This window comes from Cibotium barometz, chromosome 28, assembly GCF_041138505.1.
Source record: "Cibotium barometz isolate CiBa-2024 chromosome 28, ASM4113850v1, whole genome shotgun sequence".
Taxonomy (NCBI): Eukaryota; Viridiplantae; Streptophyta; class Polypodiopsida; order Cyatheales; family Cibotiaceae; genus Cibotium; species Cibotium barometz.
The window spans coordinates 6166582-6238670 of record NC_141073.1 but is presented as its reverse complement, the minus strand read 5'-3'; the positions used below and the strand labels follow the sequence as shown (position 1 = coordinate 6238670).

General features: G+C 44.2%; 1 protein-coding gene across 4 annotated transcripts; it reads right to left on the bottom strand.

Moving 5' to 3' along the window:
- Nucleotides 1-22544: 22544 nt before the first annotated feature.
- On the bottom strand, nt 22545-67900 carry LOC147622424 (uncharacterized). 4 transcript variants are annotated; one of them, XM_086821978.1, is made up of 6 exons: nt 67589-67856; nt 67186-67297; nt 64147-64631; nt 52399-52702; nt 25025-25312; nt 22545-23797 (listed from the first exon to the last, which is right to left on the bottom strand). In XM_086821978.1, exons 1-5 carry the CDS (start codon nt 67715-67717, stop codon nt 25050-25052), a joined length of 1293 nt encoding a protein of 430 aa, XP_086678104.1. In that variant the 5' UTR covers nt 67718-67856; the 3' UTR covers nt 22545-23797; nt 25025-25049. The 4 variants fall into 4 exon arrangements, with proteins under 4 accessions (XP_086678104.1, XP_086678105.1, XP_086678103.1 ...); XM_086821979.1 differs by having other exon boundaries at nt 25025-25264; XM_086821977.1 differs by lacking the exon at nt 25025-25312 and having other exon boundaries at nt 67186-67301; nt 67589-67900.
- Nucleotides 67901-72089: the final 4189 nt, after the last annotated feature.

Sequence of the window (72089 nt, the reverse complement as noted above, 5' to 3'; positions counted from 1 at the left end):
TTATTCTTCTTAAATTACTTGAAAGGCACTGGCATTCTCCCTTGCTTTCATTATAATATATTAGGGAGAATGGCACAACTTCAATTCTCCCTCTCAAATTTGAGGGAAAATGGCAATGGTGCCATTATGCTTTTTCATAGATCAAGCTTGTGCAAGAATGGCACCACTACCATTCTTGCTCGAATGTGAGGGAGAATGGCAGTGGTGCATTATCCCATTCAATCAAGGTGATGGGAGGCCTTAAGAATGGCACCACTGCCATTCTTCCTCAAATGTAAGGGAGAATGGCAGTGGTGCCATTCTCCCCTTCAATCAAGGTGATGAGAGGCTTTGAAAATGGCATCACTGCCATTCTTCCTCGAATGTAAGGGAGAATGGCAGTGGTGCCATTATCCCCTTCAATCAAGGTGATGGGAGGCCTTGAGAATGGCACCACTTCCATTCTTCCTCGAATGCAAGAGAGAATTACAGTGGTGTCATTATCCCCTTCAATCAAGGTGATGAGAGGCCTTGAGAATGGCACCACTACCATTCTTCGAATGCTAGGGAGAATGGCAGTGGTGCCATTTCTCCCCCTTCAATGAAGGTGATGGGAGGCCTTGAGAATGGAACCACTACCATTCTTCCTAAATGCAAGGGAGACTGACAGTGGTGACATTCCCCCCTTCAATCAAGGTGATGGGAGGCCTTGAGAATGGTACCACTACCATTCTTCCTTGAATGCAAGGGAGAATGGCAGTGGTGCCATTACACCCTTCAATCAAGGTGATGGGAGGCCTTGAGAATGGCACCACTGCCATTCTTCCTTGAATGTAAGAAAGAATGGCAAAGGTGCCATTCTCCCCTTCAATCAAGGTGATGGGAGGCCTTGAGAATGACACCATTACTATTCTTTCTTGAATGTAAGGGAAAATGGCAGTGGTGCCATTCCCCCCCTTAAAGGTGATGGGATGCCTTGAGAATGGCACCACTACTTAATCTTAAGATAATTCCTAGTGGTGGGCAGCATATAAATATTAGATTAGGGCACTAGCTAGGCTTAAATATTTACAAAAGATGCCCAATTTGATCAAGATCTTGTCGATTAGGTGTAGGAGGTCGTGTACTTCTAGTCGGCATCATCTATGTGATTTATTAGTCCATTGAAGCTGGTCGATGGTGACCAGCTAGGCTCAAATATTTGTAAAAGAAGACCGATTTGATCAGGACCCTATTGATGAGGTGTAGGAGGTCGTGTACCTCCAGTCGACAAGAATAAGAATGGTAACATACTTCCCTTCAAGGTGATGGGATGGAAGGCCTTGAGAATGGTAGTGGAGCCATTCTCCCCTTTAAGGTGATGGGAGGACCTAAGAATGGTAGTGGTACCATTATCCCCTTCAATCAAAATAATGGGATGCCCTGATAGATGCCACCACTGCCATTCTTTCTTAAATGTAAGAGAGAAAGGTAGTGTCACCATTCCCCCCTTCAAGGTGATGGGATGCCTTAAGAATGGCACCACTACCATTCTTCCCTTAAGGTGCTGGGAGGCCTTGAAAATGGCACTACTGCCATTCTTCAAAGAGTGGTAGGGAGAATGGAAGTTTGTGTCATCCTCCCCTTACATGTGATGGGATAGAAGGCCTTGAGAATGGCGGTGGTGCCATTCTCACCTTCAATCAAAATGATAGGATGCCTTGAGAATGGCACCACTCCTATTCTTCCTTGGATGTAAGGGAGAATGGCAATGGTCCCATTCTTCCAATGAAGGTGATGGGAGGCCTTTAGAATGGAACCAATGCTATTATTCCTTGAATGTAAGGGAGAATAGCAGTGGTGCCATTCTCCCCTTCAAGGTGATGGGAGGTCTTGAGAATCGCACCATTTTCATTCTTCCATAAGAATGGTAGTGGTTCTATTCTCCCCTTCAAGGTGATGGGAGGTCTTAAGAATGCAACCACTACCATTATTCCTTGAATGTAAGGCAGAATGGGAGTGGTGCCATTCTCCACTTTAAGGGGTGGGAGGCCTTGAGAATGGCACCACTCTCATTCTTCCTTGAATGTAAAAGAGAATGGCAGTGGTTCCACTCTCCCGATGAAGGTGATGGGAGGCCTTGAGAATGGCACCAGTGCCATTACTCCTTGAATGTAAGGGATAATGACCATCAAGGTGATGGGAGGCCTTCAGAATGGCACCACTACCATTCTTCAAAGAACGTAAGGGAGAATGGCAGTAGTGCCATTCTCCCTTTTAAGGTGATGGGGACGGGAGGCCTTGAGAATGGTCGTGGTGGCAATCTTTCCTCCTTTAATGTGATGGGAGGCCCTAAGGATGGCAGTGGTGTCATTCTCCACTTCAATCAAAATCATGGGATGCTTTGAGAATGACATGACTGCCGTTCTTCCTTGAATGCAAGGAAAAATAGCAGTGGTGCCTCCCCCCCCTTAAAAGTGATGGGAGGCCTTCAGAATGGCACCGCTGTCATTCTTCCTTGAACGTAAAGGAGAATAGAAATGGTGCCATTCTCCCATTCAAGGTGGTGGGATGGAAGGCCTTGAGAATGGCAATGGAGCCATTCTCCCCTTTAAGGTGATGGGAGACCCTGAGAATGGCAGTGGTGACATTCTCCCCTTCAATCAAAATAATGGGATGCCCTGAGAATGCCACCACTGCCATTCTTTCTCGATTGTAATAGAGAAACGCAGTGGTGCCATTCCCCCCTTCAAGGTGATGGAATGCTTTGAGAATGGCACCACTGCCATTCTTCCTTGAAGGTGACAGGAGGCCTTGCGAATGGCACCATTGCCATGTTTCCTCAAATGCTAGGGAGAATGGCAGTTGTGTCATTCTCCCCTTCAAGGTGGTGCCATTCTTTCTCGATTGTAATAGAGAAACGCAGTGGTGCCATTCCCCCCTTCAAGGTGATGGAATGCTTTGAGAATGGCACCACTGCCATTCTTCCTTGAAGGTGACAGGAGGCCTTGCGAATGGCACCATTGCCATGTTTCCTCAAATGCTAGGGAGAATGGCAGTTGTGTTATTCTCCCCATGAAGGTGATGGGAGGCCTTGAGAATGGCACCACTGCCATTCTTCCTTGAATATAAGGGAGAATGGTAGTGGTGCCATTTCCACCTCCTGAAGGTGATGGGAGGCCTTGAGAATGGCACACTGCTATTATTTCTTGAATTTAATATAGAATGGCAGTGGTGCCATTATCCCCTTCAAGGTGATGGGAGGCCTTGAGAATGGAACCATTGCCATTATTCAAAGAATGTAAGGGAGAATGGGCCATTCTCCCCTTACATGTGATGGGATGGGAGGCCTTGAGAATGGCAGTGGTACCATTCTCCCCTTCAATCATTTAAGGGATGCCTTGAGAATGGCACCATTTCCATTATTCCTTGAATGTAAGGAAGATTGGCACTGGTGCCATTCTCCCCTTCAAGGTGATGGTCTTAAGAATCTCACTATTTCCATTCTTCCTTGAATGTAAGGGAGATGGGCAGTGGTTCCATTCTCCCCTTCAAGGTGTTGGGAGGCCTTGATAATGGCACAACTGCCATTCTTCCTTGAATGTAAGGGAGAATGGTAGTGATCCCATTCCCCCCATGAAGGTGATGGGAGACCTTGAGAATGGCACCACTGCCATTATGCAAAGAATGTATTAGAAAATGGCAGTGGTGCCATTCTCCCCTTCAAGGTGATGGGATGGGAGGCCTTGAGAATGGCAGTGGTGCCATTCTTCCCTTTAATGTGATGGGAGGCCCTAAGGATGGCAGTGGTGCCATTCTCCACTTCAATTAGAATGATGGGATGCCTTGAGAATGGCACCACTGCCATTCTTCCTTGAATGCAAGCGAGAATGGCAGTGGTTCCATTCCCCCCTTCAAGTTGATGGGAGGCCTTGAGAATGGCACCACTTCACATTCTTCCTAGAATGTAAGGGTGAATGAAGGTCATGGAAGGCCTTCAGAACGGCACCACTACCATTCTTCCTAGAAGGTAAGGGTGAGTGGGAGTGGTGTCATTCTACCCTTGAAGGTGATGGAAGGCCTTGAGAATATAAGGATGCATGGGTGGTCCTATTCTCCCCTTTGATGGTGATGGGATGGGAGGCTCTAAGAATGAGAGTGGTATCATTATATCCTTCAGTCAAAATAATGGGATTCCTTGATAATGACACCACTGCAGAATGGCAGTGGTGTCATTCCCTCCTTCGAGATGACGGGAGGACTTAATAATGGCACCACTGTCATTCTTCCTTGAACGTAAGGGAGAATGGAAATGGTGCCATTCTTCCCTTTAAGGTGATGGGACGAAAGGCCTTGAGAATAGGAGTGGAGCCACTCTCCCCTTTAAGGTGATGGGGGCCTTGAGAATGGCAGTGGTGTCATTCTCCTCTTCAATCAAAATGATGGGATGCCCTGAGAATGGAACCACTGCCATTCTTCCTTAAATGTAAGAGAGAAAGGCAGTGGTGCCATTCCCCCCCTTAAAGGTGATGAGATGTCTTGAGAATGGCACCAGTGCCATTCTTCCTTGAATGTAAGGGAGAATGGCAGTGGTGCCATTCTCCTCTTCAAGGTGATGGAAGGCCTTGAGGATAGCAGCCACCACTACCATTCTTCCTTGAACGTAAGGGATAATAGCAGTGGGGCCATTCTGCCATTCTCTCCTTTCACGTGATGGAAGGCTCTTGAGAATGGCATTGGTGCCATTCTCCCCTTCAATCAATGATGGGATGGAAGGCCTTGAGAATGGAAGTGGTGCCATTCTCTCCTTTCACGTGATGGAAGGCTCTTGAGAATGGCATTGGTGCCATTCTCCCCTTCAATCAATGTGATGGGAGGCCTTGAGAATGGCATCACTACCATTCTTCCTTAAATGTAAGTGAGAATGGCAGTGGTGCCATTCCACCCTTCAAGGTGATGGGAGGCCTTGAGAATGGCACCACTACCATTCTTTCTTTAATGTAAGGGACAAAGACAGTGGTGCCGTTCTCCCCTTCAAGGTGATGGTGGGAGGAATGGCACCACTGTCATTCTCCCCTTAAAAGTGATGGAACGCCCTGAGAATGGCAGCGGTGCCATTCTCCCCTTCAATCAAGGTGAGGGGAGTCCTTGAGAATGGCACCATTGCCATTCTTGCTTGAATGTAAGGGAGAATGGCAATGGTTTCATTCCCCCCCTTTAAGGTGATGGGATGCCTTGACAATGGCACCACTTCCATTCTTCATTGAATGTAAGGGAGAATGGTAGTGGTTCCATTCTCCCCTTAAGGTGGGAGGCCTTAAGAATGGCACCACTACTATTATTCCTTGAATGCAAGGGAGAATGGCAGTGGTGCCATTCTCCCCTTAAAGGTGATGGGATGTATTTAGAATGGCACCACTACCATTCTTCTTTGAATGTAAGGGAGAATGATAGTAGTGCCATTCTCCCCTCTTCAAGGTGATGAGAGGCCTTGAAAATGGCACCGCTGCTACCGTTCTTCCTTGAATGCAAGGGAGAATGACAGTCAAGCCATTCTCCCCTTCAAGGTGATGGGACGTCTTGAGAATGAAACCAGTGCCATTCTTCCTTGAATCTAAGGTGATGGAAGGGAGATCTTGAGAATGGTACCAGTGCCATTCTTCCTTGAACATAAGAGTGTCATTCTTCACTTCAAGGTGATGGGAGACCTTGAGAATGGCACCGCAGTGGTGCCATTATCCCCTTTAAGGTGATGGGAGCCCTTGAGATTGGCATCACTTCCATTCTTCCTTGAATGTAAGGGAGAATGGCAGTGGTGTCATTATCTCCTTCAAGGTGATGGGAGTCCTTGAGATTGGCACCACTTCCATTCTTCCTTGAATGTAAGGGAGAATGGCACTGGTGTCATTATCTCCTTCAAGGTGATGGGAGGCCTTGAGATTGGCACCATTGCCATTCTTCCTTGAATGTAAGGGAGAATGGAAATGGTTCCATTTTTCCCTTCGAGGTGATGGGAGGCTTTGAGAATGGCACCGGTACCATTCTCCACCTTTAAGGTGATGGGAGGCCTTGAGAATGGCACCACTACCACTGCCATTCTTCCTTGAATGTAAGGGAGAATGGTAGTGGTGCCATTCTCCCTGTCAAGGTGATGGGATGCCTTTACAATGGTAGGAGTGCAATTCTTCCTTGAATGTAAGGGAGAATGGTAGTGGTATTGAACATTTACCAATTGAGTATAAGATCTTAATGTTATTTTCTCATTTTATATTGTTCATTTTTTTATGAGAGTATTCTTTTGAATAGCTCCCTATGGTGGTCAAGTGTTACATCACTATTTGGATTTATGTTCTTGATAAAATGTATTCAATATGTTAGATGTGTGTCTAATATCTTATTACTATGGAACTGTTTCTATACACAGATATCATGTTCAATCTTAGTTATATTTCAATGTTTTTTAATTTATGAGCGTTACAATGATCTTATTATTTCGATGTTTTTCCATTTTGAATAGATATGTCAAAGAAGGCAATGATGAAGGCAAAGAGAAAATCCACAAAGGTTTCTTATGTAGATGGTGTCTTAGATCCTAAAGGGTGGCACCTTGACAATTACAACAATGCTCTCCAAAAACTACATTGTATTCACCTTTTTGTATCAACATGGTAAGTATAACAATGTGGGGTAAGTCAGTTAACTAGAAGAAGGTGATGTTGTGGGAAAATTAGATATACATTGCATAGATGTGTATACACCAAGAGGAACAGTATACCAGTTAGACCCTTCGTGCTATGAAGATGCGAGGATGAACTCCTCCAAGGAAGATAGCATGACAAGTAGAGGGTGGTGTATATTAGATACATACAACATGAAGTTAGTGTAAAACCTGGAGTTTTACATAGTTTTCTTTAAATATTTGAACCTGTCTTTTACTTGAGATTTCAGGCGAGAGCATGTGGAACTTATATATATATATATATATATATATATATATATATATATGTAACCGTCTTGAATCGTGCATTATGCGCAGTTAGAAACTAAATTCTGAGCGTCTCTGCACTTGTCTTGCTGTTCTGTAGGTTTAGCTGATTTTTCAAGGGTCTATTTTCCTGATATAATATAATGCTGAATTATGTATCCTGTGATGAAGATAGTTGGTTTGTGCTTATCTTGGTAACCTAAAATGATGATGGTGATATGTGGAAAGTATTTGGAGCTTGTTTACTGTAATGTCAGATATTTGTGTGTGATGATTATTCGGGGCTGAGTTTAGCCTCAGCACTTTTGGCAATCCTGTTGTTTCGCATGTCTCTAGTAGCTTTCTCTATGCGAAGGAGACATGGCTATAACAATTCTATGCAAGGCTGAAGAAATGGATGCATGGCTCCAAGAATATACAGCCTAAGTAGAGATATTTCTAAGGGATCAGTTTCCCAATTTGCCCCTGTGGATGTGATTCAGCGTATACGGGCAATCGTTTTGGAAAACACGGAGGAATAGCTTTCTTCCGTTTAGAATAGTGAATGGTCCAAGTGAGGCCTAAAGGTTTCTAGAGGACTGTTATTAACATCAACTTCATCACAAGTGTCGATATTGTAGGTGAAAATGTAGATGAGTGAGAGGAACAACATTTTAGAAGACCTGTTCATGGGTATGGCATGCGGTTCAGAATTAGGTTGGGTGAAAGATTATCATCTTTGGCAGAGGATCCAAATGAAGAAATCAATCCACCTAATTCACCAGTAAATGGAGAACTTGGATGAGGACGTCATTTCCCCTGAATTTGTAAGAGATGAGGAAATAGCATCACCAAATGCCGAAGTTACTAGGGGAGTGGCAAGGCTTCTTGGCACAAGAACACTTAGTGCTCAATTGCTAAGGGCAAAGAGATCTTTGAATTTCAATCCATTACCACAGTTACCTCCCAAAAGAAGAAGACCACCACCAATGATGTAGGCAAATCATCCACCGCCTGATGCCCCAGCAAACCCCAAGGTTGACCTAGCCAAATTCAGCAGGCTCAAAGAGAGCTAATGTTGATAGTCATGTTGGTTAGTTTAAAACCAGATGGAAGGCTATTGGTTTTGGGATGTACCTGGATGAAGTGAAGAAGGAAAACTTTTCTGCTACACTGGAAGGTCATGCAGTGGGATGGTTTACTCAATATGGATTACAGCATTTCCCAAACTATAATGCTCTCAAAGAAGCCTTTCTTGTGAGGTTCAGGAAGGAGAAGACCCCTGACGATATCGTCAAGAAGCTTAGGGAGCTGAAATAGGGAAAGATAAGGGTGGAAGATTACACCCAAAAATTCAAAAAATTATACAACAGGTTATTGGCAAATTAGAGGCCAACTCATGAACAGTTGGGAGACTATATTTGCAAGGGCCTAGGCAAAGACATTCAGAATGTACATGACTTTAATGACCTGGTGAATACAGCACTCAAGGAAGAAAGGAGATTAGGATTGCCTTCCAAAAAAAGAAGAAGCAGTCAGAAGACGTTGATGGAGAGGATGATGAAGATTCAGATGAGGAAAACAGTGATTCAGAGGATGAGGACAATAACTCCAACAACTCAGATGATGAGGATTGGAGTGAGAAGAAAAAGAAAACAAAAAAGAAGAAGAGGAAGCAAGCAATCAAGAAGAAAGACAACAAGAAAATCAAAATAGTAATGGAGGATGATTTGGAGAAGAAGATTCTTGACAAGATTAAAGTCCTGGGAATGGCACTAGTGGGTGAGACATCCAGGCCATATTGTGAAATCTACTCTACCAAAAGCTAGGTCATATGTCAGCTAATTGTTGGTATAATCCACAGTACAGGGAAAGAGTTCCACCCCACATTTTTCAGATGAACCAGCAAGCAACTCCACAAGCCAATCAGGTTTGAAGTTGAGCAGAATAGGAGGGCTGCTGAGCCTCCAAGGAGAAATCAAAACCCAAATCAGTATCAACCTATGACTCAGAATCAAAACCTTCAATGGGGTAATCAAAATCCTCAATGGAGAGGTCAACAGATGACAATCAGAATAGAAATATGAAATGTAATTATTGTGGCTTGCCATGTCATAGGCAAGGTCCAAGCTATGAGCTTTGGTGTAAGCATAGAAATGAAAGGGGAATTCCAATTGTCAAATACAATGAAAGGCGGGAAGGGAATCAGAATTAACAAAATCAGCCCCCTGCTCAATTGAATGCAGTAATGTTGGAAGAAATTAATGAAGGACTAGCAAGACAAGAAAAACATGGGAAAAGTGACCAAAAAATACATTGGAAGTGTGATTGTACACAATACATGAAAATAGAAGATGTGCAGGATGTGGATTCGATGGCAATTACTAGGTCAAAAAATCAAGGTAGCAAGAAGTCCCCTGAAGTTTCAGCAAAAAATGGAAGATCCCATTGAATGGGAAGCTCATAAGGGAATTAGAATAGGAGTCATAAAGGAGTTGAACAAAGTTCAGGGAAGACAGGAGGAGCAATGTGTTACACCATATTACCCTCTCAGGATGTGGCTGCATTGTCAATATATCAAAAAGTGGGTTGGAAATGAAGCAAGACTCTACCCTAGATGAAGAAAGCTTATTTTAGGCTTCAATTGCATTTAACTCTACCCTAGATGAAGAAAGCTTATTTTAGGCTTCAATTGCATTTAACTCTACCCCAGATGAAGAAAGCTTATTTCAGGCTTCAATGAAAGCTCAATTGCATTTAACTTTGGAACAAGTTTTGAGCTTGGTCCCAACATTTAAGGAAAAGCTTATGGCAAAGTGGAAGGTTGGCAATGTGTGAGAAGTTCAAAAAGATGGTGCAAGGGTTCCACCAAAACCATCCCAAGTGGAGGATGTTGATTATAGAGTCCCGGTGCTGGATGTTAAACTTGGAAATGTTAACATTAAGGGAGCCTTATTGGATGGAGGTTCAGGTGTCAATATCCTTCCAGAATCAATTTGTAGGAAATTGGGGATTTATGAATTCGATGATGCACCCTTTCACGTGAAAATGGTAGATCAAAGGAGGGTACATCCTCTGGGTGGGAATTGTTAGAGGGTAGAATTTTCAGGTTGTTAGACTGAATTTTGTAGTAAATTTTGTTGTCTTAAAACTTGAAGAATCAGAAAATCATTATCCCATGATTCTGGGAGAAGACCTTGGTTGAGAGTTGCCCAAGTGAAGCAGGATTGGGAGCTGATCAGATTGTGATAAGGAGAGGTAAAAAGAAGGTCAAATTGGACATCATACCTAGAGCTTTTAGGCCATTTCTTGTGGAAACAATCAATATGATACCAGAACTACAAGAGGATGAGGAAGAAGAATTTTTTAAGAGCAATCCATCAGTGGTGCCTGTTTTTGAGGTGGATGTTGAGCAGATTGTGCAACAATATATGTTTCAGAAGGAGTACCAGCCCAGGACAAACTCCAATTATGTCAGATCAAGGATTGGATCCGAGAATGTAGAAAGAGATTGCATCAAATCAAGATGAGGAAAGAGTAGAATATACATAGGAAGACATTGAAGCAGTAATACAAGCTAAAAAAGCTTTTGAAGAGCATATGTCAAAGAGGATGATTTGCAGGATTTAAATTTGGGAACATAGGAGGATCCAAGAAACGTAAAAATTAGTATAAATCTGAAAGAACAGTTTAAGGAAGATCTTAAAAGCCTTTTGTTGAATTCAGTGATATTTTTGTATGGCATTATATAGATATAAAAGGAGTGGATCCAAAATTTTATCAGCACAAGATCAATTTGAAAAAGGATGATGTACCTGTAGTTCAACAAAGATACACAAGTAAAGGAGGAGATTGATAAGCTTTTTAGAGTGGGATTTATATATCATGTACATGCAGTTACTTGGTTGTCACCAATTATGGTGGTTCCTAAAAAGAATGGAAAGATCAGGGTATGTGTGGATTACAAAAAGTTGAATGCAGCAACCATCATAGATCGTTTTCCACTACCATTTTGTGACACTCTGCTTGATTCAGTTTTCAGGACATGAGATATACAGTTTTCTTGATGACTTTTCCACTACCATTTTGTGACACTCTGCTTGATTCAGTTTGCAGGACATGAGATATACAGTTTTCTTGATGGCTTTAGTGGCTACAAACAGATTATGGTGGCACCTAAAGATAGAGATAAGACAGCTTTTATGATAGAATGGGGAGTCTTTGCCAGTAATGTGATGACATTTGGCTTGAAAAATGCTCCTCCTACATTTCAAAAATGGGTACAGCAGGTGTTTGCACCATTTCTTACAACTTTCATGAGAGTTTTTCTGGATGATTGCAGTGTGTTTAGAAATAGTTTTATCAAGAGAGGGACAATCATCCTTCATTATGGAGGGGATAAATACTCAGATAAATATTGGAAAAATATGTGTAAAGTCAATCCAAGGATAAAGAAGTATTCCATCTTAGAAGACCCTAAAGTCCCATCGAAGGAGATGGTGTACATTGTTGGTGATGTTAGAAATGGCAATGTGGCAAGGTATATCAACAATAGTAGAAGTTCAAGTATCAATCCCAATGTCTGTTATGTATTTTCTACTGAGTTATCACCTTGGTCCATCTCTATGGATAATGTAGACATTGTAGAAATGGTTACATTTATGTTGAAACCATAGATGATATTTGTATAGGTGAGGAGCTATTTGCAGACTATGAATTTGATTAATAACACTATGACTACTTTTTCATTCATTGCCAGATGTCATTTTTGTGTTTTGTGTGCCAATGCAACCTTACACTTTGAATATAAATGCTTTTGTGTCTTTTCAACAAAATGTTTAATTGTATATGGAATACTTTGTTCATTGAAAACATTGAAGGTGCTCACAAATAGTTCGTCGTTTATCCTTCAAGTTATAATTTAGAAGTTATGGATTATATTTTTTTGTTAATACAACTTTCACATTTGCACATTTATATATTTTTATAAATCCTTTGATGTCTTTTAATGTTATAATTGAAGACATGTGAATCTCTGTTATGCTTAATTTGAGATAGTGAAGTAATAACAAGACTCCATTCATAAATGCCTTTTTTTAATTGAGATATGTAAGTAATATTCCAAGAAATATCTAGTTTGTTTCTACTTTGTGTTCTTTTTAGTTGCAAAAGACATGATTATTTTACCAATGTTTTATCAATGGACAGCAAAATCTATAGAGATATGTAAGTAATATTCCAAGAAATATCTAGTTTGTTTCTACTTTGTGTTCTTTTTAGTTGCAAAAGACATGATTATTTTACCAATGTTTTATCAATGGACAGCAAAATCTATATGAATGTAATAATGTATCATTCCTCCCCATTGTCATTCTTAATAAATAGTACCAGTCTTTCCTCTTCCATTACCATCTTCTACATCTAATTTTCCAAGAAGCGAATGGTAGTGGTTTGGCATTTTGGTTCAGGGGAGAATGGCACCACTGTGATTCTCCCCAATGATAATGCACTGAATCAAGCTAAATCTAATAAGAGGGAGAATGGCACCATTTCCTTTCTCATCTCAAACCAAATATTCAATGAGGAATGGGTCCTTTAATGAGGAGTGAGTTTGGAAAAGTCTAGCTAAGATGACATTATGACTAGAAACACTACTATTCTCCCTAAAACGATAATGCACCAAACCAAAAAAAAAACCATGCTCCATGTTTTCGTTGTAATCAAAGTAAGGTAGAATGGCAACACTACTATTCTCCCCAAAATGATAATGCACTAAATCAAACAAATCCATGCTTCGTGCGGAATTGCCATTCTCCCTTGGAAAGTTTAATGATTAAAGGAGGATTGCACCATTGCCATTCTTCCTCCATTTTATACAAGAGGGAGAATTATAGTGGTGCAATTCTCCCATAAAATTTGGATTAGAGGAGGGAGGAGGGGAGAATGGCAGTATTGTCATTCTCCCTTTACCAAATCCATCATTGATCCCCCCTAAAATCAAATTTTCCAAATGAATTGGATAATAGTACTACTATCATTCTCCACAATGATAGAGGGTCCTAAACCCTTCTGTTCTAGTGGAAAAAAGTGGAGACTGACAATCTCTCTCAGAACCAAGTTAAGAATGGGAGAACAGCATCCTACCAGTTTTCCCTACTATGATAGTGGACCATTGTGTGCAGAGTAGTCTATATATTTAAAATTTGTATGTTTTATATAATGTTATCCAACCCTTAACAATAAGGTCATCCAATGAGGATATTAATAGCACAATGACCATTTATTAAACTATTTTAATGTGACAATTGTAGAACAACACTTATTAGATCTAATATTTTGATGGTGTTTATGAACACCACAAAGACTTTTGAGATAATAATTACTCATGCTACCAAAAATTGCATTTCATAGTGTGTGTATCTAAACCAATTTCTAATAAGGATTGTATATAGGTTCCAGAACAATTGCAAAAGAAACCATTCTGTATTTTCTAAGTCCTTTACCAAAATTGAGAAAGAATGGCACCATTGCCATTCTCCCTTAATTAGAAAAATAGTTATAAAAAACCATTTTATTTTTTTCCTTGATAAATGCCAATGGTATCATTTCGGGACTATAAATCTCAATTTGACAAGTAGAATATCTTCTTCGGTATCTAATTTCCCATGGGAGGAGTACGGTAATGTGTGTGCATGTAGCTTTCTTACTTAATATTGGGAGAATTTCATCAGGTTTTACATCACAAATTAACTCATTTGCGTGTTTTAATGTCCAAATATGTAGTTATTTATGCCATAAAACCTATGTTTTGAGGAAAATTGATCATAAAATCCCTAAACACTACCATTTTAGAAATTGGGATTTTTTTGAATTACCTAATACTGACTTAATTGGACGTAAGTGGGTTAACAAGGTCAAGCTTAACTCAAATGGATCTATGAATAGGTATAAGGCAACATTGGTTACAAAGGGTTACATACAGACATAATAGGACAATGACTATGAGGAGACATTTAGCCTAGTTTTGCAAGAATGGAAACCGCGAGAGTTGTCATTACTATAGTATAGCATAAGAAAGAATTGTTCTTTACATCATATGGATTTAAAGAATGTATTATTTCATGGTGATTTGTAAGAAGAAGTTCACATGATGCAGCCACTACCAGCTTGTTATGAGAACGATGCACATCTAGGTTTTGTGTGCATGTTATGCAAAGCCTTGTATGGCTTGAAGCAAGCACCCAGAGCATGGTTAAACAAGATCGGGGAGTATCTTGTTACTCTTAGATTTCAAATATCCAATGAAAGTTTTTCACTTTATGTGAAAAATACAGATAGAGGGATCAAGCTATTTATGTGAAAAATACAGATAGAGGGATCAAGCTATTTATGTGGATAACTATAGTCATTGTGATGTTGACATACATGATGTCAGGATGTTTTTGAAGGTAGAAGTTTGAGATGAAAGGTTTGGGTAAACTATGGCATTTTCTTGGTATAGATGTGGTGAGATCGCTTGATGGCACTTTGCTATTCTAGAGGTAATATGTCAATAAAAAAGGGAGCCAAACTGATCCAAATCTTGTCCAAATTGAGCCAATAACAATAAAATGTTTTAACTATTTTCACACCATGCAGTGGGCTGGCCACTCTACGCATGCTCTGTGGGCTGCTGGTTACTTTTGTGAGCTTAGAGATGCTTTGCTGATGAAGCAAGCAAGCATAACTAATGTATACAAGGCTAAAACTACAGTAGATCAGAGAGAAGAGTACGATCGATGGTATGTTGAAATTGGAGCAACAAGCATCCATATGACCTCTCATGTGGAATGGTTTAGTGACATGGAGAAGATTGAGAAGCCAAATACTGTTGTCTCTTCTACGACAACACTCTCATCTTGCATTTGAAGATGTTTTGTATGTGCCTAACTTGTCTAAGAACTTGTTCTCACTTGGAAAGTTAGTCAAAATAGGATTCAAGGAGGAATTCGAGAATAACCATTTCTTGATCAAAGAAAAAAGCAAGAAGTACCAAGTGTGGTTGAAAAGGGCATCATGGAAGGAGGCCTCTTGAGTACCTCACTTTCACTGCTTGAATACACAAGTGGAAGAAATGCCAACACCAGAAGTATGGCATAAAAAGTATGGCCATGCTACTACAATTCTATGGTTTACTCAAGAGGCAACATATACATAGGCTGCCATAAAGATTTCTAACAAATTGTGTGAAGCATGTTGAATGGGCAAGCAAGCCAAGCAAAGATTCGGCCATAGCATGACAAGGGCTAGAGGTACACTTGGTTTGATACGTATAGATGTTTGGAGACACCTCAAATCCCTACTTTGCAAACTTGTAGGTATGTATTTGTTGACAATTTTTCTCGATAGACATGGGTTTATTTCATGAAGCAAAGATATAATAATATTCAAGAAGTTCAAAGCCATGCAGGTAGAGAACCAGATAAACAGGAGGATAAGGTGTCTCAGATCAGATAATGGCGGTGAATATAATTCTAATACATTTCATGGTTTTCTGAAGCAATTGGCATAAGGACATGTATAAGGAGGCATGCCCATATACTGCACATCAAAATGGAGTTGTAAAAGGGATGAACATGAGGCTTGGTTGAATATGCAAGGAGTATGCTTCAAGAGAACCAGTATTGGGCAGAAGCTATGCATACTGCACTAACCAATATTGGGAAGAAGCTATGTATGCTGCACTAGCCAAAAGCTATGTATACTGCACTAACCAGTATTCGGCACAAGCTATGTATATGAATATGCAAGGAGTATGCTTCAAGAGAAGCATGTGCCTAACCAGTATTGGGCGGAAGCTATGTATACTGCTTGCTACCTTAGAAACATGTTACCTACAGAAAGTGTGAGGAAAATGACACCATATGAGGCTTTCACACATCAAAAGACCAAGATAGGTCATGTTAGAGTCTTTGGATGAATAGGTTTTGTGCATGCTGCATATGAGCTAAGGTAAAAGCTGGATGCCAAGGCTAAGAAATGCTTGTTTCTTCATTGCAATGAAGAGTCAAAGGGCGACATGATGTATGATCCACATAGGAAAGTGTATATCTAGGAATGTTATCTTTGATGAAAGTGCCAAATGGACATGGTTTGCAGATAGACCTATTAGTGTAGCCCAAACCTGCTATGTTTTACAGATAAACAGAGAGTATTTAGTGATTTGGGGATAAATTTCTTGGTGGCTAGTTTGTTTAGAATTACTTCATATTTAGGACTAAAATAATCTTTGTGGCTTACTTAATACTTCATTTGATTATTTGGGACTGAAAAAAACTTTGTGGCTTGCTTAATACTTCTTCGTGGCTTGCTTAATACTTCACTTGATTGCATGAGTCTTGATTATTAATATAGGAAAATTTCTCTACATATACCATTGTGGTGCATAGATGTCTACGAAAGCTATCGCCCAAGCAATCATCAATGTTTGCAACACTATTTGAGCTCAATATCTCGACACTCCCTCTCGGGCTCAACTCCACACACACTGTACTCCAAGTAAGCTCCTAAACTTATAGAGCTTCTTTGTGTGAAGATGTCAACCACTGTGTTAACATATACCAAATCCACATCTCCTGCTAAAACCTTTTCCAATGCCTCTGTGTTTTTTGTCACTTATGTCATGTATGATGTGGGCTAATTTATTTTGACTTGTGAGATCTGTTCAGTGTTAGTATCTAGCCATGCAAATTGTGGTGCACTAGACTTTAGTGTGTCTTTGATTTGGTTATATAAATGAGCATTGTATGTTAAGATTTATTGTCATTTCTAGGAATTATCTAGGTCGTTGTTCCCGTTCACCTTTGTTTTTCCGTTCCCGTTCCCCTAGTGGTGCTTTCGTCCCGTTCCCGTTCCCGTTCCCATTCCTGTTCCGTTGCTACTATGGTACAAGGCGTTCGAGGCGTAAGGCTGCTTGATCAAGGCGTCCACTTTTTTTTTTGGGGGGGGTTGTGTGAATGGGAGAGAGAAGAATTAGGGTTAGGTTATTCATGTGGGAGACATACACAGAGAGAACAAGAGGGAGAGAGAGAGAGAGAGTTGTGGGGATAAGTCAACTCACCAAGATGTGAGTGTGTGACTCCCCTATCACACATGTATATTGCACTAGTATACATAGTGCACTTAGTATATTAAAAGAATTAGGGTTAGGTTTTTCATGTGGGAGACATACACAGAGAGAACAAGAGGGAGAGAGAGAGAGAGAGAGTTGTGGGGATAAGTCAACTCACCAAGATGTGAGTGTGTGACTCCCCTATCACATGTATATTGCACTAGTACACATAGTGCACTTAGTATATTAAAAGTACTAAGTGTACTATGTACTATAACTTATGGGCTTGTACACACTATAAGGGTGGGCATAATGCCTTTACCCCAACAACCTCCCACTTAAAGGCAAAGTGCCCTTAAGTAAAGGAAAAGAAAAAATCAGCATGTACATGATAATATACAAGGCCATATCAAGGCTGAAACTGGCCTCATCCAATGCCCATCAAGTGTCTGGTGTCAGCCACCTGATTCTCTATGCTGATATATACCAAATCCACATCTCTTGCTACTAGAACCTTCTCTGTACCCAATGCCTTTGTGAAGATGTCAGCCATTCGATTCTTTGTGCTGACATATATCAAATCTATATCTCTTGCTAGAACGTTCGCCTAGAAAAAATGATAATGCACCTCAATGTGTTTCTTCCTAGCATGAGAAACTGGGTTATTGGCCAGCTATATGCTCTACTTATGCTGTAACAGTGAGTGAAAACGACTCTATCCACACCATATCACCAAGTAGCTTCTAAAACCAAGCTACCTCATAAGCTGCCATAACAATGCCCTTGTACTCTGCCTCTATACTTCACAAGGAAACTGTTGGCTCTTCTTGCTACTCCAACTCATAGCAACACTCCCAAAATAAAACGTAAAGCTGTTGGTAAATCTCTTGTCTCTTGAGACACTACCAACCTAATCACCATCTACCCATGTAGTTGTACCTCTTTGCCAACCTCATAAAAAAGTCTAAATTAAAGTGGACTTTATGTATCTGAGAATCTATCTAGCCACATCTAAGTGTGGCTTCCTAGGGCCTCCATAAACTGACTCACAAGTCCAACAACATAGCTCAAATCTGGCCTAGTAATGGTCATGTAGATCAAGCTACACACTATGTGCTAGTACATAGTGGTGTCCTCTAAAAGTCCACCCATATTAGGGTTCTCCAATGGCACAAAAATGGGCTTACGACATGTTACACCATTCTTGGACATGTCCAAGCTATATTGCCTCTGTAAACACCAAAATTCCATTAGGTGTGATCGCACCACCTCTATATGAAGAAAATACCGCAGCTCACCTAGATCTTTCATCTCAAACTTCTGTCTCAAAAGAATCCTAATGTCATGTATGCCATTATCACTATCACCAGTATTACTCAAGTCATCCACAAAATGACTAATAGCATGATTCCTCTGTTTGTCTTTTTCACATAAAGTGAAAATTTTACATTAGATATCTGAAATCCAATGGTAACAAGATACTCCTCGACCTTGTTTGACTATGCTTTAGATACCTACTTTAAGCCATACAAGGCTTTGCATAACCTGCACACAAAATCTTGTAAATCACCATGCAAGAACGCATTCTTTACATCATTTTAATATAAAGACCAATCCTTCGCTACTACAACCATAGCAATGATAGCTCTCATTCTCACAACCAGGCTGAATGTCTCCTTATCGTCAATGCCATATTCCTGCGTATGAACCTTAGCAACCAATTTTACCTTACATCTGTTCACAGATCCATCTAAGTTATACTTGACCTTGTACACCTCTTACATCTAATTTACTTCTCATCCTTAGGTAAAGGTACTAATTCCCATGTTGCATTTGTATCCGATACTGCCGTCTCCTCATCTGTGGCACCTTCCCATTTCTCATTTCTAAGTGCCTGCTCAAAACAAGTGGTCTCGTCTTTATCTCTTGAATTGATTTAACCACATAGGCATATTGATGAGCTGTGTATATCCATCATATCACAACCTCTCAACAAGGTATCTAACTCGAGTAGACCTACATACAGCCGGTCATTGTTGGGTGTCCTCAAAACAGTCCTAGTTCTTCGTGTACCAGAAGTAACCACTGACAAAATATCAAAGCTCCTCATCAAGGCTCGTCTCATACCCACTATAGTCACCATCCACATAAGAGTAACTTGCTGACATATCAGTCACAAAAGGTTAACCTACCTTTTCCTTCCCTTTGCATGACATATGTGTACTAGGATCTGTAGTACCACCATATGATGCATCTACATTCCTTGCATCTATTCTCAACATGCCTGAGCCTCTACCTTTGTCTTCTTTGTGGGCGGCTTCCACTTTTACCCTCTTGGTTGATGCCTTTGTCTGTGCTTTGTGTGCCACTTCACTACCTGCCAGCCCTCATATTCTTTACAAATCATATCTCCATTGTGGTTATAGTTCAACAGTAATTGGGCACTTTTGAGCTAATAGCAGGTGATGGGCCTTCTAAAGCAGATAGAGGTAGGATGCTATCAAGTTGGGATCCACATTCTTTACCTCTGCCTTTAACTGGTTGTAGAGGAGCACATTGCCTTGCCCCCTTCTGTATACAAGTAGATCCCCATTGCACTCTTGGATATGTAAGTTGTTTTATGTGTGAGCATGAGCATCTTGGTAAGGAACCAAATAATGTAATCTTGTCACACCATACACACCCACACTCGTTCACACTGCCCCATTCTTTTGCACGAGACAGCTGTATAGGACTATTTATAACAGTTCTCCATGTTAAAGAGACAAATCACATCAGACCTGTACTCTCCAGCCAAGCTTACATCAAGAATGACAAAGAGCTTCTCAAATTCCACCATGATGGCTGTGTAAGAGTGAAGGGAGACAAGGATAAGGCAACACAATAAACACAAGTGAAAATGGCACAGGATGCAAACGTAGAGTGATAGAACAAAAGCAAGCGAATGAGCCTAATGATGCAATAGGAGACAAAAATCACACACCCCATAACATAAGAGTGAAGAAAGGCCAGAATATAATAAGCACAAGTGAAAATGCCACACGATGGATAACACAAATGCAAGCGAATGAAGGTTACGATAGCCTGGTCCCAACTGAGTTGGTGTAGCGGTCAAAGCTTGTGACTTGTAACCTCTAGGTTATGAGTTCAAGTCCCACTAGGCTCTCTCATGTTATAAAGGGACACCTATGCTCGCTTGATGTGTTTGGTTGCTCGGGCTCTTGCCCCTTGAACACTCGAGTGACTCCTCCTCCTCGGGTGGTGGATCACCCAAGATAGGAGGATCCATACGAGACCCCTTCGCTGTTCCAGCGCTCGACTCATCGCGGTGGTCATGGGGATGCCTAATTCGTGGCTCTTGCCCGATGGTGCGTGGCCCTTGCCCGACCATGATAATTGGCTAATTGTTGGAAGGGGAAATCGGCTCCACCCACTTGAGTGGGCCCCGGGTGTGTACGAAAAAAAAAAAGGTTACGATAGCCTGAGTGCGTGACGCAATGAGAGAGAATCACACGTGGTAATAATGTTTTGGAAAAAAACATATATCTAATAAATTTACTATCTTTATAGTTAGAAAAATAACATAAAAATTATGTGATAGGCTTACCTTGAAAGAGACGCATAAAAAGTGTGTCGTTATTCGATACAAGGTATGTGCCAATAACCATGTATTTGTAATGTGCTTGAAGAATTATTAAAAATTAGACTTTTTTTTGTAACCGACTTTTTTTGGCACTTAGTTTTGAGAGGTCGTGGCTTGTGGCAGGCAGGCGTCAATAAGGACCCAAAACATTTTTTTCCTAAAAATTAATTACTTTGGGCTTGTGAACCATAGGAGAATATTTCTTTTTGTAAGGTATACGTGGCAGCTATAATTAGAAAGATTTGTACGTGGCAACCATGCCTCTCTTTGCATTTTTAGATGAATAAAATCCGGCATCATACCCACCTTCAAACCCTCCATCAGAGCCACCTTCGTGAGTTGGAACTTGCTGCCAGGGCGGAGGCCCTCGTCGCGAGGGAGGGCTTTCCGCACAGCATGGGCAGGTCGTGCTCTGGTCGAGGGCCTGCTGAGTCTGCTGCATGAGCGAGTCGAAGGAAGAGAAGCGAACGATTTTTTCTCTTCTTCTGGCTCTCCATACGCTGGTCGTTTTTCTTAAGGTGCTGCTGGCCGTTTTCCAACAGCTGCTGCGAAAGCCCAAGGGGCTAATGGCGTAGCAAAAGCCCAAGGGGCTGGTGGTGGAGATGGCTGCCAATGGGATGGGCGCCAAGGGGGTGGGTGGCAGAGGACGAGGGGTAGTTCACGTGGAGTGGACGCGTGGAGGTAGGCGAGGGGTACCTAAGTCAGTGGCATTATTTAATGCACCTACAATAAAATTCTCAATATGCACGTATAGACACTGCTTCGATTGTTGTTGAGCTCCGGTCTTCTGTTCTTACTGCGAACTGTTGCTTATCATGCTGGAGTATTGGAGCTAGAGCTACTGAATGGGAAGCTTCCAAGTGAAATGCTGAATTGTTTCTCTTGACAGTAATCTCTCTCTCTCTCTCTCTCTCTCTCTCTCTCTCTCTCTCTCTATATATATATATATATATATATATATACACACACACACACACACACACACAAAAAAAAACCTAGATGAGCATAAAAAATGAGAAAGAGGTGGAAAGAGAGGAATTCTGCTTCTACACTAGACAGCATGCACTTATCCTACTCTAATCCAACCCTAGAGGCTCTAATACGAACTCAAATTTCTAATGCGCTAGAGAGGACAAAAGCAAACTATAAAGCTCATGATTGATTAACATAAATTAACACTACATAATGAGATGATATTATTCAAACAAAAGCATAATCTCATTGCAAATCTCACTCAAAATAGCTTGGGATTACATTAATTTATAGCTCACAAGGAGCATCTCTAGATCCACAATCATCTCCATGAATATCTCCAATGAATATCTCCATTAAACCCCTGAATCATCCCAATCTACCCGTGTACACCATACACTAACATCACATGTGCACACAAATTTTAAGGCTCACGTGCTCCCTCTCAAATCACACCCCACCCATCACTATAAATTTTCAACAAGCCCACGTCACCAATTCAGATGATCTTTCAGGCAGTTGTACATTCTTGCTCAGATGATTGCTAAAATCATGAACTGTTGCGAATCTGTTAGCCTTTGATTGATTGATTTCACATTAAGTGATGTTCTTGATGTCTTGGCTGCAACATTATCAGACCACAAACAATCCTAGTTTTCCATGGATACGTTTCTCCTAGTTCCCCTTTAAATGCCTTAATCTATCACCACCCTTTTAACACTTATAATTTACACCCATACAAACCCCCTGTCCATGAGCATGAAAAATAATTGAATGTGATTATCAAGACCTGATTTATTTCACATATGCTAGCTTAAATAGAATCATAAAAACAATAGGATGTGGCCTAAGACAGAACGATAAATTCTAAGACTTACATGGCCTGTAGGAGTACATGTAGAGGTACGCATGCATGATGGTACATAAAAGCAACTATGCGTTGGGTTAAATAAACAATTTACTACAGAGTCTCAGTTTCTTAATCATCGAGACATGAATCCACCTTGCACATTCAGCAAAGCAATGGAAAATCTGCATGATGGGTTCAATCAATGACAAATCTATGTTGTGTGTTCTGTATATAATGAGGTAAAGCACATGTCAGAACACTGCTGAACCCATCAACTACCTTACTGCCAAAGCCAAAAGAGGCACAGGGCTTAACGCTTGTGAGCTTCAAATGATACCCACTCATCTTTGGAGATTTACGAGGATGGTTTACTGCCAATATGTCTGGCAAGGACTTCCCAATGCCTGATCCTGTCCAAAACAGGGGACTTGACTTCCATTGAGCTCTCTTGAAGAGTTAAAGACCTTCTTAAGCCTCTGGGGACAATCTGTAGGGTTTCATTATTCAAATTTAAGATCCTTCTGGGTGCTTGCACAGGTTCTTGAGCAGGACCTGGATTTCTCACCTGACGAAAGTCTGGTTTTGACCTGAAAGAATCCACAATGTGTTTAACATCAGAACAGTCCCCTTCCACTGCATCTTTACTTCTGCAGGGATTGGAAGGCGAAGAGGTCCATGTCTTGCTGCCGGCTTTGCATTCCATGTGATGCCGTTTTGGTGATGGATTTGACTCACTTGGAAATCCTTTGGCCCTACTTGGAGGTGTCCCCTTCGTGTCCACATTGACGAGCAAAGAATCTGGATGCTCACATGAACTTTGGCAAGGCGGACTGCTCCATTCATCATGCAGTATGCAATCACTTGTCTCCGATGCTCTGGATACAGATTGACTGCTGAATATTTCGGATTTCACTTGCACTGGTCTGTGCACATCAATTTCTTCCATATTGATAGATTCCGGTGTATCAACGCATGTCCCTTGTAGATGCCAGCAAGTATTGGTCTCGGTGACTACCTTCACCAAGTCCAATGGGGATGGAGAGTCAGATGCTTCATTAACAAAAGACGTGTTATTAGACCAGAGATTAACTGAAGAACTGCTTGGGTTTTTTCCTCGCTTAGAAAGGTTTGCCGACGAAAATGAACCGTCAACACTTCCCACATAATTTAATTGCATGGAAATTGGGGGGTCTTGAAAAGATTTGAAAAGTTCCAAAGTGCTTTTGGTAGCTTGTGGCACAGTATTCACAACGTTGTCAGATGAAGCAGCTGAATTTGTAGCACTGGCATTACTAAACCTGAGCATGTCTGTGCCACAAGCTGCAAGAAAAATCTAATCAGAAAGACATGCATGCAGCTAGGAACTGATTTTTAAGCACACAATCAGCAAATTACATAGGTTGTACAAATGCAAGTGTATTTCTTTTGCTTGTAATCTATCATGATTCATGATCCTTCTTGTTCTTGTCAAATCAACAAAGATTATTCTTGCAGCTAGCCTCACGATAAAATTGGGTCTGAAATTTCCTGGAAATTCAAGGGATTAATTCATTATAGCAACAGAGTCCTACAGTTTGGTCTCAGAGGCATGAATTAATTTAAGTTGATTTTAATAATTAAAAAATCGCACCAAAAACCTTAATAAAAAGAACTTCCACTAAATGTTGCTATCAAAGCTTTAGGCTTGATGAGGCTGTAACCAGAGAAAGTTGCGGACCAATCTCCACAGTAGCTGACCAATGCGTCCACAAGAGAGGCACCAACATGAGGCAATGAACCAAGCTAAGGCAAGCAATACTTGGTTAACCACCAAGGCTGTGGAGGCTAGATCCAATCTCCTAGAACTCCAATAAAGAAGCTTCTTCCTTATGCTCATAATTACTGGTGCAAACTGTTGTGGAGGCGATATATCAACCCCGACTTGACCCCCCAAATATCTGGCAGTACAGCCTCTGTCAATCCAAGTAAACCCGAGCTCTACATCCTAATTGACTCTTTGCAAGTCACTAATTCAAAACCAAGAGACTTATGCCAATTAATGAGAGTCCCTGCAACTAGGCAAAACTCCTCCACTTAATGAGAGCAAGCAAAACTCCTCCAATGCAATCCATATGTGAGAGGCCTCAAGGAACATAGAAGTATCATCGGCAAGCTCAGAGTCTTATGGGCAATTGATATGTTGTTTGAGGTCAGCCTCAAACTTTGTCCCACGGGGACATGACAACACGGGTCTCAAGATTCCATGTTGTTACACAACCAGTCTCGCCAGTTTTTTCCTCGCTTTGCAGGTAAAGTGATAGGTTGCAAGCATAATTTTGTCCTTTTTGGACCCTTTGAATAAGCTTTGAACGTTGTCCCATAAGTACGCGACAACATGGGTCTCAAGATTGGTGTTGTTATGCAACCAATCTTGCCACTATGCACATACTTTGCAGGTCAAGTAATAGGTTGCAAGCATAATTTTGTCCTTTTCAGACCTCTTGAACAGCTAAAAATAAGCTTCAAACTGATGAATCCAACAGTGGAGAGTTGAAGGATTGAGTTTACCATCATACTTGCTGAGCACGATCTTTTACCAAAGACTGTTGACTGCAAGGGTGCCTGTTGGATCCGTTGAAGGGTGTTGTTGATCCTCCTCAGCCATGCAGCAGTCCTCTGCACGTCTGGCCTCTTCGTCTTTGCATTGCTGCTGCTCTCGATCAGCCTCGAATTCCAATCTTGTGCACTCAATCTCCATTTGAATTCCTCTTCTATGAGTCTTGTAGGTTTGTTCATTTGGATGAACATCTGCATCATTTCCATCCGTCATCATGCGGCCCACTTTGGAGATAGTTGCTGTCAGAATGCACAGCAGAAATGAAGACAACTGCTGTAGAGAGCAATACATAGATGAAAGAGAGAGAGAAGCTAGTGTAACTCTACTATATACACCAATAAAATCCCGGAATACAGAATACAGAAGTGTGAGGGCAAGGGGCCATTTTATATGGCCCCTGGCTGCTGGTCGGCCAGACCAAAGTCAGACCAAAGTCAGCAGCCGACTGCTGCCCTGGTGCCCATGACCTGTAGAAATATCCAGTCGGCCACAAATTCTGTAGTCGGCCAACAGCATGGTACAGTCGGGCAGAACCAGATCACATGGGCAGCACAAACTCAGTCGGCCAGACACCTGGGGGCAGCCGACAGCCCACACAGAGCTCCAGAAAAAAAAGGAAAAAATACGAAGAGAGAGAGGAAAAATATGAAGACACCACTTACGGGCAGGCACACCCACAACAGAGGCCCTGACATAGTGTACAGACAGGAGATCACTGCTAACACCGCCTCTCAACTCCTGGATGTGGAACCAACCCCAGTAAGCTGGAGTGCCGCCAGAGCATAGCCTAAGGTAGAGACTTCATGAAGAGGTCCGCCGCATTGTCCTCCATCGAACAATAAAGAAGCAAGATGTCACCAGCCAATGTTGGGGTAAAGGCATAATGCCCACCCTTATAGTGTGTACAAGCCCATAAGTTATAGTACATAGTACACTTAGTACTTTTAATGTACTAAGTGCACTATGTGTACTAGTGCAATATACATGTGTGATAGGGGAGTCACACACTCTCATCTTGATGAGTTGACTTATCCCCACAACTCTCTCTCTCTCTCTCCCTTCTTCTCTGTGTGTATGTCTCCCACATGAACTCTAACCCTAATTATCTCTCCCATTCAACTGGTATCAGAGCCTTAAGCTTAACTCAGCAGTGGAGCAGTCGTACTGTTATGCTGAATTCTGATCTGTGCTGAATTCTGATATGAGGGTCGCCTTGCCTTTTCTTTTGGTCGCCTTTCTCTGCCCAGCCAACAGGCGTGGGCTGCTCAACTGCTGCCCAGCAACTGGGCGTAGGCAGCCCAACCAGCGTGGGCTGCCCATTCAACCCCCAGCCAGTAGCGTAACAAAGGGCACCGGCTCAGAACAGGCAGCGCAGCGTGTAGCGTTGGTGGCCACAAGGCGTTGGTCGACCGTTGGCCACTAGGCGAAGGCTTTCATGCGTTGGGCGTTCAACTGGCCACTAGGCGAAGGCTTTCAAGCGTTGGGCGTTCAACTGGCCACTAGGCGAAGGCTTTCAAGCGTTGGGCGTTCAACTGGCTACTAGGCGGATAGGCGAAGGCAACAAGCAGGCGTGAGCAAAGCAAAGCGCTACTAGGCGGAGGTGGCAACATTGAGTCGGCAGCAGCTGGTAGGCAGGCGAGCGAAGAACACCAGCGCGCGCAAGTGAGGAGTCGAACGCCGTGCATTCAACTGCACAGACTCCACGTTAGCAAATGCGAAGCGCCATGCTGTGAAGTGTGTTGTGCGTAGCGTAGAGATCGAAGTGCGGGCGCCTCTGCAGTCGGCTTCATCCTTCTGTTTTTCGTGCGCCTACCTCTAAGCGCCTGCATCTTAGGCGCCTACAGCAGCAGCCACGCTGCCCAACCAGGCAGCGCAGAGGGCTGCCCAGCCATCCGTACATCTGCAGCTACAACAGCATCATCGTGCAGCACCAAATTCATCAACCCTTTTTTTTTCTGCAACAAAAAATCAAAAATTACAAGGTATTTTGCTTCAATTTTTCTTGGGATTTGCAATTGAGCAGGTACAATCATCAATTGAGCAGGTACAGGTGCCAATTGCTCAATTTTTGAGCAAAATTGGCAAAATTGGGTGACATTGGTCACAATCAGGATCAATTTGCAGGAAATTGGATTTCAAAATTTGGGGCTTTTGATGTAATTGTGCAATTAAGCAGTCATACATGCTGTATGATGTGAGAAATCGCACATTCGGGCAAAATTGCAGCAAATTGCAATGCAGATCAAAGGGCTTTTGTGCCGATTGGATTGATTTGCATGCAGGCAATCGCATTTGATGGTTTGGGCAATGTGTTGATGCCTGACAAGCACTCAATGTGCCTGTAAATCAAGGGGCTTTCATGTATTGGATGTATATGTGGCCAGGGGGAAGCATCGCGAAGACTCTGGATGCCTTCATGTGCGTCAATGTACCATGTATGATCAGCAATTGATCTTAAATCAAGGGGCTTTTCAAGATTTTATGCTTGTTGAGCTTGGCAAAGCAGCAAGCAAGACTTTTATGCCTTGAATCCTCAGAAATCAGTTTGCAGTCAAGGGGCTTTTGCCCAATTTCTGTTCGGGACTGTTGTATGCAGTGTTCGGGACTGTAAAAGTCTGATTTTCACTCATTTGGACAGCCAGGAGAGCATTTATTGTTGTTGTACTTGCTGGTACAGATTTGGTACAGCTTTGTACAAGTTTTGGCATGGCTGCATATTGATTTGAGTGAGGAAAAGGCTCAATTTCAGCTGCTGTACTTGCCGGTACAGGTTTGGTACATCATTGGTGAGCACTTAGTACTGCTGTACAGTACTTTGGAAGGGCAACAGAGCACATTTAAGGTGCTGTCCTAAATCTGCAGCAACCAGATTTTGGTGATTTCATCACATAAAGTGGGAGTAGAGTTGCATTTGTGCTTCCGCAGTGGGAGATAAACTTTGGGAGAACAACTGTGAGCACTTTGTGTGCTTTTGGTGCAGTGTTTGCACATTTTGCAGGGAGTCAGGCATTGACAGGTTGCATATGGCTATGGCAACCACAGGTGAGAGCTCTTCATTGCTTCACATCAAGAAGCTTGAAGGCTCACATAACTATGATATTTGGCAAACCCAGTGCTATAATGTGTTGCTCCAGAAGAAGCAGCACAAGCCTATCAAAGAAAGGGGTGTAAAGCCCGCTTCTCTTACTGCTGAAGAGTGGGAAGATATGGATGAGCTGGCAAGATCTACTATCATGTTGTCTGTGTCAGACTCTTTACTTTTCAGCATTCGTGAAGAGAAGACAGCTTGGGGAATGTGGCAGAGATTGCAGGACTTGTATGCCCAGCAAAGTGCCTCAAGTAAAGTGTATTGGTTAAAGAAACTCATAGTTCTTCAGATGAAGGAAGGGGCGTCTATGACAGCCCATCTAAATGAGTTTAATGGTATTGTCAGCCAGGTCATTAATCAAAAGCTGGCAATGGACGATGAGTTCAAAGCCACTTTTCTCTTATGCACTTTGCCAGAGAGTTGGGACACATTCAAGACAGCCACTAGCAATTCGAATGCTATGCTGTCATATGCAGATGTTGAGGGTGCTCTTCTTCAAGAAGAGATGAACAGGAAAAACAACTCTGTTGGAAAGTCCAATGCAATGAATGCACGTGGGAGATCCCAGCAAAGGTGTAAAAGCCAAGAACGGGGAAGGAGCAAGTCCCGCTCCAAAAAGGACTTGGAATGCCATTATTGTGGCAAGAAGGGACACATCAAAAAGCAATGCTACAAATGGAAAAATGATCAAAAGGAAAAGGGAAAAGGCAAAGACAAAGACAAAGATGAAGCCAAAGATGCGAAGCCAAAGGGCAAAAGTGGAGTCAAAATTGAAGAAATCAATGTGTCACATGCAGGTGACAGTGAGGATGAGGTCCTATTCACGTCTTCACTTGATGCCCATTCACTTCTTACAGGAGATGGTCATGGTATGCACTCATGGATCATTGATTCAGGTGCCTCCTTTCATGTCACAGGTTGCAGAGACTTGTTTGTCAAGTATACTGCTGGCAATGAAGGAGTAGTTTATTTGGGTGTGATAACCATGCATGCAAGATTCTTGGCAGAGGTGATGTGAGGCTTGTGTTTTCAGATGGCTCACATCTTATGCTCCATGACAGCACCTGGCTGCGAGCTGTGGAATACAGAGCCGCTACCCCTCTGATCCATCCTGGCTCAAAGCCCAGGCGAAGCATCGTGCCCTCTAAGAAACCCCAATCAACTCTATCGTATGCCTTCTCAAAATCGAGAAGCATCACGACCAAGTCCTCGCCAAGAAATCTAGCTCGGGCCGTCGCCTCCCAGAAAGTAAAGATGTTGTCAAGGATACTGCGCTCCTTGACAAATCCTGTCTGAGTAGCATGAATCAACTCCCCCAGGAAGGACTGGATCCTCAAACTCAAGGCCTTTGCTAAGACCTTGTAGACAGTATTGAGGATCGTAATAGGCCTCCAATGCCGAATATCATCTGATACTCCCTCCCCCTTGGGGATAAGATAGATCAAGCCCTCTGAAAAGCTCTGCGGCATCACCCCAGTGTCCAAAACATGCTGAAAGCCCCTGCGGAGGCCTGGCCCCAAAAGGTCCCAATAGCGCAAAAAAAAGGCCGACGTCAGTCCGTCCTCCCCTGGGCAACTATGTCGCGGCAGGACCCTCAAGGCCTCGGCAAGCTCAATCTCTGACAGAGGCGCACCTAGAACTGTACGCATCCGGTCTGTGACCCTCCTCTGCACATGGGCCCACACAGTCTGTCTGCATACATCTCGATCCTCAGTGGCTGGCTCCGCTGAAAGCAGGTCTCTATAAAATGCAGTGGCAATGGCTCTAATCTCCCCAAGCTCAGTAGCTACCGATCCATCCGGTCTACCAAGCTGGCGGACTCCTGCTCGCGCATGACGGGGTCCAGTGATCTCAAAAAACTCTCCAGTCACTCTATCACCAAGCTGCGTCCACTGAGAGGCCTGACGACGATAGTAAAACTCGTGTCTCTGCTCCTCTACCTCTCTAACCTCCTGGCGTGCCTGGCGCAGCTGGGACGCCACCCACTCACATGCAGGCTGCTGCTCCTGAAGGCGCTGTAGCGAAGCAAGGCTGCGTCTCAGCCGATGCTCCCGCTCGCGAATCTCTCCCAGCCGTGTCAAAGCAACAGCGTGAAGAAAAGAGCTAAGATCGGTGAGTCCCTGGGCACACTGGCCCGCTGCATCCTGGTCAGAGCACTGACTATCATGCCAGATCCTCTCAATGTCCTCAGCGAGACTGGGATCTGTAAGTATCCTCTCTGGGATCCTCAACTGCAAGCTGGGCTCCCGTGTCCCCTCCTCCAATGTCAATATAACTGGCGCATGATCTGAAAATGAGGTGCCAGCGAGAATGCCGACGGAGCCCCCTCGCTCCCCTAACCAGTCGCCCACATAAAAGCGATCAATCCATGATAGATTAGTCCCTCCCTGCCGACGATCCGACCGAGAGAAACTAAGACTGTCCTGAGACCAGGAGAAAGCCCCATGCTGCCATGCATCAGTGATCCTCAGTGACATGCAAAACCGATCCCAAGCTGCAAGCTCCATGCCGTGCACTGTAACATGACTGCCTCCCACCCTATCTGCCGGGTCCTCAAGCATGTTGAAGTCTCCCCCGACACACCAATGTGCGGCCTCTGGCAATGCATCCGTAACCTGGGTCCAGAACTCTGCTCTGGCACTAGCATGATTGGGCGCATAGACGTTGAGCACGCCCAATAGCTCATCATGCATCCTCAGAATGACATACTGTGCTCTACCAGGCACAATGATCCCTCGATCCACAATGGCTTGCCGCCATACATCTGCAATGACCATGCATACTCCTCCCTGTCCACCCAAAGGACCAAACCCTGCAGACCAAAAAGTGTCCCATCTACCAGGCATCACCGAACCATATCTCCGGATCCTGCTCTCACCCAAGTGGTGCTCCTGCATCATCAAAATATCAATGCTGCCACCAACCAGGCATCTCTGAAGCTCCTGCCTCAAGCAACCACGATAGCGTATAAAGTGTGCTCCGCCAAGGCCCTGTACATTCCATGAGATGATCCTCATGGATGTCCTGCTGAGGTGGATGCTGTCTCAGCCGTGCGGCGGGCCTTCGCAAGCGGCTTGGATGGAGAGTAGTCCCCATCCGAGCGGCTGCGAATCTGCCCACCCGGTGTACTGCAAGAATCCCGGATCAGGCGCCAATGGCTGTGGCCCATGGCGACTGCCTCCTGCTCTGACAGAGAAACCTCGTGTATACACACATATCCAGGGTCGCGTGCTAAGTCGGCCACTATGCGCACAACCAAATGCCGAATCCCTGAGGTATCCACACCCCGGGATCCAAGAAAAAATGAGCCAACTCCCAAAGTCGGCCTATCACATCTGTCACCTCCAGATCGCTCATGTGATGAGAAAACTCAACTGCCTGAGTCTTCAAAGTGCTGAGAGCAAGCTCTAGAGTCCACTCCCGGTCGCAAGGGCCACATAGAGGGAAAGAGAAGGCCACCGCTGAGTCTAGTGCCTCCTCTCCGCGGGCCGGAGGTATCACTACATGAACACGGATGGGTGCTGGCTCATGGGGGTCCTCTGCTCCAAAAAGCCGTGTGAAAGTATAATCAAAAGCCTCCGAGCGCTGTCTAATGCCAAGGCGACTCAGCCGACTGCGGATAGATGAAATCCGTGAAGCCCTAATCGGCATAGGTCTCCTCTGTGATGCTCGAGCGAGATCAGTGCTCAGCGCTCTCCGGACTGCAGGTGAACGCCAGGGAACCGCCAGGGCCTCCCGGGAGGGAGAGGCGGGCGGAGGGGGAGGAGGGGGAGGCGAGGGGGATGGAGAGGGAGCCGCTGCCGAAACCGGAGCGGAGACGGGAGGAGGCGATGGTGGAAGCGAGGCGGTGGGGGGGACGGGGGTGGGGGGGGTGAAGGAGGGGCTTCTGGCATCTCCTGGTCCTCAGTCGTCGCCGCGGGGGTCTCCTCCTCGAGGGGAGAAAAGCTGTTCCTCACGGGAACCCAGTGAGGCTGAGACTCTGGCTGCTGCTGCAGCGGTCTCTGGGCGTGCTGCTGTGGCTGTCTCCCTCGGCGGCGCCCCTGTCCTGGCTGCCACTCCGAGGTCTCTGTGGCCTGAGCAGGTGTCCCGGAGGCAGCCTTCCGAGCCGAATCTGTGGGCGGGCCATCAGTAGCCTGCTGCTGCTGCTGTGGTGAGGGTCGGGGTCTCCTGCGAGGGCAGGCCTTGGCCAGATGACCGACCTGCCTGCAAATGAAGCACTGATTCGGGAGCCCCGAGAACTCCACTCTCTGATCTATGCATCCCCCCCCTATCCTAGGTAGCTGAATGACCTTAGGAAGGGAGGAGATGTCAGACACCAACACTCTGACCAAAGGTAGCCCAGCTGCTCTGGCCACCACTGAAGCTGCTGAGGGGCCAGTCTCTAGTACCGAGCCCACCAATGCTCCGAGCCTGGAGAGGAGCGGAAGATACTCCCGGCGGAGTCCAGGGAAGCAAACTGTAACATGGAAGAGGCGCTCTCCTTGCTCCGCCGCTGCTGGGTCAAATCCATGCTGCCAAGGTCTGAAGAAAGCCCGAGCACCCCTGATGTCCAGGGGACTCATGGCAAGGACCTTGGCAACGCTCTGGGCGGCCTCGAACTCGATCTGATAATGTCCCGGCCCAGGAGCTGTACATCCAGGATCTTGCCCACATCTGCAAGAAGGCGGGCCTGAAGAAGATCCCTGATCTCCCCTCTGCTGGGGCGAGTACCGACTATACGGCAGATGGTGGAATGAGCCTGGAGGCGTTCCACCTCTGCGGTGAAGCTCGCTTCCTCTTCCGGCGAAAGAGAAAGCCTGATGGGGATGTCCTCGGGGGCGGGCGAGGGGGCTGCGGATGAGTCCCTCTGAGGCGAGGCGGGAGGAGTCTCCATCAGAGTCTGAAGCTCAGGCGAAGGCGAGGCGAAAGCGGAAATCCTGCAAGAAACGAGCTGCACACAGAGAGGCGGAAGACCGGAGGAAAAGGAAAAAAACAAAACCCCCTTGGGGTGAAAAACAGCACGAAAGAGGAGGGAGGGGGCGAAAAGTCGAAGGAGAAGCCCGCGGGGGGGGGGGGGGGTGAGGCGGCAGCAACGCGAAAGGGAGGGCGGGCGGGTCGCTGCTGAAGAGAGGTGGGCGCGAAAAAAAGAGGGGGGGGCGAACAGGCAAAGAGGCTAGGAGGGGGGGGGCGAGATGGCGAGGAGGGGGGGGGGGGGCGCAGCAGCGAGGAAGGGGGGCGCAAGAGGGCGAGTACGCAAGAAGAAGGGGGGGGGGGGGCGCAATGGCGAGAAGAGGGGGGGGGCGCAGAAGCGATGGCAGGCGGGGGGAGGAAAGGGACGCGAGGGAGGGAAGGCGAGGGGCGAGCAGCGCGAACGCAGGGGTGAAGGCGGGAGCTTCAGCGAGCAGCGTTTTTTTTGTTGCTTGAGTTTTTTCAGCCTCCCATGCATGCAGGTGTTTGTCACCATGCTAATGTAAATGCAACCGAGCTGCCGGAAATCTCTATGTGGCATAGCCGGTTGGGACACATGAGTGTCAAAGGAATGGAGCAATTGTCTTGTTTGGGTTACTTGCCTTCTCTAAAGTTTTCAAGTTTTCAGTTTTGTGAGCATTGTATATATGGCAGGCAACTCCAGTGCCCCCACAAGAAAGCTCTTGGACAGAAAGATGCTCAGTTAGAGCTTGTGCATACAGATGTATGTGAGATGCCTCAGCTTTCTTTGGGAGGGTCAAAATATTTTGTCTCTTTTATTGATGATGCCACACGCAAGGTGTGGGTTTATCCTCTTCGTTTGAAGAGTGATACATTCTCAGTGTTTGAGAAGTTTGTTGCTCTTGTTGAGAATCAAACTGGCAAAACATTGAAGGCTTTGCGTTCCGACAATGGTGGAGAGTATATGTCCAAACAGTTTCAGGACTTTTGTGATGCTAAAGGCATCAAGAGAGAGCTCTCTACTCCTTATGATCCTCCACAAAACGGGACAGCAGAGAGGATGAACAGGACCATACAGGAGAAGGTCCGTTCTATGTTGTCACATGCTGCATTACCTCATGGTTTTTGGGCTGAAGCTGTTATGACAACCGTTCATCTTATAAACAGGTCACCTAACACGAGGCTTGGTGGGAAAGTGCCAGAGGAAGTATGGACAGGGAAGCCTCCGTTATACAAGCACTTGAGAGTGTTTGGTTGCGTTGCGTACGTGCACATACGCAGGGAAATGCGCACCAAACTTGATCCTAAGTCTCACAAATGCATATTCCTAGGATATGGTGACAAAGGTGAAATGGGGTATAGACTTTGGGATCCCGTGAATAGAAAGATTATACGCAGCAATGATGTCATTTTTGATGAAACATGCATGTAGAAGAAGCCTGCAAGGCAACAGGAGCCTAGCAGAGTCATCTTTGATGATGATGGACATCATGGACAACAACCAAGGGCTGTAAATCAGCCATTACAGCAGCAAAACCAGTCCTTAAATGGTGCTGAAAATGGTCCAAATAGACAGCCAGAGATGGCAGAAGATATCCCTATGGATATACCACAGTTAGAGGAGATACCGGGCATGATTTTTCAGCCTTATGGCATGGAACAGGAGCCACCAATAGGTGATATGCAGGCTGGACAGCAACCTGCAAATGATGGTCATTGGGTACGGAGGTCCACAAGACCCTCCAGAGCCCCTGACAAGTTTGTTCCAGGGGTTGACTACTTGATGCTCACTGACTGTGGGGAGCCCTCATGTTATAAGGAGGCTTTACAGAGGGCAGACAAGGCTCTTTGGGAGCGTGCCATGAAGTCAGAGATGGATTCTCTGCACAAAAATGGAACATGGAAGTTGGTGCATTTGCCTGCAGGCAAGAAGGTTTTGCCATGCAAATGGGTTTACAGGCTCAAAGTTGCACCAGATGCAAAGCCAAGATACAAAGCCAGGCTAGGGGCTAAGGGCTTCAAGCAGGAATATGGTGTGGACTTTGAGGAGATCTTCTCTCCAGTGGTCAAAATGACCACACTTAGAGCTGTGTTAGCTTTGGTTGCACATGATGATCTGGACTTGATTCAGATGGATGTGAAGACTGCTTTTCTTCACGGTGATCTCCATGAGGAGATATATATGCAACAGCCAGAGGGTTATGCAGTAAGTGGAAAGGAGAAGCTTGTATGCAAGCTGAAAAAGAGTCTTTATGGGCTCAAACAGGCACCAAGGGAATGGTATCATAAATCTGATACATTCATGAAATCACAGCATTTCAGGAGAAGTGACATAGATCACTGCTTGTACACCAAGAAAGCTTTGGATGGCAGTCTATTGATCCTCATCTTGTATGTTGATGATATGTTGATTGCCGGGAAATCTCGTAAAGAGATGGATGCCTTGAAAAAGAGGCTGCATCAAACCTTCGATATGAAGGATTTGGGTAATGCAAATCACATTTTGGGTATGCGGATACTTCGGGACAAAAATCAGCATGTGTTGTATTTGTCTCAGAAGGAATATATTGGCAAAGTTTTGCAGAGGTTCAATATGGACGGGGGGAAGAAGACTAGTACTCCTTTGCCTCCATATGTGAAACTCAGTGCTATGGACAGCCCACAGTCAGATAGTGGCAGGGCTGATATGGCCAAGATTCCGTATGCTTCAGCTTGTGGCAGTCTCATGTATGCCATGGTTGCTACTAGGCCGGACATTGCATTTGCAGTGGGAGTGGTTAGTAGATACATGGCCAACCCTGGCAAGAAGCATTGGGAAGCAGTGAAAGGTGTCATGAGATACCTGAAGGGCACACAGGATATGTGCATATGCTTTGGCAAACAGGATGCATTAGTGCATGGTTATACGGATTCGGATTATGCCGGTCATCCAGATAACCGGAAGTCTACTACCGGTTATGTGTTTACATTCACAGGAGGTGCTGTGTCATGGATATCCAGGATGCAGAAGTGCACAGCCTTATCTACTACAGAGGCCGAGTATATTGCAGCCACAGAGGCTTGCAAGGAGGCATTATGGCTATCTCGGTTAGTGGTTGATTTGGGTTATACAGGGGATATTCCATTGTTGCATTGTGACAGTCAGAGTGCCATCCAGTTGGCAAAGAACCCTGTCTTTCATGCAAAGACGAAGCATGTGGATGTGAAGTATCACTTCATCAGAGAGGTCATAAAAAACAAGCAAATTCAGCTTGTTAAGATTCATACGGATGACAACCCGGCTGATCTGTTGACAAAGAGTTTGCCTCCGGAGCGGTTTGCTCATTGCAGACACTTGATGGGCATTGGATGAGGCCAGTTTCAGCCTTGATATGGCCTTGTATATTATCATGTACATGCTGATTTTTCTTTTCCTTTACTTAAGGGCACTTTGCCTTTAAGTGGGAGGTTGTTGGGGTAAAGGCATAATGCCCACCCTTATAGTGTGTACAAGCCCATAAGTTATAGTACATAGTACACTTAGTACTTTTAATGTACTAAGTGCACTATGTGTACTAGTGCAATATACATGTGTGATAGGGGAGTCACACACTCTCATCTTGATGAGTTGACTTATCCCCACAACTCTCTCTCTCTCTCTCCCTTCTTCTCTGTGTGTATGTCTCCCACATGAAATCTAACCCTAATTATCTCTCCCATTCAGCCAAGACCTTCTCACGAACAAAGTGATATTCTATCTCTATGTGCTCTGGTTATCGCACTGGATGACCGTGGGCTTCTTCTGTGGAAACCCAATCTCACCAAGCAACCTCCGCAGCCACACAACCTCGCAAGCAGCACCACAAGCAGACTGGTACTCTGCCTCTGTCGACAACAAGGCAATAGTTGGCTGCCTTGTACTGCTCCATGAAACAGCTCCTGATCTGAGGGTAAAACTGTAGCCTGATGTAGATCTCCTCGTGTCTGGATCTCCTCCCCAATCTGAGTCACTCCAACCTTGGAGTCGAACTTATTCCTTCGTTTCACCTCCAGTAGTGTAGAAGAGTCCAAGATCCTTTGTACCCTACAGATACCGCAAGATCCGCAATCGTGCGTCCCAATGAGACTTCAACGGTGTCTGCATAAATGAGCTCAACAGCCCCACAGGAAAGCTCAAGTCCAATCTAGTGTTCAGCAACCAGATCAATGAACCAACCAGCCTCCGGTACAGAGAGACATCAACTGGCTCACAAGGATCATTCACTGTAGGTTTTGTGTTCAGGTCCATTGGTGACGTGATAGGCTTGCAGTTCTCCATCCCAAAGGCCACAAGCAACTCATGAACATACCGCTGCTGAGAGACAAAGAACCCCCTCTGGGTCTGCCAGATCTCCAATCCCAAGAAGAGGTGGAGTAAGCCTAAATCGGTCATCTCAAACTCCTTTGACAAGGCAGCCTTCGTCACTGCAATGTGCTCCATATGACCGCCGGTGAGAATGAGGTCATCCGCATAAAGGATGATCAACGTGACCATACCGCGTTCCCGAAAGAGATATAGGTTGGGATCTGCAACCGATCTCTGAAATCCAGTCCGTAGAAAGAAGGAATCAATCTTCTGAGTCCAAGCCCTGGGAGCCTGCTTAAGACCATACAAGGCCTTCCGCAACCTGTAAACCATCCCCTTTGATCCTGGAACCTCAAAGCCTAGAGGCTCCTCAACATACACATCCTCCTGCAGGTCACCATTAAGGAACGCAGATTTAACATCCATCTAAAATACAGGCCACTGCTGAGGAGAAGCAATATCCTCACCGTCAATGCAAGGCCGCTCAGCATAACCCTTAGCCACAAGTCTGCCTTTGTGTTTGTCCACCGACCCATCTGACATATACTTGGTCTTAAAGACCCACTTGACACCAATGACAGACCGTTTCGACGGCCTTAGAACCAACTCCCAAGTGTTATTCTTCTCAATGGCATCCGGTTCCACTTGCATGGCTTTTCTCCAAGTATCATGTGCAAGGGCTTCCTTGACGGAAGTGGGCTCTTTGTCCTGCATGATACGAGACATCAAAGCATAGTTTACCTGTAAAAGCTCTGCTAAATGACTTTTATCATGAACTCTATGCGATCTTCAAGGTCCGTCCTCTATGGTCCATTCGGAGAGAGTGAACTTCCGTAACACCCGACTCCCGAAGGGTGTCTACCAACCACCTAGGTACTCGAACAAAACACGGAGCCTCCTATTGCTGCGAGGGCTATCTCCAGCTACAGGCTCAACCTCCTCAACAGACTGAGGCTGTCCAACTGGAACAATCGACTGGGAATCATCATCAAAATCATCTGGGTCACCAAGAAGTGGCGGCTCATCAACAGTGGAAACCAGAACATGTTCGTCAAAAACCACATCCCTGTTGACGACAACCTCGTTCCTCTTTGGATCATACAACCTGTATCCCTTGGAAAGAGAGTTATACCCCACAAAGACAAGCTTTTGGGACTTTGAGTCGAGCTTCCCCCTCTGCTTCTTTGGAATCTGAACGTATGCATCACTCCAAACACACGAAAATGGGAGACATCAGGTTTCCTGCCAAAATACGCCTCAAAGGGAGTCATGTTCGGTACTGAAGTCATCGAAGAATGGTTGAGGATATGGACAGCTGTAGCCACAGCCTCTCCCCAAAGTGGATGAGGAAGATCACGATGCTCCAGCATCGTCCTCGCCATCTCCACCACAATCCTGTTCTTACGCTCAACTACTCCATTCTTTGATGGCGAACCTGTATTGGCCAGCTCCCGCTTGATGCCATGTTCCACACAAAACCGCACGAAAGCATTGGAAGAAAATTCTCCTCCTTTGTTAGCCCTAAGAGTCTTTATCTACAAGCCAGACTCTTTCTCCACCATCACATGCCACTCCTTGAACCGAGCAAAAGCTTGGTCCTTCTGTGAAAGAAAATAAAATCATGTGAATTTGCTACAATCATCAAGCAGTAGCATAAAGTACAAAGAACCTCCCAAGGATGCTGTCTGCATAGGCCCACACAAGTTAGTGTTTGTGTACCAACTCCAAAGGTTTCGAAGCCCGCCTAGAAGCCTGCTTCGGAAAAGATTCCTTGTGCTGCTTACCACGAATGCAAGAACTACAGCGTCCTTGCGTGCTCCCAACATCTAGCACGCCAACCACCATTTGGTCCCGGAAAGCTCGCCGCAGCGCATCCACATTCAATTGGCCAAACCAAAAGTGCCACAAATCACCAATCTGAGAACCTCTCAAAGAGGAGAGTGCAGAGACTTTGTATATACCATTCTCCACGCCGCCTTCCCAAACAACCTGGCCAGTCTCGCGGTCCCGTAGAGCAACAGAATGCTCCTCAAACTCCACCCGGAAGCCAATCTTGCAAACCTCATGCACTGACAACAAATGAAAACCAAGTGCGGGGACGTAAAGAACACGAGAGGAATGCTTCCCCCCTCTGCCATCGGGAATGATCTCCATCCAGCCCTCACTGTGAATCGGTATGGTGGAATTGTCGCCAATGAAAATGCGACCTGACTGCCGTTTCAGATCCTAAAAAAAGTCACGAGAAGAAACCTGGAAGCACCACTATCAAGAACCCATTCCCGAGTATCCTTGGCGGCGAAGCCAACTGCCTCCTCACTTGAAGAAGATGAAGCATCGGTGTCCAACATCTCCAAGTGCACAAAGGCTGGAGTCTTTGCAGCTAAAGCTGAAGAATCAGCACTCTTCCCAGTCCGCTTGGGACACTTTCTCCAATAGTGGCCTTTCTCGCTACAATCATTACAGGTCCTCTCGGCCTTTAGTTTCTCTCGGTTTGAATCGGGCTTCTTCTCAAACGACTTCTCCGATGAAGACTTCCCTTTGCCCTTGTTGTTGTTGTTACGGCCTTTGGACCATTGGCCAGTCAAGGCCTCAAAACCTCCGCCTTATGGAGGGTTCGTGAATCGCTCTTCCTGGTCCAAGACCATGGGCACAAGCTCCTCCCATGTGATGGTACTGAGCCTGCCCCACTGGTGATCAAAGAGAAGTAAAAGACTGAGTACTGAGAGGGCAAATGTGACAACAACGTTGTGGCCATATCCTCTATCGATATCTCTTTTCCCTACCTGGAGGACTTCCTGCTGAAGAGCCTGCAGCTTGTTGATGTGCTCCCGCATTGTCGACGACTTTGCACGATTCATCACCCACAGTGATACCCTCTTGTAGAGAGAAGCCAAATGCTGCCAAATCCCTTTGGCTAGCGTCATATGCTTTATGTGATTGATCACCTGTGGTGTGCAATTGAGGAAGATGAAAGAACGGACTAAGGCATTAACACGATCCCATAACTGTACATGTTCCTTCCGAATAGAGGGTAACTCCCCTTCTTCCAACTCCGGCCGTGGAACCCCAACAACAATGAAATCAGCCATCATAGGACTCCAAAACAGATTCCATCATTACCTTCCATATGCCGTAGTTGTTCCCGTCCAACTGTCGGTCCACCGGAAACGTGAGGAGTGTCAAGATCTTCACGTGCTTCTCAGCCATCTCAAGCAAATCTGCCATCTCAAGGGTTCACAAGGTCTTGTGAAGGGAGGGTGGGTGGGAAAAAAGAAGAAGAAGAGACTGCAAATAGAATGCAAGGTGGCTGTTCAACGGTGATGGCCGCCTTCTACCCGATCTCCAAGTCCCGTACAACCCAAACAATCTCCAATCAGCACCTCAATCAGCAAACCCTCGACGTCCCACTGTCTCCAAGCTTCAAGCCACCCGGGGCTCTGATACCATGTTAGAATGCACAGCGGAAATGAAGACAACTGCTGTAGAGAGCAATACACATATGAAAGAGTGAGAGAAGCTAGTGCAACTCTGCTATATATACCAATAAATCCCGAAATGCAGAATACAGAAGTGTGAGGGCAAGGGACCATTTTATATGGCCCCTGGCTGTTGGTTGGCCAGCCAAGTCAGCCGACAGCTGTCACCAACCTGGACATTTCCCAGTATGAAAGGAGTCTGGTGGACTCCAGGATGTCTAAATATTTGGAAAGTACAAGCTTTGGGAATGGGGGATTATCCTAGAATACAAAGGACCACACTCCTAAAATTCAGGAGAGTTGCTATTTTTGGCCCGACTCCGATGGAAATTCTGTTCACGTCATTACATCTGGAATTGAGCAGATACCAAGAGTTGGCAAAGTGCCTATGACAGAATGTCTACCAGTTGGGATATTTTTAGAGATAAAGTTTATGGAAGGACCCATCTCTTAGATTGGGACATGTGGCAAGAAAGTGGACCAAAGTGAGACAAGTGGCCTGACACTTGTTAGGAAGTGGATCAAAGTGAGACAAGTGGCCTCACACTTGTCACTTCAGCTATTGTGTGGCTCTCCACTTGTCATTGTAGCCTTCTCTTGCCATTTTAGCTCATGGGAGGCCCAAATCTATAAATTGGAGCCCTCTCTCTTCATTAAAAGAGGCTCTCTTGCTACACACTAGCCTCTACCACCGTTACAGGCTGCCCTAATGATGGCTACTTTCTTTCTCTCTCTCTTGAAGGCTGCCCATGAAGAATACCGGCTGTTGGGGACTGTTTTGGAGGCTTCCATCGCGAAGAAATACTGAAAACAAGGGTATTTAATCATTTATTATGATTTCTAGCCATTGTACTTGTTGTACCACCCTTTGTACCTATTGTAACAGTCATTGTATTGGCTATACCAACCCTTGTACTTGTTGTACTTACTGTACCACCCATTGTACCAGCCGTACCAACTTCAATTCTTGCTGTACTAGCCACTGTACCTGCTATACCAATCCCTGTACATGCTGTACCAGCATTTGTACTTGTTGTACCTACTGTACCAGCCACCGTACCGGCTGTACCAGCCCCTCTACCTACTGTACCGGCTGAATGGAGAGTTGTACTTGTTGTACCAGCTCTATTGCATGAAGACCCGTGGTTTTTGGGAAAGAATCAGTACCCACACAGAGGTATATGGATTTTATTGTTGGCTCGGCATTTCTACAGCCTATTTTCCGGCTTGGTAGCCTCGTGTTGGGCTATGTTATGGCATTTGTATAAGGATAATCCGGCATCTCCCGTGGGGAGAGTAAGGCTCTCAAAGCTTGTACATGATATTATTCTCCTTGGGTAATAAAATACTCCAAGAGGGGGGGGGTCGGCCCATTCCGGCCTCTATGCGGTGTCACACGTTGAAGCTCCATTTTCAGCATTTGTGGATATTTTGTCCAACTTTATGTTTTATGCAAAGTGATGATGGATATGAGTTAAGGCTGTGGCCATGTTTAAATGTTTTAATATGCATTGATGGTATCAACAAGTGTGTCAAAGGCCCTAGTCCCCCGGGCAACCGGCGCGAGTTTCATTGGTAAGCAATTTCTATGGACGAATCTGTCTAAATTTATAAAGAAGAAATCTTTGGATATCTCATGGATATGATGCTTTTATGGATAAAGTCCACCTCTACTCCAAGGTGTGTGGTTAGCACGGAGTATGTGGTAAGAGTTATGGTATACAACTCTATGGATTCTTGGAGTTCTTTTCTAGGGATTTGGATCTATCCTCAAGTTTATGGATTATTCTTTTTGGCTCCCTTTATTTGGGATGCATTGGACTTATGAAACTCATTGTTCACATACCCTGTGTAGTGTTCTCTTGTCCTACGTGCTCTCTTGAAGATTGTTTCTACCATATCTGGGTGGAACAATAGAGAGCAGATGGAAGGGAACATGGGCACTTGAGAGGGTAGTGTGAGTTGGTGGCCGAAATGCCTATAAACTATGTGTAGCAGAAATGCTTATGGAACACTAGGTTATCTATGCCTGCGAGTGACTGTTTTATCTTGTTACTTAAGCCCACCTCTCATCCAAGGTGTGTGGTCAGAGTACCAACACGGAGTGCAAGTGGTAAAGTGGACATGACGCCTGGTTGGCACGGGACTTATGTCTATGCCAAGGGTCATGTGGACCGATGCCTTGTTGGCAGGAGACTTATTTTGTCTCGCCCATTTACTTGGGACATGGATTATGATATCTGGACTTATGGGACTGATTTGTCTCGCCCATTTACTTGGGACATGATTATGATATCTGGACTTATGGGACTGTTTTGTCTCGCCCATTTATTTGGGACATGGATTTATTTATTTATTTATTTATTTAAAGCCATATTAGAATCACTATCTCCCCATACAAAGGCCAAGAGGTTCATTGTTCATCTCACCATGCATGTGGATTCATGTTGAGATTGTGAGAGGGCAATTCAATGAACACTCCACCATACACGTGGATTCGTGTTGCGATTGTGGAGTGAGTGTTTCATTGTTTCCACACCATGCTTGTTGCTCAGAGTTGGGATTGTATGGGAGAACATGGGAACTGTTGGGATTGGGAGAAAGGATTACCAGAACTAGGGAGAGCCATCTTTTCTGTCACCATGGTTTGTGCTCTTGAATGGCACTAGTTTGTGTGCATAGCACATGTCTCTGTGCGATGCACTAGTTTCTTGTGCATGGCACTTATTTAAGTGTCTTAGCACCTGGTTCGTGATTTTCATTAGCATATGATTATCTCATTGATATTGGTGATTGAGACACAATTGGCTCTTGTGCCTGTGTCTAGCATATCTTCCATGGAATTCTCGCCCATTTATTTTGGGACATGATTTTGATATTGGTATTATGGAGACTTATTTAGTCTCACCCATTTCTTTGGGACATGGATTCTTCACTTATATTGGATTTTTGAGACTGTCACGTCTCGCCCACTTGATGGGACATGATTATATCTTGGATATATGGCTTCAAGCTTAAAGTTGCGGACAACTTTTAAGAAGTTGGAGAGGATGTCACCAGCCTGGGCATTTCCCAGTATGAAAGGAGTCTGGTGGACTCCAGGATGTCTAAATATTTGGAAAGTACAAGCTTTGGGAATGGGGGATTATCCTAGAATACAAATGACCACACTCCTAAAATTCAGGAGAGTTGCTATTTTTGGCCCGACTCCGATGGAAATTCTGTTTTTGGCCCGACTACGATGGAAATTCTGTTCGCGTCATTACATCTGGAATTGAGCAGATACCAAGAGTTAGCAAAGTGCCTATGACAGAATGTCTACCAGTTGGGATATTTTTAGTTTATGGAAGGGCCCACCTCTTAGATTGGGACATGTGGCAAGAAAGTGGACCAAAGTGAGACAAGTGGCTTGACACTTGTTAGAAAGTGGATCAAAGTGAGACAAGTGGCCTCACACTTGTCACTTCAGCTATTGTGTGGCTCTCCACTTGTCATTGTAGCCTTCTCTTGCCATTTTAGCTCATGGGAGGCCCAAATCTATAAATTGGAGCCCTCTCTCTTCATTAAAAGAGGCTCTCTTGCTACACACTAGCCTCTACCACCGTTACAGGCTGCCCTAATGATGGCTACTCTCTTTCTCTCTCCCTTGAAGGCTGCCCATGAAGAATACCGGCTGTTGGGGACTGTTTTGGAGGCTTCCATCGCGAAGAAATACTGAAAGCAAGGGTATTTAATCATTTATTATGATTTCTAGCCATTGTACTTGTTGTACCAGCCTTTGTACCTATTGTACCAGTCATTGTATTGGCTGTACCAGTCCTTGTACTTGTTGTACTTGCTATACCACCCATTGTACCAGCCATACCAACTTTAGTTCTTGCTGTACCAGCCACTGTACCTGCTGTACCAATCCCTGTACATGGTGTACCAGCATTTGTACTTGGTGTACCTACTGTACCAGCCACCGTACAGGCTGTACCAGCCCCTGTACCTGCTGTACCAGCCATTGTACCATCCGTACTAGCCATTGTACCTGCTGTACCGGCTGAATGGAGAGTTGCCACAAACACCAAGAGCCATGCATCACTATCTGAGGAGAAGGATCAATGAACCAATGCTTCCCTGAACAACCAACAATCCTCACTGGACTAAGCCTGGTGTCTGGGATGATCCCCTCCATGCTACATCTCGTCAAGCTCCATCCAAGCATGATAGAATAGATGATGCAATCTGTAGCCTCCTTGCCCGGGAGAGCAATGACCTGCAAAGGTACACCTATCCTAGAAAAAACTCCTAGCCATCTCGGATGATAATCTCCATGAAAGATCCCAAAGAGCCACTCATGCGGTATAGCTCCATCAATCTAATCAATACGTATGCAAAAGCCCCTAAGATGCTGAATGGATGCAACTCTTCGATCCACCAGAAGACGCTTGAAGGTCTTCCAAGCAAGAACTGTATATGCACATCTCTCCCATCTCCTGACCACTGCATGTGACGAGATTCACCAAGTGGCTGATTGGCCTCATCCCTAATGAACTCGTGTTACATAATAGGTTGTCAGTCAACCTCATCCAAAGACCTAGGAAGCCTCTGTTGCAAGAAAGGTCTCATGCTTCTCCATGCTTTGACAATGGCTACAATAAGAGGGGAACATGGTGCCTTGAAATCTGCCTATGTGAACAAAAACTGTGTGTTGGGCAACCAGTCTCTCCCAACACGGGGTGTACATCTAGAAATTTGAGATAAGAAAAAATTATTCCAAGGCTCGGTGCCTGGTAGGAAACCTCTAACCACAAGTTTACAAAGCAAAGCCTTGCACTGAACATCCGGATCAATAATCTTCAGCCCCCCCTCTCATCTGGGCTGAATAACTCTAAGCCAAGCTACCCTGGCATGTGTGTCTGTGGTGCCATCCAAACCCAACCAAAGAAAATTGCAGATCAACCTCCGCCAACTGACCAATTCACGCATGAGAGAAGCACCAACAAGAAGCAATAAACCAAGCTGAGGCAAGCAATACCTGATTGGCCACCAATTCTGGAGGTTAAATCCAATCTCCTGGAGGTCCAATGAAGAAGCTTCTTCCAAATACTCATAAGTATCGGAGCAAACTGCTGTGTAGGAGAAATATCAACCCTAACCTTATCTAGCAGTACATCCTCTGCTCATCTAAGTAAAACCAAGCTCTGCACCCCAAGAAACTCTCGATGAGTTACTAATCCAAAAACCGGAAGATTTGTGCCAATTAATGACAGCCCCGGCCGCCAAACAAAACTCTTCCAGTACCACCCGGACGGAACATAAACATGTGTGAGGCCTCCAAAAACATGGCTATGTCATCAACTAACTAAACCTGCTGCTCCTGACTACGAAGAGACAAGCTCAATCTAGAAATACCGGCAGTGGAGTGGAGGAAGATGCTCATGGCCTTTGCTACTATGATCTATAATAATGGGGCTAAAGGGCATCCCTGCCTTACTAAGCGAGAGATATGAAACCGCTCACCTCTATCACCGCAAGCGAGCATACTACAGTGGACATCACGATACTGTTAGCAGTCATCTCCTGTCTGTACATTACACCAGGGCCTCTGTTGTGGGTGTGCCCGCCCAGTTTTGGTGTTTTCCCATTTTTTTCTCACTTCCATGTATTTTTTCCCATTTTTATGGGTGTGGGAGGGTTGTCGGCTGTCTCCTTTTGTTGGCCGACTACTGGTCTACGACACGACTTGTCCTGTGCAGCATTAGCTGACTGATGTATACCTGGCCGACCTGTTTTGTGCTGGTTGTGGGCTATTGCTGCTGGTCGTGAGCATATGTGCTGCTGTCGGCCTGTTTTGGACTGGCCAACCAGCAACCTAGGGCCATATAAAATGGCCCCTTTCCCCCCACACTTTCCATTGTAGATTTCGGGATTTTCTGGTGTGTATTAGCAGAGTTATACGACTTCTCTCTCCCTCTCTCATCTGCGTTTTGCTCTCCACAGCACTTGTCTTCATTTCCATTGTGCATTCTGACCCGGTATCAGAGCCCCAGGTGGCTTGAAGCTTGGAGACAATGGGACCTCGAGGATTTGCTGATTGGAGATTGCTTGGGCTTTTCGGGACTTGGAGAACGGGTAGAAGGTGGCCATCACTGTTGGACAGCCACCTTGCATATTATTTGCAGCCTCTTCTTCTTCTTCTTTTCCCACCCACCCTCCCTTCACAAGACCTTGTGAACCCTTGAGATGGCAGACTTGCTTGAGATGGCTGAGAAGCACGTGAATATCCCTACACTCCCCACGTTCCCGGTGGACCAACAGTTGGACGAGACCAACTACGGCATATGGAAGGTAATGATGGAGTCCATTTTGGAGTCTTGTGACTTGGCTAATTTCATTGTAGTTGGTGTTCCACGGCCGGAGTTGGAAGACACGGAGTTACCCTCTATACGGAAGGCGGGAGGCTCAGGCACAGTTATGGGATCGCGTCAATGCCCACATCCGTTCTTTCATCTTCCTAAATTTCACACCATAGGTGATCAACCATATAAAGCATATGATGGTTGCCAGAGGGATTTGGCACCATTTGGCTTCTCTGTATAACAGGGTATCACCCATGAAGCGTATCTCCTTGGAAGTTCAGATGCGGGTGATGAATCCTGCAACGTCGTCGCGACGATGTGGGAGCACACCAACAAGTTGCAAGCTCTTCAGCAGGAGGTTCTTTAGGAGGGAAAGAGATATCTTCAAGGGATATGGCCATCACGTTGTTGTCTCATTTGCCCTCTCAGTACTCAGCATTTTACTCCTCTTTGATCACCGTGGCAGGCTCAGCACCATCACTTGGGAGGAGCTTGTGCCAATGGTCTTGGACCACGAAGAGCGTTTTATGAACCCTCCATAGGACGGAGGTTCTGAGGCCTTGACTGGCCAACGGTCAAAAGGCCGTAACAACAACAAGGGCAAAGGGAAGTCTTCATCAGAGAAGTCTTCTGAGAAGAAGGCCGATTCAGACCGTGAGAAACTGAAGGCCAGGCGGACTTGTAACGATTGTGGCAAGAAAGGCCACTATTGGAGGAAGTGTCCCGAGCGGAATACCGGGAAGAGTGCTGATTCTTCAGCTTCAGCTGCAAAGACTCCAGCCTTTGTGCACTTGGAGATTTTGGACACAGATGCTTCATCTTCTTCGAGCGAGGAGACAGTTGGCTCCACCGCCAGGGATACTCGGGAGTGGATTCTTGATAGTGGTGCTTCTAGGCACAGACTCCTTCCCGTGAGTTCTTACAGGATCTTAAACGGCAGTCAGGTTGCATTTTCATTACTGACAATTTCACTATGCCGATTCATAGTGAGGACAAGATGGAGATCATTCCCGATGGCACAGGGGGAAAGCATTACTCTTGTGTTCTTTACGTCACCGCACTTGGTTTTCATCTATTGTCAGTGCATGAGGTTTGCAAGACTGGCTTCCCGGTGGAATTTGAGGAGCATTCTGTTGCTCTACGAGACAGAGAAACAGGCCAAGTTGTATGGGAAGGTGGAGTGGAGAACGGTATCTACAAACTCTCAGCACTCTCCTCTCTAACAGGCACTCAGATCGGTGATTTGTGGCACTTTCGGTTAGGCCACTTGACTGTGGATGCACTGCAGCGGGCTTTCCGGGACCAGATGGTGGTTGGCTTGCCAAATGTTGGCAGCAGATAGGGACGTTGTAGTTCTTGCATTCGTGTGGTACGCAGCACACGGAATTTTTTCCGAAGCAAGTTTTCGAGCGGGCTTCAAAACCTTTGAAGTTGGTACACACTGACTTGTGTGGACCTATGTAGAGCCCATCCTTGGGAGGTTCTTTGTATTTTATGCTGCTTGTTGATGATTGTGGCAGATTCGCATGGGTTTATTTCCTTTCCCAGAAAGACCAAGCTTTTGCTCGGTTCAAGGAGTGGCATGTGATGGTGGAGAAAGAGTCTATGCTTGCAAATAAAGACTCTTCGGGCTTACAAAGGAGGAGAGTTTTCTTCCAATGCGTTTGTGCGGTTTTGTGTGGAACATGGCATCAAGCGGGAGCTGGCCAATACAGGTTCACCTTCAGAGAACGGAGTAGTTGAGCGTAAGAACCGGACTATGATGGAGATGGTGAGGACGATGTTGGATCATCGTGATCTTCCTCGTCCACTTTGGGGAGAGGCTATGGCTACAGCTGTCCATATCCTCAACCGATCTCCGACGACTTTAGTACCAAAGATGACTCCCTTTGAGGCTTATTTTGGCAAGAAACCAGATGTCTCCCATTTCCGTGTATTTGGGAGTGATGCCCTATGTTCACATTCCAAAGAAGTTGAGGGGGAAGCTTGACTCAAAGTCCCAGAAGCTTGTCTTTGTGGGATGTAACTCTCTTTCCAAAGGATACAGGTTGTATGACCCGGAGCAGAACGAGGTTGTTGTCAGCAGAGATGTTGTTTTTGATGAGCATGTTCTGGCTTCCACTGTAGATAGGCCGCCACTTCTTGGAGACCCAAATGAGTCTGATGATGATTCCCAGTCAATTGTTCCAGCTGGACAGCCTCAGTCAGTTGAGGAGGGGAGATGAGCCCCCGCAGCAGCAGGAAGCTCCGCGTTCTGTTCGAGTACCCAGGTGGTTGTTAGACACCCTTCGGGAGTCAGGTGTTATGGAGATTCCCTCCGAGTGGACCACAAAGGATGAACCTCGAAGATCACATAGAGTTCGTGACAAAAGTCATTCAGCGGAGCTCTTATAGGTAAACTATGCTTTGATGTCTCGTATCGTGCGAGACAAAGAGCCCACTTCCGTAAAGGAAGCCCTTTCACAAGTACTTGGAGGAAAGCCATGCAAGTGGAACTGGATGCCATAGAGAAGAATAAAACTTGGGAGTTGGTTCCAAGGCCGTCAAAATGGTCAGTCATTGGTGTCAAGTGGGTCTTTAAGACCAAGTATACGTCAGATGGGTCGGTGGAAAAACACAAAGCAAGACTTCTGGCTAAGGGTTATGCTCAGCGGCCTGGCATCCACTATGAGGATACCTTTGCACCGACAGCGAGGCTGACCATGATTCGGACCGTTCTTGCCATTGCCTCTTCTCAGCGGTGACTCATATATCAGATGGATGTGAAATCCGTGTTCCTTAATGGTGACTTGCAGGAGGAGGTGTATGTTGAGTAGCCTCCAGGCTTTGAGGTTCCAAGATCAAAGGGGATGGTTTACAGGTTGCGGAAGGCCTTGTATGGTCTTAAGTAGGCTCCCACGGCTTGGAATCAGAAGATTGATTCCATCTTTCTACGGACTGGATTACAGAGATCAGTTGCAAATCCTAGCTTGTATCTCTTTCGGGAGCGCGGCTTGGTCACGTTGATCATCCTTTATGTGGATGACCTCGTTCTCACTAGCGGTCATCTGGAACACATTGCAGTGACGAAGGCTGCCTTGTCAAAGGAGTTTGAGATGACCGACTTAGACTTACTCCACTTCTTCTTGGGATTGGAGATCTGGCAAACCCAGAGGGGGTTCTTTGTCTCTCAGCAGCGGTATGTTCATGAGTTGCTTGAGGCCTTTGGGATGGAGGGCTGCAAGCCTATCACGTCACCGATGGACCCAAACATGAAGCTTACAGTGAATGATCTTTGTGAGCCGGTTGATGCCTCTCTATATCGGAAGCTGGTTGTTTCATTGATTTGGTTGCTGAACACCAGATTGGACTTAAGCTTTCTTGTGGGACTCTTGAGCTCATTCATGCAGACACCTTTGAAGTCTCATTGGGACGCAGAATTGCGGATCTTGCGGTATCTGCAGGGTACGAAGGATCTTGGACTATTCTACGACACTGGAGGGGAAACGAAGGACCGAGTCTGACTCCAAGGCTGGAGTGACTCAGATTGGGGAGGAGATCCATACACGAGGAGATCTACATCAGGGTATAGTTTTACTATCACCTCAGGAGCTGTTTCATGGAGCAGCAAGAGGCAACCAACTTATCGTCTACAGAGGCAGAGTATCGGGCTGCTTGTGGTGCTCCTTGCGAGATTGTGGGGCTACGGAGGTTTCTTGGCGAGATTAGGTTTCCATAGAAGGAGCCCACGGTCATCCAATGCGATAACCAGAGCTATATCGCTATTGCTCGAAACCCGGTCTTCCATGCCCGGACCAAGCACATAGAGATACAATATCACTTTGTTCATGAGAAGATCTTGGCTGGTGACATCTTGCTTCTTTATTGTTCAACGGAGGACAATGCAGCGGACCTCTTCACGAAGTCTCTACCTCAGGCTATGCTCTGGCGGCACTCCAGCTCACTGGGGTTGGTTCCACATCCAGAAGGTGAGAGGGGGTGTTAGCAGCTTGCTTGATTTGCCACACTGGCTAGCATCCAATTTATGCTCTTGCAAGAGCAATACACCCATAGGTCCACCTGTAACTACACTCTAAAGCTGATATAGACCTAGATGAATCCAAGAACATGCCCAAATTCACCTTATAAGAAAGTGCAATTTATAGCCTCAAGGTAGTCATCCACAACACCATAAACCATCAACTCCTTTATGCATAGTATGGACTAGATATCATGACATCCCCATAAGGACTCAAAGTAGGAACGACCAGATCTCATGGTTGACGAGGGATTATCTGCATGTAGGTGATGCCGCTAAGGAAGCACCAAGGGGGGTTTTGAACCTAGGACCTCTTGGTTCTAGGCAAACACCTTCACCACTTGAGCTATCACCTCATTGGTAGGTGGATTCCAACGCAGAAAAAAGCCTCCAAGACCTTGAATGTTCCATGAGACAATCCTCATAAGGACTCAAAGTAGGAATGTCCAGATCTCGTGGTTGATGAAGGATTATCCACCTATAGGCGATGCCGCCAAGGAAGCACCAAGGGGGGTTTTGAACCTAGGACCTCTTGGTCCTAGGCAAACACCTTCACCACTTGAGCTATCACCTCATTGGCGGGTGGAGTCAATACTTACCGAGAAGTGCAATAAAAAAGCTAGTTTGACAAGATTTTAAGAGAAAGCTAGAGAGACAGAGAGAGCGGATACCAAGAGATGGGCAATCCCAACGCAAGATTCCTAGACTCAATTTATTTGTGAAATTCCAACCTAGCCCCCTCCTATCCCTTGCTATGAGATTGTGTAATGGATCCAAGTGTATAGTTGGGTTGGTGAGATGTATGTCTAGAGCTTCCATTTTTTAAATAAAATACTTTCTTTGTCAGAAAAAAGCATGGTCTCATGTAGCATGCGTATGTGCTCATTTGCAAAAACTTACAGTTTTTTTCTCCAATAAGTTAATATGTTGACATCGGAAATAGCCAGCCTAAACATTACTGATTAAAAGTTGTACAATTGAACATAAGCCATCATACCACTTTTTTGTGTTTTAAAAATTGCCATCCATTGCAACATTTATGATTCCATCAATACTCCAAGTTCTAATTTGCTAATTTGTGACTGTGCTATTTATTTATTATGTCTTGAATTCTAGTACACTATCAAATGGGCTGTCACACAAGATAAAGCCAAGAAAAGTTACCTGAGAGAGGTTGAAGGCAGGTTGTTAATGAGTGAACATGATTCTTCCAACACAAAATTTCTTGCTCTTTGGCAAGCAACTTGGCCTCTGTCTCCTTCAAAAGTAGCTCAAGCTCCAGAATGCGCTCCTGTTGTTGTGCTTCTAAAACTTGGCGCAAGCGGTGGTCTAGTTCAATGGGTGAGACAGCATAATCAACTGGAGCACCTTCTACATGCGTGGAATGTCTGCCTAGGTCTGACGTTTCCAGTATTCCATGCGAGCTTGTATCACTGAAATACGAGTATTGCACTCCTTTTAAAGTAGCCTGTACATCAATAAATCATTAAGCTCTCTCTCTCTCTCTCTCTCTCTCTCTCTCTCTCTCAACAAAGCAGAAACCAATGTTCCAACACAACCAAACAGAAATCAAGCAGAGGCAAAACAGGGCCCTTAACTTGAGAGTCATCGGATTCCATTTGAGGAACTCACCGATGGAAGATGGGGAGCCCTATACAAGCAAGATCAACGATACCTCATTTAGCAATGCTTCACACACTGGGAAGGATATGACCAGGCCGCAACCCTTACTCCTTGAATTTGAGGATACTCAGTCATGCCTGGCCTTCTTGAAGAAGAGAGCAACACTCAACAAAACCAATGTCTACATCAAACACAACCTCACTTCACTACAAGTGGTGCAAAGGAGAATTGCAGTGGTGCAAGTGAGGGCAACACACCAAGAAGGCAAGCCGGTGGTCTCTAATGATGGATTATCATTGCTGACCACCACCCCAAATAGGGATCCAGAATCTATGGGACCACCCTGACCTTAAGGATAGCCACCTGGAACTACAATGGCACTTTATGGTCAGATCTTGTGGCATTCTCAGAGAATACACAGGATGAGACAGTCTTCTACACGGAAACACACCATATCCTAGAGAGAAACCAAAGCATGTGGCAGGGTCGGAGGATCAGGAGTCGTCATTATTCTATTCATACCACATCTCTGTACCATTCTCCTAGTGATCACAAGAAAGAAAGAAGAAAGAAAGATTTATTGATGTCACAAAAGACCCAAAGGGTCTAAGAGATCAAAAGGTAGCACATGCGTTGTTCTCCTGCCCGCCATTCTCCTCCCCCCCTCCTCTCTGCGCTTTCCTTCTCCAGCCCACCTCTTCCTCCTGTCCACCTGCCTCCTCCTCCTACTTCGCCTTCCTCTTTCCTGCAGTACAAAATACATTAGTTCGGTTCAACTCAGCCTTCCATCTTTGATTGGCATTAAGGCTTCTACCAACACCAATGTCAGCAGCCTGGACATATCCAATGTGAAAAGAGGTATGGTGGATTCTGGGATACCCAAATATGCATTAATGTACAAGCTTTGGGAATGTGGGATTATCCAATACAAAAGATCAAACGCCCAAAGCTTGGTCTAGGCGCCCAAGATGGTTTCTTGGACACAAAAATTGGCATTGGAGCTCATGTGTCAGTGGAAAGCATATATGATGAGCTCTCGAGGATTTGGGAGAGATCTAGCATTGAAACATGTTTCCTTTTTTTCTTTTTTTTCCCCGACAGCCTTTGGCCCAAGATCCTCCCATAGTTACCGATTTTTGACCACCCGTAGGTGCTTAATTATCTACCTATAGGCGATGCCGCCGAAGAAGCACAAAGGGGGGTTTTGAACCCAGGACCTCTTGGTCCTAGGCAAACACCTTCACCACTTGAGCTATCACTTCATTGGCCATTGAAACATGTTTCTACATGGTGCTCACCTACATTTCTAATAAGGTGGAATGCAAAGGAACAGACTCCTAAAATCTAGCAAGGTTACTATCTTTGGGAGAGATCTGGCATTGAAACATGTTTCTACGTGGTACTCACATACATTTCCAATAAGATGGAATACAAAGGAACAGACTCCTAAAATCTAGCAAGGTTACTTTTTTTGGACAACCCCCAATGGAAAATCTGTCCGCATCATCGCGTTCATAAGCTAAGCAAATGGTGGGACTCGCTGAAGCACCTTTGACAGAAGGTCAACGAGTGGAGATATTTTTAGAGATGAAGTTTTTAGGGGAACTCCTATATTGGGACATGTGGTAGGACTATGGATCCAAGTGAGATAAGTGGCCTTCACACATGTCCCCTTAGCTCTCCAATTGTTAACTTTTTCTTGCCATTCTACCTCATGAGAGTCCCAAATCTATAAATTGCAGCCCTCTCTCTTCATTTGAGAAAGCTCTCTTGTTGCAAACACAACCAATAAAGCATACTTTGGTATCATTCTTCCAAAGGCTTCACTTCATCAATAAATACATGAGCCTAGTAGATGTGAGTCTACATGTATGTAACATGAGCTACATGAACCTAACCTGAGCCCTCTACCATGTTGGTTGCTCACATTTCTACAACACTAGTCTCTACACTACTTCACTTTTCTCTACAAAAGGATACTCTACCTCTCTCTATCTTTTCAATGGCCGTATTCTTGCTATATCAGGTGTAAATGCCATGTATATACTCTACCAACCATTATACTTGTTGTACCAGCCATTGTACATGCTCTACTAGCCATTATACTTGTTGCGCCAACCATTGTACATGCTCTACCAGCCATTGTACCTACTGTTCCAGGTTCTGTATTTGTTGTACCAGCTCTATTTGTGCTGCCCCGACCTATTTTGGTTGCCCGTGGTGCTATTGTCCTGCTTGTTCATGATGCCTAGGATGGCACCTAAAGATGTCTGGATTGTTCTACACTTTTATAGGTTACCGAGTTTGTATTTCATCATTGTTTTGGATTTATGGTATGTGTGGAAATATTATTTGCTTCAACTGAGTTTTTCTATCACATATGGCCTCTTGAAGACCCATGGTTATGAAGAAGAACAGTACCCTCACGGAAAGAGATGGTTTACACACATTCATGGTATTTTGGGGCTTCTTTGATGATAGCCAATGTGTATGGTCAAATGATAGTTGCATATGGATAATCCACAATCTCCTGCGGGGAGAGTAAGACCACTCAAAGCTTGTACCTGGTATTTTTCTCCTTGGGTAATAAAATACTCCAAGAGGGAGGGGGGGGGGGTGCAACGGGGTTTCGTCCCATTCTGGCCTCTGTGTGGTGTCAGATGTGGACATCTCTCTTTTACAGTTTTTGTGGAATTAGGTGGCATATGCTTAAGGTTGTGGCCAATTTAAGTGTTCAATTGCATTAATGGTAAGTGTTTTGTGAAACCCATACGCACAACGAAGTTACATTGGTATCATAGCTTTGGTTTTTTCACACTCTTGTGTGAAAACCATCCTATTGGCGTATAAAACTAGGTAATAGTGTAGTTAAACACCGCAAGCCTATCCACTTATGGAAGAAAATATGCATCATGAGCATGAGAAAAAGAATGTCTCGCTTATGGATATATGACTGCGTGTAATCTACACAGACTTCTCTTTTATGCCTCAACTCTCATACAAATTGTTGAGTCTCGTCCAAGACTACCAAGGATCATCTGACATGGAACACACCTAGAAGTAAGGCTTTAGGCTCACCTCCCAGCCATAGATTCCATCTAGACTCACCCCCGAGCTAAAGGCCATAGTTACACCCTAGGCAAAGCTCCCCCATGGTAAGACTTGGCATCCCATACCACCAAGCCACACCCTTTAGGTGTCCTTGCAATGAGTAATCTTGTTGGGCCCTAATCTACGAGTAAAACTAGGCAATCATGTCCTACAACTATGCCTTGGGTTCCTTTATATAGAAACCTGCACTCTAAACTTAGCCTTGCTTTTATTATAGGTGCTTTCCCATAGTTCTTTTAATAACTATGCCTCCTATTTAAAGCCTTCCTTCACTTAGTATGAAGTCATCCCCTAGCCGGGCACCCCTCTAACCTAGATTTAACCCACCCTACATTAGGTGCCTAGTGTGGACGTAACATACTTCCCCCCTTAAGGACCATTGATGTCCTCAGCAATGAACTCAGGAAACTGGGCCTTCAAATTTCGAATGGATTCCCACGTAGCTTCTCTCTCAGATCTTCCCCTCCATTTAATCAAATACTCATCATAAGAACGTCAGCTTGAACGTTTAGTATGCTGATTAAGACTCGTTTATGGTTCCTTACGAATATATTCAGTTTTCTCTTCTTAGATTAGTTCTTGTAAAGAAACCATCTCATCCGAGTCACCTAGCTTCTGTTTCGGTCTAGAGACATGAAAGACTAGATGAACTGTAACACCTTGGGGAAGTTCTAAGCGATAAGCAACATCACTAATCTTATTGGTGATCCTGAACGGTCCACAAAACCTAGAAGATATCTTGAAATGCTTGCCTATACACATAGTCTTGGAATCTTTTGGAATTCTAAGATACACCCACATACCAACATCCACCACTCTAGGAGATCTATGTTGGTTTGCAAAAGTTTGAGCTCGATCCTGAGCCATTCTTACACTTTCCCTTGCAAGTTTAAGCATCTCCTGCATATCTTGCAAAAAATCATAAGCTTGCCCATTTTGGATTTCACCTAATCCAAGAAAAATTGGTGCTCTAGGTTGAAATCCATACATAAGTATAAATGGGCTAAATCCTGTAGCCGAATGCTTACTGCTATCGTACGCAAATTCTAACTGTGAGAGATACTTTTCCCACTCAGTTTGCCCTTTGGAGACACAAGCCCTTAGCATACCATCCAAAATCTTATTAGTTCTTTCAATTTGACTATCTGATTCTAGGTGATTCGATGAAGACATACTTAACTTAATTTCCAATCTAGCAAATATATCTTGCCAGAACCTTGTAATGAATTTTTCATCCCTATCACTATGACTATGTTTTCAAGCAATCCATAAAACCTGTATAATTGATCTACAAATAAAGTAGCCAACACATGACTCTTAACAATCTTGGTTAGTCTATTCACTACTACCCAAATAGAATCATGTCCTCGATTCGTTCTACGTAGTTCCACAATAAATTCCATGAAGATACTCCGCAACTTAGATTCTAGTATCTCAAGTGGATGAAGTAAGCCACCTTGTTAAAGGCATTTAGCCTCATTCACTTGACATTGGCTACACTTTTTAACATAATCTTCAATATAGGCCCTCATCTGTGGCCATTAAAAGTTTCTCTTGACTAACGCAAGAGTTCTTTGAATTCCTTGGTGCCTTGCACTGGGAGCATCATGACATTCGAAAAGTATCCTTTTCCGAATTTCATCAATGTCCAACGCATAAACTTTGTTACTTCTCTTCGACAACGACTCTTCTGGGATTCCGGAGTTCTTGTTTTTTGTTTTTGAGCTGGGAGGTTGCAAAGGAATCACCCTCTACCACCATTTGCTCGGGGAAAAAACCCGTTACCACCATGTCACCATGAGTCCTTTAAGAAGGCCATGAGCACTTCCTTGGACTACCCCCAATAAGGGGTGTGGGTCGGCATCTCAAGAAAGAGATAGTGCAGGCCTTGACCAAGGATCTCACCTGCTGAAAAAGCCCCTTAAACTCTTCTATCAAGAAGATCACCCAGCGGGTTTCCGAAAAGGAATGCCATACCCATATGGAGGGCATCGGCTCGAGGGAGGTGTCCCAAACAAAGCGATACCCGGCGGTACCCGAATTCCACCAGATATCGAAGACGAGGTCATACCCAGAAAAGTGACTACAACGGCTCGGGCTCAGCCAACTCATGAGATAGCGCGTTGTAGTACTTAGGTACGGCCTCGCGGAGGAAAGCTGCAACGCACTGCACATAGGCGATCCTCTGCTTCGGGCAAGGGACTACCCAGCCAGGTAGTCTCCTCCCGCGAGCCTCCCCTCCAAGGAGGATGGTTCCGGTTTCGTTATCCGAAAGGTTCCGATTTAGCCCCCTGGCATGAATGATGGCGGGCTGTATTGCCTCCCTGGGGCCATCCAGTTCGGAGCACTGAATGAGGAGGTGGGTAAGGGAACTTTCGTTCTCATCCCCTTTACACAACGGGCACGTCCTAGGTGTGGATCGCATCACCTTATCCTTAAGACGTAGCCCGTCCACGCGAGCGAGGAGCAGAAGTTTCTCACCAGCCCCCCCGGGGTCCTCGCCTATCATGGCTTTAAACAAGTACTTCCGAGAGAGATCAAAGGATTTCTCCTTATAGGACCTTAGGGAGGCGCAACCGTGTGAGTTCTCCCACAACTTCCAACTCTCCTCCCTCGCAGTTTGGACTGGCGCGCTGTTTATATACCTCTTTCCCCAGAAAAGAGTTCGCTTGCACCACGTCCACTTCTTGAACTGGGTCCAGGCAGGGATATGGTTCACCAAGTCTGCGATCCAAGTTCGCACTCCCGAATACTTGGTGAAGACCCTGACTCTCTGCCTTGCACAATAGGCAGAGACAGGGGGAAGTTTGAGTTCTCTATGCAGGGCTAAAGCGGCAACAGAAGTCGATTTGGCTGCTTTACCCAAAACCCATCTCATCCCCGTTGCGATTAGGTTCTCAATTGGGTTAAGCTTCCGCATGTCGTGGGACCCTAGAATTTCTGCCCCATAAACCGCGACTGGAAAAATGCAAGCTTTGAGAAAGGCCAGTCTGCCCCACACTGGGATCTTTCTCAAGCACAACAAGTGTTTATGCGAGTATAGAATTTTACTAGCCGACTCTATCCGATCCTTGATATCTTTCTCGAGCACAAGAAGTGTTTATGCGAGTATAGATTCCGGAGTTCTCGGACATGTGTTTGCCCCCAATCTAAACTAGCTACCAGATCCTTCCAAAGAAGCAAACTCCTTTGCAAAGCCCTTGAAGTGAAGCAAGAAAAGCAAAAGTGAATAAATCGACGATAATATGAACATAACCCAATGAAGCTCCTCACTTCATGTACAACCCGTAACTCAGGCCAATCCTTGATTGCCTGGATCTTCATGGAGTCCATGTGAACACCGTCCTAAGAGATAATATGCCCCAGGTGATGTATTTCTGACAAGAAAAACTCACTCTTCTTACTATTTTGGTAGAGCTTATGCTCTTCAAAAACAACGTCAAACCTCCCTACATTCAACCACACTTCTCAAAAACACAATAATATTATTAAAAAAAGTGCCAATGAACTTTCTATGAGGCCTAAATATCTTGTCCATCATTCGGTTAAATGTAACTGGAGCATTAGTAAGACCAAAAGGAACACCAAATACTCATATAATCCAAAAGAAGTTCTGAAAGCAATTTTGTGTATATCTTGTGGAGCCACTCTGACTTGATGATGCCCACTCTTGAGGTCTATATGACTGAAACATGACATACCCTCAAGTTTTTCTAGGATATCATCAATATGAGGAATGGGAAACCAATTCTTTATTGTGATCTTGTTTAAGGCCCTATAATTCCCACACATCCTATAAGACCCATCCTTTTCCTACACAAGCAATACAGGTGAGCAATATGGTGAAGATCTTGGCCCAATCAATCCCTTCTCTAGAAGATCATGGACTTGGGCCGTAATTTTCTCCTATTGTGTTGCGGTCACCCTATGTAGGGTGGCCTATTAGGGGGAGAACTACCAAGGAACACATCAACACGATGATCCTCAGGTCTCTCTAGAGGTAACTCTCCTGGCGCAAAGAGTCAGCAAAACAATCTTCAAACTTTTGTAGAAAAGCAAGTCTGTCTTGGTCAAGATTACTCACATCCACAGCACCATCTTCAACATTGTCACGAACAAAGATCAAGTAAGAACAAGCAGAATTTTTTATAACTTTATTAATGGAAATATGGCTTACAACAGGTATGGTACTACCAGCGGTACTAGCATCAATACAATCCTCTATGCCTCTATGCATAAAAACCACTTTCTTTTCTTTATGAGAAATCTTAGGATCCAAGCGATAGTGCCAAGGCATCCCAAGAATAGCATCACAATGTCACATCTTGTAAGTAGAGCAATCTGAAAGTCCTCAAGATCCACGTATCCCTCCCTGTATGTGTATGTGTAACTTTCCAATGAAAGAGGTCGCACTCACATCCTTGCCCTCAAAGCCCACATCTGATGTATATGCATTTCCATCTCCTCAAGCTTCAACACAAGTGCAGAAGCCATCTGTATAGATATAAAATTATCAACAGAAGCATTATCAAATAGAAACAAAGCAAGTTTGATCCTTCAATTTTCTCCAAGCTTTGCAAAGCAAACGGCTTTTGGTTCATGTACTATATTCCCATGCACATCTGGAATCACATTCACACTAGATTTAGCTTCCTGTACTTCAGTTTTCTTGGGGTTTTTGGGCACTGACTATTCATGTGATCGCAAGTAAAACACTTTCCCTCCTTTTTGTACTCCTCATGTTGCTGTTTTTGTTAGCACATTCATCCCCAGTTTCTGCCCATATTTGGTGTCCCTTTTGGTCCTTTTTCATGGCCCTTGATTGTGGGCTGGCCACCCCTTTTTTATATATTTGTCTCCCAGCCTGGATGTATTTTCCCCAATCGGCCAGCTACATCATGTCCAGTTGGCCAGCCCCTCTTACCTATAAATAGGTGGGCTGGCCTCTCACTTTTCATCTTGCCTAGTCTTTCTTTTGCTCCCTCACTTATGAGACTCTTTTTGTCTCTTGCTTGGGACTGTATCACTTCAGTATATTCAGCATAGTTGCTCCATATCTCTCTCTCTCTCTCTTGCACTCTCTGCTCAGCACACTAGTGTGCTTATTTGCTTCCGCTCTATGCACTCATTAATGGTATCATCGCTCCCGGTTCTGCAATTCCCTCTGCTGCCCCAGATTGTGCCCTATCTATAGCCCCTTCACCTCTGCGTTTTTCTCATATTTGCAGCCCTCTGGATGCTGCGTTTTCTAGACAGTTGCTGCTGATTGCTTTCCCTTCACTTTGGCTTCATCGCTTACAGCCTGAAGGTATTTTCCCATCAGCGTTTTCTTCCTTCTTGGAGTTTGGAACTAGGCGGCCTGATTTTTTCAGGAGTGCAGCCCCTCTTTGGCTGCGTTTTCCTCTCCAGTGGACATTCCCTTTTGCAGAGCGGGTCTTGTGGTGGTTCTAGCTTTGGTGGCAACCTTGCTACCTGTGGTGGACACTCCTTCCAAGATTGTGCATATTTCTGAGATTGAGCCCAAGCTTTTGTGATAGCTGCCCCTACTACACTTCATATGTTCTCTGAGTCTGCAAAGTTGGATGGTTCCAACTACACTTTGTGGAAGGTGAAAGTGAAATCAGCCTTGCGTGGCGTGGATCTCTAGGATTGGCTTGTTGCACCTGCCAATGCCACCCCTCCCCGGTGGTGTGACTCAGGCACATATTGATATTTGGCTGGCGAATGATCGTCATGTTTTCTCCTTTCTGATGTTGAATTGTCATGATTCTGTTCTCTCTCATGTGTGTAAAGCAGATGTTGCACATGAAGTTTGGAAGGCATTTGCAGATCTCTACAAGATTAAGTCTCCGGGTCAGATTTTGGCGTTCGAAAAGCAACTTATGAACTTGTTAGTTTCTACCTTTCCATCTTTATCTACTTTCATCTCGAAGATGAAAGATCTCCGAGACGAGCTTGCTGTTTGTGGCAAGGATATCTCTACGGAGGATATGGCTATTCGGCTTCTCTCCAAGCTTCCAGAGAGGTTTGATGCTTATTTTCAGTCTCTTGTTTCTTCTCCTCATCCTGTTCCAGTTACTTGGGAGAAAGTTCTCCCCTCCATTATGCAGATTGAGTCTCGCTTTGAGGAGCGGACTAGCACCTCTGGTGGTTCTGATGGAGCTTTGGCTGCACGAGATAAAGGGAAGAATCAACAGAAGAAAGGGAAAGGGGGTTTTGACAAGAACTCCAAGGATAAAGACAAAGACAAAAGCAGATCTTCTAAAAACAAGGACATTGAGTGTCATTATTGTGGCAAAAAGGGTCATAAATCGCCCCAATGTCACAAGAAGAAGCGGGATGAAGAAGCAAAGAACTCTTCCTCTACAGCGGTGTCTCAGACCAAGAAGGATGATGGTATTCTTCTATTAGTAGGTACTCGTCGTGTACTTGCTCTTGTGACTTCTCAGTCGCGGTAATGGATTGTGGATAGCGGTGCTACTGCTCGCATGACACCCCATCGAGATTGGTTCAAGGACTTCACTCCTAGGACAGGCGAGATCACTTTGGGTGATTCTTCTTCCGTGCCAGTGCATGGACATGGCACCATCCCCATCTTCCGCTCTTCCGAGGACAAGAGGTACTTCTCTGACGTTCTGTACATTCCAGATTTGGCATTTAACCTTTTGTCAGTGAGTGCTCTTACAGCTCAGGGTGCGGAGGTCATCTTCTCTCATTATGAGATTACCATTCGTGATAAGGAGACTTGGCTCAGGGAGTACAAGATAGTGGTCTGTACAAGTTGACCGCTCTGCTTTCTTCTGGTTCTTCTTCTCCTCTTTGGCATGCTCGGTTTGGCCATTTGAGCTGTCAGCTTCTACAGCAAGCTTCAAAGGATGGGTTGGTTGAGGGTTTACTGACCATCAAGGGTCCATCTTCTGTTTGTTCCTCTTGTTTACAAGGGAAGCAACACTGAGCCACCTTTCCAAAGGAGGCGACAGAGATCTTCGACATCACTTGCTCTTGTTCATGCAGACTTATGTGGTCCTATGAGTAAGGCGTTGTACATGCTCGTGATGGTGGATGACTTCTCCAGATATACTTGGGTCTTCTTTCTGAAGTCCAAGGATGAGGCTTTTCAGCACTTTTGTGATTGGAGAGTTGACGTGGAAAAAGAGACCGGTTTCTCGATCAAGGCTCTCAGGACTAACAGAGGGGGTGAGTTTATATCCCAGGAGTTTCAACAATATTACAAGGCCCATGGCATGTTCAGCATAGTTGCTCCATATCTCTCTCTCTCTTGCACTCTCTGCTCAGCACACTCTAGTGCTTTTTTGCTTCTGCTCTGTGCACTCATTCAGTTTTGACATCTTCGGAACACTCTGTCTACCCCCCAGCTTCTTCCCTGAGCCATCCTATGTATTCGTGTCCTCTTTGGGCACACTTTTAGGTAGCTGTCAACCCTTTTTTCTGCTCAAAACCAGCCTTGAAATTTCCCTTGTGTGAGCTGAACTCTTGCTTTTCAGGTGCTCCCTTTACATGCAACTCCTTGGAAACATTGGCCGAGTAAATCAGCTCTTGTAAAGTCCGGTTTGGGTAGAAAGGGGCTACAAAGGGAACTGCACATGGGAAGGCAGATGTAGAGGTGGAATGGGGGGTTTGGGGAAATGGGGATGATGGGTTGGGGGAAGGAAAAGTGAGGGAGGTAACATCAGGGAATGGGTGCATTGCTTCAGCTCATATCTTTCAGCTTGCGAGGGTTTTCAATCAACCATAACCAGACTGAATTTGATCCTCAACAAACCAACCTAGATCCTGGTAAGCTAGGTGGTGGAGACAACAGTAGGACCTACCAACATTGGAGCAATGGATGCATGTGAAATTTTTAGTGATAGGAATTCGGTGGTCTTTAAGCTAAGCTATTTGCAACCACTGCACAGACCCTTTCAGTTGGTTTCCTACTGAATTCTAGGCCCATATCTAGACATGGTGACTATTTAGCAGAAGGGAAAGTCTTGATATGTTTGTGCTATTTTGTAAGAAATCTTTAAGACATTTTTTCTTTAGGTGATGGGAACCTTTTTCATTTTTTTGTCATTTACTTGGACTAATTGCGTACAATATACCATGCTATGCTTAACATAACAAAGAGATAGCTCAACTACAAAGGTTAAAAACCAACCCAAATCAAAATCCCACCTCACCAGCATCATCTACCATTGATTGATCAGGAAAACTTTCATTTGTATTCATGTTAAGTTCCATAAGTTCCAGCTCTGCTTCAAGCTCAGCTTGAAGTGCAGCCATTCGACAGCTTTCCACACTTCGCTCTCTTGCCAGAACTTGTCTAGTAGAAGCCTGATCTTCGATACCCAATCCTGTATCAATGCTTCTTGTAAAACCAAAAGGTTGGATTCTCTGATCTACGTTATTTTGTGAACCCTGACTCAAGACTGTTTCGATCTCTGCTGAATGCACACCATGGCTTCCAGAGCAAGATGAGCTCAATAAGTTCTCTTGATGATGTTGAAGTTGCTGTCTCATTTCCTGAACTAAGTATTCCATCTGTTCCACTGTTTTGTTTAGCCTTTTGATTTCCTTGTGACAGGAAAGTAACATATAAAAGGCGCCGGGCCCAACACCAATGTCAAGACCAGAGTCATGTGATGGTGGATTCAGAACACCTGAAATGCCAAAACACAATGGTCATATTAAGATCTTGAAACTTACGATTATTGCCCTTTAAAAAAATAAACACATGCCTGAGAATATTTAATCCCAAAACAAAAAAGTATTGAAAAGAAGCATATAAGATTCCATAAAGCCCTCCATGTAAGCCATAAACTTCAAAACAACACAGACAGATGTCGAAAAGGTATGTTGATGTATTCAAGCACTAGTCCCATAAGGGCCAGCTCTGAAAACCTGGCCCTCTGACCAGGTATACTTTGAACTTTCTTTCACTTCTAGGCTGCTCAACTAACACTAGGACATTGAGCACATTGATAGAAGCATTATCATGAAAATCTACCCTCTTATGGCTATTTAATCAGAACATGTACAATATCTTGGGCATGAAAGGAAAGCCTCCCAGACAGTGAGCAAATCACCAAGATGCTATGGTCCAAACAAACAAAAATGACCAGAGGCCATGATTTAGGTCTGTATAATGTCATCTAGCCATCCCCAACTCTGTGATAGGCCACTCCAACCACATCACATCACCCAGTTCCTTGATGCAACTATGAATTGATGATGGCAGTGCAAGCCTATTGGTGTGTGGAGGCAGACATGTAGTATAACCGGCCATAGATGCACAGAAATGTCCAGCTAAATATCTAATTGTCCAATCCGTAAGAAGGAGAAAGTTCATCATGAAAAGAAACCAAGATGGCTTCATCCCACATCTTAGCCCTTTCAGCAGATATCTCCAAATCTTTTATCAAAAGGCCCGCATGTATTAAGTGTGCATTATGCCAACATTTCAAGGTCAAAATGGGTGCATAAAATACCATCCACTCAACATTGTTAACCCCACACTGCTGGCATGCATATATCCATTGTGTAAGCCATCCCCAGAGAGCGTGGTCTCTAGTGTCATCTATCCACCATGGAATTGGGATACCTTGCAGAAATCAACTCAATTAGACGCAAGAAAACCTTATAGAAATGATTTGATTTCTTCATGGAAGAACCTGACCAAGGTTCAGAAAGCTGAAACCCATAGAATCAAATCAAATCTTGCATTACAAGGTCTCATGCAGCATATGTCAAGCAGCTTAGCATGCAATACATGAAAAGAAACACATCTTCAAGCACAGGTTGAAGCAAGTGGGAAAATGTTGTCCAAAGTTTTCTTGAGCTTTCAGCCCTTTTTCATCATCAAAGCCATGATGTTCCAACTGCCCTTTCATCTGCATGTGGGTTTGTTTGTATGTCTGTCTTACAATAGAGAGACACTTCAATCATAAGATGTGCCACAGTGGCTCACACATTACAGTTGTGCACTTCTGGAGCTATATTTAAAAAACTGTGCACCCTCACCACTTGCAGCTGTGCATTTCAAGCCATACAAATTAGCTCAAACTGAATGCTTCCATGTTCAGCATTTTCATTCCTTTCTCCTCAGACGTTAGGACTCAGGTGAAGAGCTGCATCATCATGTGTATCCTTGAAAAGAAAATTTGTTCTTTGCTTTCAACCCCTCTCATGAAAGGGTATAAAGTACCAAATTAACTGGTCACCAAGCGTCAAGATGCAAGTACTGCGAGCGTGATACCAGCAAGCCCAACGGGCTGGGGTTCCAATGCTTTCCAAATTATCTAACATGTAACATTCCAAGCCTGAACCAGGATGAGGCACGGGGGTGACCACACTGTGGTCCCGCCCTCTCGCGCTCAGAGGAGTCCCGTCAGGGAGGGCATTGCCCTAACCCATCTCAGCAAGCTGCATACAAAAGACCATCTGTAATGGTGCCAAAAGGCTTTCACCCCATAATCCCATCTTAACTGCTTCAACGTTCATTGGTTACAAGGACCTCCAAGCCTTCATAAACCCATATCTGGCTCAATTGTACATCGTAAGGGAGGGTCTGGGGCATGTTTGGTGACACAACTCCGAATCAACATCATCGCTAAAACCTACCGATTATCTGGGAACATAGATGGCTAAGAATGTTGGGTCCAAGCTTCACTCCTAGGCTTGATTGCTAGTAACACAAGAAATTAAGCTCCAACCGCAGAACACTGCTTAAACAGACTTCCTCCAAAAAAAATTACAAAATCTTGGATGCATCCTCTTTCAATCGGGAAAAGAGATATATTAAACATAGTTGATTGGCTAGATTTGACAATTCCTAGAGGATGAAGAAGTCTGGAGTAATGAACAAGCTTAAACAGCTAAATAAGTAAAATCCCAAGGTTGATTGAACGTAACTCGAGATGATTTGAACATAGACGCACCAAAGCACTATAAGATTGAAGTGAAACACTGAGCATAATGAGCATAACTCAAGTTACATTGAGCTAGATTAGAAATGACACAAGTCAGAAAGAGTTAGTTTGAACATAGCCCAGGGTTGATTGAGCAGAATCCAACTTAGATTAAGATTGAACCTAACCCAACTTAATTTGAACATACCCCAAGCTAGGGGCCACATTAGAGTAAGCATGATTGAGGATTCAGATACATAAAAGCGTACAATTTACTCCAAAGACTGGAATGGAAAATTGGACTTACTGCTAGAGGTGAGGGATCTCTTGAAGGCCAGGGCCACATGTTGTGTGCTCCTGGTTTGCTCTCTTTTGGCTAAAGACATCTGCACATTTTGCAAAGGCCCTCTCTGGACAATCTAACTGAGCAAATACAATATCAAGATCAAAGGAATAACAGAAAATTCAGTAAGTTAATTTAGCAATTCAGTAAATTGTGGATATTAGGGTGCCATCCTGCTCCAGTAGCTGCTGATGGCAGTAGAGTGAAAAGCATGTAACGGTGCACAAATTCCAATATTTCTTTGTGGGGATGTGTGGAGATCCTGATTTTGAGCCGAGTTTGGTGAAGGCAAGAAATTTGAAGAAAAGCAACAGGAGACACACATCTTCGTTTTTTTTGTTTTTCAGGGTATTAGAATAGAATTTACCACAACCCGGTGAGTCTTTTTGCTACGTTTTGTCCCAGCGTGGCTGTGTTTCTCTTCTCCTCCCAACTGTGTTGGAAAATGGGCAGTTAAATTTTCTGCCATGTTTGCGCTGCGTGCCATGACCCACATTCTCTTCTTTGGGAAAGACCAGAGTTTCCTTTTTCCTTGTGACCCACATACTTGAAGAGCTCTGGAGTCTGTGACTCTGTAACAATGGAGGTTGGGATCCACGTGAAAAAAAACACACTTAACAAAAGCTGGAGGGACCTATTTTTTGGTTGGTGGATGATTCTGCCGCCTATCCTATGGCCCTCTAGAACATCCATTTGTCAAGGTTTCATACACACCAAAGCAAGGGGCCCTCCCCCTTTGAGTACATCCAAAGAAGTCAAGATTGGCATGGCAATATGCATGGATTATCTTTTCATTTTGCTTATTAGATAGCTGATGCCCTATGTGGGACTTGGATTCCTACCCAGCCATAGGCAAGCAAGATTGCCCCTCCCGGCTCCATTCCATGCCCAAGGGATGTGTATGCCTCACTTAACACCATAGGTGGGGGCCTTTCATTCCTATCTCCAAAGCAAATTATTAGAGTAAAGATATAACTTTTAATTTGCCCATTGAAGATATGGAAAATCTTCAAGAGGCTCTTTAACACAGACATTTTCTTAGTGCCTTCGGGCCAAAGAATCTACTTTTAAGACCCACTTTAAGATTATAATGTTCTTGTATACGATGAAGAGAGGTGCATGCACATATGCTCCATGCATCATTGACATGGAAATAGACATGTTTAAGGCCCATGTATGGAGATTAGAAACCTAAGAGGAGTCACCCAAAAACTTTTCATGAGTACTTGTCTACACAAGAGAGCCAACCATTTACTAATGAGTTCCACTAACAAAATACCTTCCTTGCAACAACAGAGTAACTTAAATCTCCATCACGTGAGTATATGATAAGCAAAACATGCCAAAAAAGTTATCTTAATGCCCTTAGTTCATATACAAATCCTTAAAGGTGAACCCCAACAAGTGGTGCCTACTAGCCATGTCATGATGTCACATCCTTGATATGCCCAACACCAAGGTATAATGTACTTTTTACTTAACGCATCTAGCGACATTATTGCCTTCTTTGCATTCGTTTCCACCACAAACACGATCGCTTTATTTAATCATGGGCCTACACAAGCTTCTTTACTTTGAGTTGCCAACAAGCCATTAAGGAATGGCCTTATCTTGAACTCATACATGTAGATGTTTCTATGTACAACCTCCAATCAGCCTTCTTTTCAACACACGCATGCCATTGCCAACAAGGGTGGGTTTACTCCTAATGGGCCAACATACAAGCTTACGCATGTGAATACTCATTGCTTGCAATTTGTGTATGCATGAAAATGCAAGCTAGTGTGTTATATGCTATGGCATTATGTAATAGACCATCATGTGTGCTTTCACAAGTGGTTACCCATGAGTTTGTGGTCCACATGAAGCTAATATTTGCATGTGTGCACAACCATAGGAGGTCTCTATGCTTGTGTGGAGTTGTATTCCTATATGACTTCTTTATGCATAAAGACATCATGTTCTTCATTGCAGCCTATTCTTCATTGTATGTGTGCACATACATTAATTTATGTGGTGTCACTAGCATTAATTCATTCCATAGCATAAAAGAATAATGTATTCAATCCACACCATTCATTTGTTAATCTAACTTCGCTTGTATGAATTTAAAACATCATGTAGCTCATGTTAGGGACAATGCACCATCAATAACAAATACATGGACATGTGGTGAAGGTGGAAGTTTGCTTAATTATCATCTAAGAGTTTTAGTAATGGCATCATTTCTTTCATCTAAAATTTAGGTAGCAGCATTCTTGCTATCAAAGTAAAGTTTGTTGTCAAAAGTTCAAGCAAGAATCTTCATCTAGGTTTTTTGAGTCAAAATCCTTGTTTTGCATTTCAAACCAATGCTTAATGTCTCCTTTAAACAATCCTTGACATCTAATCTCCAAAAGGTTCAAGAAAGAGTCTAAACCATCTCCCTTTAAACTCCAAAAAATTCAAGAAAGAATCTCTCTCTTAGTAGATGAACCTCACTTAGTGTACTGGGTTTAGTATAGTTGCTTAAATTTGAAGATTTCAAAGGCTGAAATTCGAGAGAAAGATGTTTTTAATCGCAGTGCCGCTGCCATGAAGCTCATGTGAACTCAAAAGCGAGCGGGCAACGTGGACTTGGTGGTGCCTTGCCAAAACAAGTAGACTTAAAGTGTAGTCCACTGATATATGAAATTGACTCATCAGCATCTATAAAAAGGTCGCTAAAACAACAAGCTAGCTGGCATTCACAACATTTTGCAGAAGCCATGAATATATATATATATATATATATCCTCACAACTTACGAGCCTTTGTAGACAAGTATTCAATTTCCAAGATTAATGGATCCCAATTAGTAGCAAGAAGATTACCTACTAGACCCTTGTGCAAGGCAAGGTGAAGGCAACATCATCATGTATGACACTCTTCAAAGATATCCTCTATACAATGCAAATGTTATGAAATGAATATGTCTTAAATCACATGAAGATGAAGATTACAATGAGTGGGAAGAAGCTGAAGATGCCAAGGCACCAATGAGATTGAGCAAGAAATCAAAGGACTCCAACGATCTCACCAAAGAGAATGGCTAGGTAGGATGTATGATGGTCTAGACCGATAACAACATGCTCATTGGGAGCCTCTTTTGTTACAAGACTAGGTATTTAATTTACCTTGCCAGAGTGCTCCATTGACATAGAAAAAAAACATTTCAAACTTGTACAAGCCTTTGAGAGGTGTAGTAGATTGATGAACTCTAGTGAGCTACAGATGACAAGGCATAGCTTTTTGAGCCACTTGAAAGAAAAACACTCTAAAATCACAAGACAACATTATTTCTATTATTTATTTTCTGTGGTTCAATATGGCTAGTTTAACATCATGCTCAAAAACATCATAAGTTCATGTCTACATACTTTATTAGAAAAAAAAAAGGCTATCCAAGGAATATTTGGGAATTTTGGCTAAGATTCCTAGTCCTATTACATATGATGATTGCCTAAAAGTGTGATCAATAGAGGGTCTTAGGGGAAGCTAAGGTCACCAAAAATACAACTTTTCAAAGGGGTCATATATATATTCTATATAAATTTTTTTGAAAATGAGCCTTAAAGAAGAGAAGAGAGGTATGGCAGAAGGGCCTAAAAGGGGGGCCACCAGGGGGGGTGTCGCAACCTTTGGCTGTAGGTTTCAAGAGGGATCTCCCAAAAAACAAAACACTGGTAAAAGGATACTATACATCCTAATAGGGAAATTATATATCAAGTAGTTAGATTTTTCAATTGCTTCCCTATCTATAACTGCCCATAATACCTCTAGTTGATGCTTGTTTACCTTGGTATCTACCACCCTCATAATTAGTATATCCATCTCAGCTATTATCTTTGCCTCCTCAATGATGAGTTTTGTGCTGTCTTGCGTCTTAGTCTGCACTGCCTTTTCTAAATTCTGTCCCTTTTTCTCCAAGAGCTTATGTAGTTCACTTGTTTACACTATTTTGTGTCGTTTCTTTAATTGTGTTTCCCTTGAGTAACTTAACCTCACTATATTTTTTCCATATGAGAGCATAAACCTTAACTCTTACAATCTAAATTTGTTGTTTTTCTCATGCTATATTTTTGGACTTGTTGAATAATATCATCTTTCCAAAGCCTAATCCATTTAGACTCTTATCATTTATATGTTAGGCGTTATAATCCATATCATCTTTCCAAAGCCTAATCATTTTAGACTCTTATCATTGTGATTCTAAAACTGAGAGCTCTGAACTCCATTGATACCATAGCTTCTAATCTAGGAGCAAGTTGGAAGGGTTGGAAGGGAGTACTTCCAATAGCTACCTAGAGTGTAGAATTTAGTTTTTGATTCTAGGCTCCTTCATTTTTATGAGCTGACTTTTTTAGAATCCTACTACCTAGAGTGTAGAATTTAATTTTTGATCCTAGGCTCGTTCATTTTTATGAGCTAACTTTTTGAGAATCCTACTGCATATCTTAGTAGAGGATTCGGCTTAGCCATTGGCCTAAAACTAGAACTTCTTTCCCAATACATAGCGCAGGGACTTTTGTGTAACATAAATCAGGGTAATTTTCTTAGCTTTAGATAACCTTCTACTAGCATAATAGGCTCACTTATTTTATTATCTCATTTTGGTTGTGTAGGAAGAGAACCCACCCAACTACATCAAAGGTATTTACAAAATTACATGAACGTGGAAGCCCTCTAGGGCTATCTTAGAATAAAAGCTTTGGAAATTTGTCTTTTAGTGCTTTAAAGACCATTGTTTTGACCAATTATCTGCAAAATATCATGCGTAAGCCAATCATTCATTATGTTTTAGTTGATCACCTATCTAAAATATCTTTAATATCTCAACCAACTAATAA

Bases quoted from the DNA above. Each gene is read 5' to 3' on its own strand.
- LOC147622424 (XM_086821976.1), bottom strand. From the start codon at position 67,717: ATGTGGGTCATGGCACGCAGCGCAAACATGGCAGAAAATTTAACTGCC. The intron at 67,298-67,588 runs GTAAATTCTATT...TTGCTCAGTTAG, and splicing joins AAAAGACTCACCGGGTTGTG to ATTGTCCAGAGAGGGCCTTT. The intron at 52,703-64,146 runs GTGGGATTTTGA...ATTGATGTACAG, and splicing joins TGGTAGATGATGCTGGTGAG to GCTACTTTAAAAGGAGTGCA.